Genomic DNA, 70,788 nt, shown 5'->3' on the forward strand with positions numbered 1-70,788 from the left:
CTGGTCTGTTGAGCAGGTGAATGAGACAGCTCATCAGGCTGAAACCATAAGATATAAACTAAAAAGATAAGATCCAGATGCAGGTGTGGTTTTAAAACCTACAGCGTCCACAGGCCAAACCTGCCAAACTACTGGGAGCTCTCAGAAGGCTGAGGGGTCTCAGGTCACATCTCAAACCCCACCAGCCTGTTCCATGGCACTTATGGGACAGGTCGGGGAAAAGCTGAGCGCCAGAAGCAGCAAGGAGAGCAGTGCCGGGGCGAGGCGGCGACCCACACCCCCGGCGAGCCTTCGGTAACACCCCAGTCCTCAGCCGGCTGCCGCCGCCCTCCCAGGGCTTCCGCGCCCCGCAGCCACCAGCCAGCCCGGGAGGCCCCGGCGGCCGGTAACGCCGCTTCCCCTCAGCGGCGAGAGGGCGGGGCGGGGCGGGGCCGTTGCTCTCAGCACCCGGGACAGCAGCGCGAGCCCCCGGGCCGCCCCGCGCCGCGCGTTGCCATGGCAGCAAGCGGCGGCGGCGCGCCCCGCCCGCCTTCGTTGCTAAGGTGACGGCGACGCCGCGGCCATGTCGGACCTGAGCTCGGAGGAGACCGAGGAGGCCGAGGCCGATTTAGGGGTCCGGCGGGGCGGTCGGGGGTGCCGCTGGCGGCTCGGCAGCACGGGCAGAGGCGGCCCCGCCGCGGCGAGGGGCCCGTCCCCGCGGGGAGCGCCCGCGGCCGAGGGCGCTGTGGAGGAGCGGGGCGGGACGCGGCCCACGGGCGGGGGCTGGGAGAGCGCCAGCGGGGAAGGGAAGAGCGAACGTTACCAGCCCACGGGGTCTGAAACACCCGTGTCGCCGGCCGTGCCTAGCCTGGGGGAGCCCCGTTGCAGTTGGGACCTGCCTAACGTTCCCCACCGGGTGAAAACAAGTCATCCATACTTGCCAGCAGCGTGTCCGGGAGGGAGGAAAGCCCCGGGGTGCCCGGGTCTGATGGAAGTGTCTGCATAAGCAGCGCGTCTGTCCGCCAGGTTCTCCTGCAGCCTCTGATTCAAGCTGAACTGGAGCAGCTTTGAGCAAACACCTGTTTGCCTCTGTCTATTCAGTTAGGTCTACCCTTACTAAACTTTTTTTTTTTTTTTTTTTTTTTTTTTTTCATATTTGATCAGGAGTATGAAGGTGAACGCAATGCAGAAGGCGAGCGACACGGACTTGGAAAAGCACGGCTACCCAATGGTGATACATATGATGGAGAATATGAACGTGGTCTCAGAAGTGGACTGGTAAGACAGTGACAGAAGAAAGTGGTAGTGCTTATGTTTCAGCACTTCTGTTAGTTTTGGCACTATATTGAAACAAGAGTGAAAACTGACAAGTATTTTTTCTATACCAAATATGTTTCAGGGGACCTACAGATTTAAGAATGGTGCTTACTACACTGGACAATATCTGCAAAACAAAAAGCATGGCCAGGGCATTTTTTTTTATCCAGATGGATCAAAATATGAAGGTAAAACAGTCAACACAGTTGCAAGGATTTCTATAACTGAAAGGACACATTCCCTCCTAACATTGCCCCGCCTCCACGACCCCCTGAATGAAAGGAGATAGAGAATTGAGAATGTATTATTTTAAGAAGATAAATTTGCTATGGAATGCTTTCCTTTTATTCCTTTTTTTACTACAAGCTTTGAGAAGTGTGGGGTTTATTTGTGGGGTTTTATGTTGACTACTCCGAGAAGTGTGGTATTTAGTAGCAGTTTATTCTTGTCATGTCCTCCTTTCAAATGGGGTGTTTCGAGTCCTGAGAAATATGAAGTATCTTTTACAAATCAGTGTAATCTTTGTAAAAGAGAGTATAGTTACTGAATGATGATTAGAACCACAGATGTTCTTTAGTATAAAGAACTTTAGGACTTTATTAGACCCATTTTTAAAAAATAGTCTACTGATTAGAGCACTTGCTTACTCGGGGATTGGGATGTCTCTGAAGTTTGAATAAATTGAAACTTACATTGTTTCCCTTCTTCCAGGAGAGTACCCAAAATGCTCTGAATATCAGTTAGGCTTCAAGGGCCAGTATTTCACCCCCTCCTTTCTGAGCTAGGCAAGAAAGAACATTCATATTGTGAGTTCTAGAAGCAGAGAGCAAAAAGAGCGACTCAGTTTTGCCTTATGGGAGCATATGCACCTGTGGTTTGGGGGATTTTTGTGTTTTTTTTTTTGTTTGTTTGTTTGTTGTTTTTTTTTTTTTTTTTTTTTAATATTTCTTTTAAGTTTGAATAGAATAACATCCTTTTGAGTATATATGCCCCATGACTGACAGGACAATTTTAGCAAATGAGTCAAACTTAAGTAATCCCTCTTTTTGTTTGAATGGAAATGTCACATTATCTAATGCAACTGTAATACATTACTAAATTTAAAGGTAGGAGCAGGATGTTACATAGCTTCTTGTGTTCATAATGATAATGGAGAGCGATAATGGAGGCAGACTGTGATGGACAAAATGAAAGGGAGAACAGACAAATGCGTAAATATATGTAGACAGGGACAGGCAGAAGAAAAAAGAGCAAGGGCTTAGAGTGAGGAATGGTGTAAGGAATGACAATGGTGTCATAGCTTTCGTTTCCTTCTCTAATAATCTTTGATAACTTTACAAACTGATCACTATATCACACAATGAAATAAACCATTTCTCACTGTTTTTATGGTATTCTAATTAAAGGAGAGTGGGTGAACGACCAGAGACATGGCTATGGAGAGTATACGTATGCAAATGGAGACACCTATACTGGCGAATGGTTTAACCACAATAGGTTTGTTTCATTTTTTCAGTGTTGTTTCAAATCACCCAATGTCATTAAAATGCAAAAATTATTTTCAAAGAATGGCTGTCTGCAGCAAAGCAAGTACTACTGGATGACCTTGGGAATTTAGTCCAACTTGAGTAATTTTAACTACTTAAATAATACAATTTTAATACCTTAAGTATAACAACATCTTAAATACTTATTCAGTAATATAAAGCAATATTATTATTTTCTCTTTAGGCACGGGCAAGGTACATATGTCTATAAAGACACAGGATCTAAGTATGTTGGTGGTTGGGTAAATGGAAACCAGGAAGGAGAAGCTGAACTTGTCCACCTAAACCATAGATTTAAGGGAAAGTTTTTGAATGGAAATGTAAGTGTGCTGGAAAACTCTCTATTCATCTGAACAGTTAGCATTGGATTGACTTAATATGATCTGTTTCCACTTAAAATAAGAAGCTAGGCTCCTGATCTTTTGTAATATTTCTTGTACCAAAAGTGTATCATATGAAACTGAATTAATCTGTAGGACAGAATGCCAATTTTTTCTGCAACCTTGCTTTCAAACCACGTTGTTATTGACTATTGTACGAATTTTGTAGTAAAGCATATTTTATATTTGTATGCTTAGACTGTACTAGCTTTATAGTTCTGCTGACTTTTTTGTATCTTTGTGCAGCCTGTAGGTCGTGGCAAATATGTCTTTGATAGTGGATGTGAACAGCATGGTGAATACATACAATCAGAGCAGGTAAAAGAAATACTGCAAATTATACTGAATATCAGAGAACTCAGCAAATCAAATCTATTGTTGAGTAATCTAAAAAATGCCTTATAGACACTTATAGACAAAATTTTGCTTTAAAGAAAGCAAGCTGGCAAGCACTGATCGTTAGTCAACCAACTTCATCCAGGTTCATAGTGTAGTTCTCTTCCAAGATTTGTGGATGCTGAAGTTCCTCCATCTGAAAATATAACCAGTCAAAAAAGGGTAGAAACTGATGCATTCTTAACAACTAAATAAGGTTTTATTTTGCTTTTTCTTTAACTTCTCTACCATGTAAGCTTTGACATGTACAAGGTGTGATTTTTTGCACTACTTCCAGACCAGAGTCTTTTCTGCTTAAAGTTTATAAGAATCAGGACCTTCCCAAAACAACTGAAGTTTCAAACCACACAATAATGTAGATGTATTTGTCTGTACATTTAGCCCATATTTCCAATTTGTTCTGAATAACAGAAAACCATGAAAAATATTTCTTCTTCTATTTTTGAATTTCTTGATGCTGTGCATACAAATGGTAATTTCCAGCATATTTCCATTTTGGAAACATGTCACATTGTTGTCCTGGTCCTGTTAGGACCTCACTACCCACAGCTCTTAATAATCTTAGGGAGCAGCTGAGATCAGGGCCTGTTTTTCCTTCTTCTTCACATATGAATGTTTTGAACCATTTCTGATTAATATGGTTCAAAATAGCTATAGAAAGAAGAAGCATATCTTAATATTACTGTTCTAATTTCAAGAAAATATGCCACATTTTAGCTTAGAGTTTGCTGCCTCTGTTGTCTGACACATTAGTTCCCGTTACACACTCTTTGAAAAATCTCCATCGCAGCAATTGTTTCTTAAGACAAGGACAAAATAATAATTATAAAAAATCTTATCATTAGTGATAGAGATTTGTAATACATGGATACTGTTTTCCTTTCCTTAGGAAAGCTAAAAGCAAGAGCTCCTCAAATTAAGTATCAGATTCATATGAGTATCCAAAGTGATGTGTACCTAGTATCCTCAATTCAGTTGGGAATTGTGGGGCATCCTGATTTTGGAATATTAAGCCATTGTTATGGGAGTTGAAACATTAATTTAAGAACCCAAGGTTAAGCACTCAACTTCTGAAAATCTTTACTTTCAGGATCAATAATTCCTTCACATGTGAATTATGTAATGACTGTGTAAAGCAAGGGACAGTGATGTCACTAAAGTAAGATTAAATTTTGCTTCTGCTTTAGTTGAAGTAATTATAGAACATAGCCCATTTAAAAAAAAATAAAATAAATAATCTTGCAACACAAATATTGATTTCATTACTAAGACTCTTTCATATTTGGATAAAATAAATAATGATTTTTGAAATAAAAAAAAAATATCTTCAAATTTCAAAAACATAGGCTTTGTGCAGTACCTTAGTGCTTCCTAGATTCATTCCAGGGTTGCTTCTCTAAGCAAGAATTGAGGCAGAAAGAGCTGTTTTGCCACTCTGTTCCTGTGTGGGATAGACAGTGTCGCATCTACCAGACAGAGCACCAGGTCTTATTTGACACTGCTTTACTATAGACAGGCACAGAAGAGGAGGCATGGTTCATAGGTCCTTTCCAGCCATTCTGTTTAAGGGTGGGACAAAATTCTGCCTTAAAGAAAGCAAGCTGGTAAGCACTGATCATGAGTAATAGTCAACGGACAGCATTCAGGTTCATAGTGTAGTTCCAAGATTTGTGGATGCTGAAGTTCCTCCACCTGTAAATACTTTAAAAGGCCATATTGTTGCCGTTTTGAGACCAGATAAAGAGGTTTTAATATACAAAACCATCATCTTAGTTACTCCCTTCATATATGTAAGACAAGATGTTGAATTTCATGTTGTCTTCTAGGATAAAGGAGAGGAAGAGGAAGAGCCCTCATTACTCATTGTACCAAAATGGAAAGCATCAGAAATTACCAAATTAACACTCTGGACTCCCCATGGGGAAACCCCACCTTCTCCCAGAGAAACCTCCCTAGAGGCAGCAGCAGAAGCAGTGGAAGAAAAAGCAGTAGCAGAAGTAACTGAGGAGAAAACAGTGCCACAAATTGCAGGTTTGTTCTGCTGGACAGCTGGAAACCATGCTCCGACTGTCCCCTGAAACTGTGTTTCTCAGGTTTAACACCAAGTGGTGTGAAAGGTTTTTGTTTTGTTTTGTTTTTTCTTCCTATAATTTATCACATATTGAATGTTAGGAATGTCCAAGTCTGTTCATAAGCTGCACTATATATGTCTGTTTTATCTCACATAGCATGATGAGATGCAACTGTCTTGGGAAGCCTGTGAATCATTTTAGTCTATATCATGGCCTATTATACAAACTTCATTATAAATAATTACAGAAGATTTTGAGGGATTTCTCATGTGAGTAAATACAGCAGACTTCAGTCAGAATTATTAGCTACTGCATGAAAACAATGGCTGAGTGTAAATTTGTAAAAATTCATTTTCTTCGGTATTTCTAATTTCTTATATTCCAGTCACTGATGATGTGTCTGTTGAGGGTGGGGATGATGAGCCATCTCTTCATGAAGTATCCAGTGAAGTTTTTAACCCAGCAAGGGATGGAGGAGGGGAAGATGAGGGAAGAAGAGAGGAAGAAGATGACAAAGATCAAGAGGATCAAGGTGAGGAATAACGCATGCATGCTCATTCTTCAATTAGAATCAGTGTTTGTAATGATATATGTCAGTCAGCTGAAATAATGTTGCTGCTGAGAGGTCTGTTATCAAGTTGAAGAGGCCATGGGAATCTCTACCTTTCAGGAGGGTGGCAGTCCTCTATAGATGTAGCAAAACTGGTTTTGTGTAGTCAATATCATATACTGTAACAGTACAAATTAGAAGTGACACTTCTGTGCAGCATTATCTGTGCACGTACAGTTGACAGCACTAGCAGAGCTGAGTTTGTAAGTGATTGCATTTACAAACTTGTTTTTGTGCAAAGATGAGAGAGAAGGTTTCAGACCCTGGGAAATTCAGCGGGTTTTGAGCATTCAACTTTTCCCTTATGAATGGAACTGTGTATTCTTATTCTCTCAACTGAAGTTAAAAAGCAGGCAAAACAAATCTGAAGAAACTAATTTTAGGTATTGTTATGCATTATGGTTTGAACAGTCTGTGGTTGATTTGTTTCTCCTACAAACCAAAGAGATTTGGAATTCAGATGCTCAGGTTTTCTTGCAGGCAGTTCAGTAGCTTGTTTTAAATACAAAATTATGAAGAAGCAACCAAAAAATGTATCTATGTTTACTCATATTTAGCCTATAGGCCTCCACCCAATTGTGCTGTTGGTATTTATTGTGTTAACATTTACAAGCTTACATACCTGATGTATGAAAACATAAGATAAAATTATCCATTTGTAAACAGTCCATTTTACAATAAATCAAATCAAAGCACTATCCATGAGGATCAGAAAGACTATTAAACCATGTGAAAATGCCTGGAAGTATACACTAAACATTTAGGTCAGCTCTCGGAATTCTGGTAGTTTATTTGCTCTCATTTTTCACCCATAACCTCTGAAGGTGCTCTCCTGCTTCAGGGCAGACTTGCCAGCTAGCTGATCTGGTGTGTAGGACTGACATCTTACAGATGCAGATTTTCTGCATAGCTCTGCTTTGGATTTGGCAAGAGTTCATTGAACCTGGTTTGTCTCAAAGTCTTTTGGACTCAAATAACCTTTTTTACCGAACTTGTAATTTTCTGATCTTCCACAATGAAGTCAATGACGTAGTTCTGGTACCCCCATTGTTTTTTTTGTGATTTTTTTGTTGTTGTTTGTTTGTGTTTTTTTTTTCTTTGTGTTTTTTTTTTTTTTTTTTCCCTTAAAGGACAAATGGATCCATGTATCTGTCAGAGACAGCATAGATGCCAGATACCAATGCATGAAAGCATAGGAAAGTGATAGATGTTCTCAAAGTTCCTTTCAGGTCTTTACTTCTAGAATCAGAGTTGGATGATTTTATACATTTTTCAGCATAGGTCTACATCCATAATTGATTAGGCAACATATTGTTCCCCTTGTCTTTATGTTTAGCAAGATTAAGTTATAGGAAGAGAAAATGATTTGAAAAAAATATGCATACTGTGAAGAGCGGATGTAACAAAATCTGTTTTCTTGCAGCCTTGTATTCTCTGTCCCATTACTGTCATTTTTTTCCACATGGGAATTTCATCCTTCATGCTCCGTGTTTCTTATCATATTGTCTAAATAGGAGAGAATTTTTGGCTATTCCAGAGTTACATATGGTCTGGTTGGCAGTCAATATGTGTGTACCAAGTTTGTCTGGCAGCTGACAAACAATGTATAACAGTTAAATTCAAGTACTGGCAGTGAAAGGCAGTGAGGAAGGAGGACTGAGGTAGACAGCATATCCTAGAATTATGTTTTGGGTTACTAGGATTACTTTCCAATATTTTATATGATGATGCATTTCTATGTCCTATCTTTCCTTCATCTCCACAGAAACTGCTAGTTTAGAGGATAAGGAGGATGAATCAAAGGAAGCAGAGTGATTGAATACAACTAAAGACAAAGAGCCAAAAAAAGGAAATTTCAGAACAAATCATTTATTATGGTAAACCTGCAATATTTTAATTCATAAAAGGCTGAATTGAGATACTTTGAATAAACATTTATGTCCTGTCAGGAATATATATCTCTGAAACTTTTACAACCCCAGAGTGTGCAGTCTCACAACATCTTTATTCCATGCAGCAGGTGGTCTGTTGTTGAATTCAGTACAGGATTATTCTGGATTCATGAAGCTGTGTCCTCACAAATTTGCAGAAGCAAACTCAATCTTTTCCCACTACTGGTAGTTCTCTTCCTTGAATCCTGCCTCCAGTCACAGAGGCTTGGGGGTCTTGCTTATGAAGACAAAGACAAAGGCAGCACTGGCCTTCCCAGCACCATCTGTATCCCCTGTCACTAGACCACCAATTACAGGTCTAGATTTTCCTTGTTGTTGTTTTTGTCATTTTTTTTTTCTTTTCTTGCTTATGTAGCTGTAAAAGCTCTTCCTGTTGCCCTAAACTTGCCAGTTTGAACTCAAACTGAATTTTGCTTTCCTAACACCAGTGCACTGGTTTTAATTTCTTCCCTTGTAGTCTGTTTTTGCTCCCACTTCCTGTATACTACTATTCTGTGTGTGTGTGTGTGTGTTGCAGCTCAGTCCCAAGTTTCTTGTTTACCTTGTGGACTTCCTCATGGTGTTTAAAGGAGACTGTCAAATGATCAGGGTGAGGAAGTGGATCTGTAACAAATTCCCGACACTATCCCACACTTAATACCTTCGCTGATCCAGAAGTTCTCAACCAGCGTGTTGTCTGTAGCGTAGAAGAGCTCCATGCATTCAAGCTGGTTCTTCACATAGAGGAAAACTCTCCTCCTCATTTTCCCTTTACGTCTTTACTAATGAGCCCCTCATTCATTGGAGAGCTCCAGTTGTGTGAGCTCTCCCACCATGTTTCAGTTTTTCCAAGGATGTCACAGTTCTGCATGTATACACAGGGCAGTTCCTAGTTGCCCCTTTTTGTGTCTCTGGTTGGATCTATTTGTATACATATACTTAAGGTATATGTCCTTGAACACACAGCACCTGAACCACTACACACCTCCCACAGGAAGGAACCCATCACCCACAGCCCCATGAGAGACCCAGACACAACATCCCGCTGCCCAAGCCCTGTCTGGGATGTCACCACTGACATGCCAAGGGTACTTTCTTCACTGGTGCTGGAGGTCAGGCCCAGTAGCTCATCAACACTGGTGTTGCACAGTACCAATCTCACACCATTTGGAGAGTTTTTGCCTTTCCTCATCACTGACACAAATTACCAAAATTTCTGCTTGCTGCATTCCCTTCTCCCATCTGAATAGGCATCCCTATGCAGCAGTCAAAAAACGGTCCAACAGCCCCTAATCAGCAGATAGTTATCTACTGAACATGCAGCTCTTTTTAAATCAAGAACCTGTCAATCAGGAAACAGCCAGCAGGAGACAGCAGAAGGCCTCTAGAAGCTACCAGAATCAAATGGCATTATATAAATATTAAGTTAAAAGTACAGAGCAATGCAGAGCTGCACAAAGTATTGTACAAACACTAAATGCCAAAGACATGTTTTTTCCTCTTCTGCAGGTGAATAAAGCTGTTTTGAAATAATTTTTCCCGATAATATGTAAGCAATATTGGTGAGAATGTTGATGGGCCTGGATCCTGAGGTAGAGAGTTGCCAGCCAGTAGCAGTTTGTTTTTGAAGTAAAATAGCTGGTTTTGGTCCAGTTGGGATCAGTGTTGTTGTACTTATATTGCTGAAACAGGACCTATATTTTCTTATTATTCACCTCAGAGCAGGAACTCTATACTAAAATTTTGGTTTAGGAGAAAGAGGGAAAACATTTTAACAAGTTCATTTTCTCTACAATTCACGGTTTCAGCAAAGATATGTCAGAAGTTTGAAAGTTAGTGATAAAAATGGATTAAGAGAAAGTGGTGATAAGGAAACAAGTAATGTGAAATAAATAGTTTTATTACTTCTTCTTTGCAATTTTTCTTCTATTAGAAATCTCATAGTGAGAAAATTCCCATGCAATCTTTCCCCTCCTATCTTACATGTTATTCTGTTTGGAATTTCTTGTCACACTGGTGCGACTTAAACGAACATTTTGAGAGGTGGTTATCTTTTCCTCTTTTTGCTTTTTTTTGGCAAAGAGAAGTGCTGCATTTCCATTATCACTGTAGCTAGATCAAAGCAAACATGGCTTGTTAATGTTGTTTTATATATATATATATAAAAGTAAAAATCATTAGTTTACTTGCTAGTTTTGATATATTCTACTCTAAATTTGAGAAATAGCTGCACAACATACTTCCCAACTCACTTCTATTTGAAGGTAATTTTCAGGTCAAGTTGAGTTAATTTTTGGATAATTTATATTACGTTTTCCACCCCTGCACCCCCCCCCCCCCCCCCCCCAGCATTTTACTGTTTATTAGTACATGAGTGACCTCCAGTGGTAGGTACACCTGCAAAAAGAATTCATCCTGTCTGGAATACAAGGAAAACTAAGAACACCTGGAAGTCTCTAAAGTGTTACAAAAGTGCTCCTGGGAAGATGGCTTGCTCCCGTTGGAGACCACTAGTCCTTTTGTTGGAGGAGACATGACATTTCACTGTATTTTCCAGAAATACCTTAAGGATAATTTGAAAACCAGTTAATTGTAGTTCATTCCTATATTGGAGAGGGAGGAACCGCTGCCAAAACTTGTTGCACAAAGGTATGCTATGCCTCTCTCATCCTTCTGCCTCCCAACTTTTCAGTAGTGAAGAAAGACCATTTTAGCTAGTACTAGGGCGGCCATTTTTCAGAGCCCCTTCCTAAATAGATAAAAAAAAAAAAAAAAAAAAAATGCGCTGAATGCAAGGATATGATGTTGAATTTAAGGCTTTGAAGATTTTCCTCCAGCTTTTCATCCTTAGATTACCACTTTGGTGTCCAAATTACTTACTCCAAAAATGGTAAAGTGTTCTTTAAAAATATTAGACCACTTTAACCTGTGCATCTAATGATCTAATGATAAGAGAACAGAGACCTGTTTGAGCTGCTGCATAAAGCAGGTTTTCTCCTCTTTTGTCCACTTCATGCTAAGAAAATTTAAGCCATTTTCCAGAGTACTATGACCTATGTGTGCAAGATGTAGGAAACATCCATTCTGTCAAATTTTATGAGTCCTGTCTTCCTGCAAATTTGAGGTGCTGCAGGACAGAAATCTTGAAGTATTGGGGCCCTTTCTCTCCTAAACAGACTTTACATGCAGTGGAACATGAGTGAATTTCATTCTTCTTTCCTAGGAGGATTGTTCTGGAAGAGTGCAGGCTGTCTCTTTTTTCCCTCCCTTTCAAAGGCCAATACATTTGTTATATAATGTAAGATAGGTTTTTTAAACTGCCTATGTACTTTTCAAACATGGGGACTTTTACCAAATTAGAAATAATGTCAGAAATCAAATTTTAGGGGAAGAAAATAGGTTAAGGAGACATGAAATTTCTTTTATAATTGATTCAACAACTTGCCCACATATGTACCTGTCATGGTTTAACTCCAGTGGGTTGCTAAGCCTTCCACAATGGGATGGGGGAGAGAATTGGAGAGATCCTCCTTCCTTCAGCATTTATTACTCAACACTACATCATATGGTCTGGGATATCTCTTTGGTCAGTTGGGGTCAGCTGTCCCACCTGTGTCCTCTCCCAACTTCTCACACACCCCCAGACTACCTGCTATCAGGGCAGTGTGAGAAGCAGAATGCTGTATATTGCTGTATAATTGCTGTTCAGCAATAGCTAAAACATCCCTGTGTTATCAGCATGGGTTTGGTCACAAATCCAAAACATAATAGCCTGCAAGATGCTAGGAAGAAAATTAACTCCATTCCAGCCAAAGCCAGTACAGTATCTGAAGAGGTGACATCCCTTGAAAAGGTCTTTGGTAACCTGCCTTGTTTGGCCTGTAGGCCCAGCAAATAAATTACATGTAATCTGCTTCACTAAGAGACATAAGAAGATGTTGGCTAGACTCTGTAAAGGTGTGCAGCGCTCACATCCCTGTGCTAACTCTTACATTTACCAACCGCAGCACAGCGCTTCACAGGCTCAGGGTGCCAAAGTTGTAGCCACATTGGCACAATGCTGTGCCTGAGCTAACAGACACCATGGGTAATTAAGGTAACGACCATCAGTGCTGCTCTGTGCCGAGAGCATCTCTCCAGGTGTCGCACAGGCACAACACTCTCTGCACGAAGCGCTGCTGGGCGGTGCGGGCAAGGGAAACAACAGCACAGGGGCAGGTGTCTGTGCATTTCAGCCCTGCAGAAAAGCACAGAGGACCACAGAGTCTGAAATGTTGTTGTGTACCTAAAGTGGGAAACAAACCTGTAAAAGAGATTTACATGTACATTCCTTATTATTCTGCCTGGAGCAGCTTGGCTCCATTCCTGCGATTGTTCACCATTCATTTGCCAACCCACACAATCAAAGAGGTTTTCACTGGCAGAGGTGTCTCCACAAACAACTCTTCAGAGTTTTTTTTAAATAGCACAGTTCCTGCCATGTGCTGGAGCAGTTTCTGAACCACCCTCAAGCACAGTGATGTACCAAATAATTTTAAACTGAACACCACAGCGTGTAGTAAATTAACAATTTCCTAACACAAGTTCTGTGTTTCCACAAACCCCCATTTCTTAAATACATCTAGCTTACGATTTTTTGTTAAGGCTGCTGCTTGGGCAAGATTCTTTCTAATCAGTTGGCACTAGTGAAAAGGTTACATTGTACATATGTTTTTTCCTTCTGTATATTATTTATTCAGCTTTCTAGCTCCCAGGTGTCAAGAGAAACCTGGCAGATCACCTGGGAAATGATATCTTAGTATCAGACAAATTTAGGGACAACTGAACTTTAAAAGACAGAAATAAATACAGTTATTGTACTTTAAATGCTTTCTGTCAAAATTTAATTAATGAATTTTCATGAACAGATTTGCAACAGAAAATTCTGCTGTGGGTTAGAAAGCACACATGTATTGGTAGCATCTCTCTCTATTTGCTCTCCACCCCACCATCCCCAACAGTATCTTGACACCAAATGCTACAGATTTAGGCCCAGGTTTTCAAAACAGTTAATTATACAAATAGTTCCATAACAGAGGCACTTGCAGGTGGATCAGGTTAAATGCTTTAACGATATGGTTTTGTTTTTTTCTTTGCATTTGTAGAGGTAGGCGATGCTGCCTCCTGGGTATCCTCATCAAGAACCCAGGAAGCTCAGGGAGATCCCATTTGGAGGTTTTGCACAGTTTTTCTCCAAGTTTTTCCTTTATCTAGGTGTTAGAATCAAGATCCCCAAAGTGCTTTCCAGACCTTTTGTGATCTCCACAAAAAAATGGACTGTAAAATTCAATGATTCACGAACCACTTCCTTTTCCCCCATAGTACAGTCTTTCATTTGTTCAAAGCTTTCATGCTGTTCTCAAGTTCAAAGAGTCATGAACATTTTAATTTTTAATCACCCGTTAAAGAAAGCACTAAAAGATCAAGGCCAGAACCACACATTCTTCTGAACTCACAATGAACAGCTGCACACCATCTTTTTAAAATTTTTCTTTTATTTCTGAACATTTCAATAACAAAGCTCTTAGGAGACAGTCAAAATCTACTCAACTGCTTTACTCCCCACCTGCTGATTTTAAATTATTCAAAGTAAATAGAAATAACTAAGATTCTGAGTCAGCAGAATTGCACAGTCACCTTGTGCCAATATCAATCGATGGCATAAGGAAAAAGCCTTGGAAAAAACAGGAACAAAACATTTGTCGCATTTTTTCATCTAGCTTTTCAGAAGAACTGGACTCAAGTGTCTCTCCAAGCAGTCTTGCCTAAAAGTAGTCACAAACATTATTATGAATTTCTATGTTACTATCCTTTCAAAGTGTATGGAAGGAACATTCTGTTCGAAAAAGTGCTGCTCCTCCTCCCCATCCCTCAATCACACCAGATCTTATTTAGTCATGTAAATCTGAGGTTGTGTCTTCCCACAAGGTGTCACCATAGATTAACTTCACTGTAGGTCTTTATCGAAAGAATTTATATTTTCAGTTTTTAAGATATAAATAAAACATTAAGATTCTCTAAGTAGTACTAAAAGCATCTATTAAAGTACATAACTTTGTAATGAAATAGATGCAATTAAATAAAATTACAACGGAGTAAAGTGACATCTATTTTTTGAAGTTGCATAAAAAATCAAGAAACTGGAAAAGACTTTCCCATTTATTTTGCCTACTACAAAAACAACTTCAAAGCTTCCAAGGACATTTTCATTTCACCAGTGTTCAGTGATTAGTTTCATATTATGATCACATCACATTAGGAATCCTCTCTCTCCTAAGCACTGGATTTGTCCACTAAGAATCCTTGTATGTTACAGATAAAATTTCATCTCTGCTCTTAACTGTGTTCTTTAAAGGTGAACCTCTGCTCACATGGGGTCCTAGAAAAGCCAGAAGTGAGGTCCTTGTGAGTAGAAGAGCTTGTCCTTGCCCTTTTGTTATCGAGACTGAGATACAGTTTCAATGGCTTGCTATTTCTTCTGCGTATGTTTTCTGTTCATTTGATTTGGATGGTAGAAATAGAGAAGCTTTTGTAAGTTAAAGGCAGTATTTTGCAACTAAGCATTTGTCCTCACCTGCTTAGCACTGTGGTGTCTGGGTTAGAAACCACCACAAGAGAAATGTTTAAGTCCCCAAACCCTCTCTCCAACATGCTCTAAAGTTTAATTCATTGCATTCACTGAAGTAAAATTAATTGGAATGCATCTGTACGGCGGGAGGAGGGAGAAAAAGTATAGTGGGATTTTGGTTCAAGTGTCTTAGCAATCTGTCTGTTAAATATATTTAGTTTGCAAATAGTGTTGTTCATGCTCCGTGGGCATTTGATTAGATGCCAAGATTGGGTGAGCTGGTTGAATCCTTCCCCCATGCCCCCACCTTTAAGAAAGTTCCTACCAGAGAGAGGCACTTCCCCAGCCGTGTGCTTCTCGCATCTCGACACCTGCCTCTAGGGCAGCCTGCGTGCACTCATTTTGGATGGGAACTTGATGGACAATAACAGGATTAGAATGCATAAACTGACTTCTAGTAACATTATTTCTGCAGACCAAAAGGAGTAAAAAGCAAAGAGAATTATTTCATTGCTATGTTGTACACAGTGGAAGTGGCATAGGAAAGGAGATGATGCTGTTCTTACATGTTACTTTTCACAACAAACCCACCCTGACGATATTTCTGATGCCATTGTGTGAAAAGAGAGATGTCATTTAGTATTTTATTTTGGTGTTTTAAAAGAAGACCCATATTCTTAACCCAAACTGGTATTTGCAGCACAATCTAGGATTAATATATAAGAGCATTATGGGAAAAAAACCCCCCATGTTATTTCTAAAAAGCTAGAGCAAAGTTTCTCATGAAAGCACTTGAAACTTTATGACACTAATTCTTTAAAAATGACCACTGCTTTAAGTGGCTTTAAAGACTCCTGTTCCTGAAGGAAGTTTCCTTTTCTTCTTCCTTGCCAGTTAGTGCCAACTCCATACACCACAGGCGGGTGCATCATGTAACGAGAAGAGCACAGGTCTCACCTACCTCTCCTTACCTGACTCTGGCTCCAGCCCCAGGCAGGCACTGTGCCATCATGCCACGCTCTCATGGAGCAGCAGACATTTTCCTTTCCTGTGTGAACTGGAGCACCACTGTCGCTCCCACCCATCCTTATCTTCACCTCGGCTTTTGTTTCGTTCTGGCCAGCCTCCATGCCTGGGCCACCATGATCAGGACGTCCCCTTATGCAATATGGTTGCATGGACATGGGCCCCACTGGAGGAGAAAGGCTCTCCCGGTGACTTGCCTGCATTTCTTCTCACGTAGAGAGGAGGGATCAGTCCCAAGGCTGGAACAACTCAAAAGCCTGAAAGTGAATAGGCTGAAACCTGGGACACAGCCTGCAAAAACTGTCTCAAAAGGCAACTTTTCAGAGGTGAGGGACAATGGTAGCATGGACTATAACAAGTACAGTTGCTACCACATGTTAAAGCAGAGCCAGGTCCCTATCCAGAGGCTGTATCCCTAGGGGGAGGTTGACCCAGAAACACACACCAATGCCTGCACAACCCTGATACCAGACACAACCAAACCCTGGTCAGAGATGGGACCGTCTCTCACATGGGGGTTTCAGTCTGGTGTGACAGCTTCTCAGATGACACCTGTCCTATGGCTTGTAATTGTTTGATGAAATCAGAGCAAATCACACCAAAAGCAACAGCTTTAACAGAGCGGAAAGCCCCACGGGAGCACTGTGAGGTGGGAGCTGACTCCTCTGTGGGCATTGAGCTTGAGCCTCCCAGGGGCAACCAGGGATGTGCCATTCCCAGGGCCAGATCCTTGACCTGTGCCACCCTCATTGCCTCGCTGTCCCTATTTTCCCCTCCCTTCCCATTTGGATAGGTTCTTTGGTGAGGAAACAGGGTGCCCAAAGGGGCTGCTTTCCACCAACAGAGAGTCAGGCTTGACCCTGCGGCTGGGGCTAAGCCCGGCCTAAGGGAGCAGGCGGTGTGGTGGGGGAGCCTTGCTGGTTTCTGTTAGCGTGAATGAGTGCAGAGATGTTTCTCCCTCCCTCATCACCTTGCTCTTTCCCTGTGTGCTGATTTTCTTGTATTGTATGGCCCTTTCTCAGATAAACCTCTGACTCACAGCCCTCCCTGAAGACCACAGAGAAGCCTTGCCACTGCCTTCAAGGTTCAGTGCAAAATCATCCCTCGCCACACCTGGCCCTCTCAGCTGACATCAAGTGCATGACAGGGCAAGATGCAGTGGAGTAACCAAGCCATGATCTTCTCAGCACTGCAGTGGCATCCTGCTCCCCTGGAGCAAGAAGAGGCAGTGATGGCACTTTGAGTTTTTACCTTTTTGCGGTGCTGCATCAATAGCCACCCATCTCCCTTCCTTGCATCCCCTGATATCTAAAGAGCTCCTGACTTCACCCTAGGGCATTTGATTTTCACTTTAATAATACAACGTTGTCAGAGAAACAAGAGCTCAAGCAACTTCACCAGAGCTGGAAAGTCAAAATGATTCATTTCAGGTGCAAGACCAAGCTACCAAATCTCCACACCCACAGATAAGGGTGGTTGCCAAACACCTCTCAGACCCAAAGCCTGAATGTTGGATGGGGTCTACCCCATGCCCTGATGGCTAATGGCACATATGTGGGGATATGTCAAGAAGGATTAGGGAGATGAAGAGTGAAAATGAAAATGTTTTCAGTCATGCTAAGAGTGAAAAAGAAACTTCATTTTTTTTCCATTCATTGAAAGAAACACTTGTGCTTTTTCAGAGTTAGTTATCTGAGACGATAACTAGAAAGGAAAATTATAAAGAAATACAGACTGTGGAAAGGCATATTCCTGTTTGTACATAAAATTTTAGGTCTATGTTCCCTTAATTAAACAAATCACCAAGAGAAGAACTGGAGACCTTTCAGGTGACCTCTCCGGTTGGTGTGTCACCATTTATACAATTTGGCATAGAACAGCACAAAGCAAAGCTGTTTTCCTGTGAGTTCCATCTTAAGAAGTGTTCAGCAGTTAGAGTTGCTCACATCCCAGTTTTGTCACCAGTACAGTTACACAAGGCGTCTTTCTTTGTCCCAGCAACAGTAAAGCAATCACTTCAGTTTTCTTCAAAAAGGAAACATTTAGTCCATTTGCTATATGGATCACTCAGGAATTGCTGAATGGGGAGCTGTTGTGATAGAAAATGGATCCCCCTTTGTAGAAGAAGTAAATAAATAGTCAGTGTGGTATTCATGCTCGTGAAACTGACAGTGAACAGGAAACCCAGTGGCTTTAGGTAGATCTGGTCTCCTCTTTGGGTAGGAGATGGCTTTTTTCAGTCCCAGTTTCTCTGCTTGTCTGAAAATATCCAAGTGCATGAAAAAAAGCAATTCTTACTGGATGTATTTTGGTCTTGGAAAATGCAACATTGTCTACTTTAGTGCCTTTAGCAGTGGAATTTATAATAAGGTAGTTCTGTACTTAATAAATGTACTCTCAGAAAAGATTAAAGGATGCTTTTTTCACTACCAGAAGACAGAACAGTTATTTCTCACTTGCAGGCCAGTTCTTAGGTTCCTTCTTCTCAGCCACTGAAATAAAAACAAAATTCAGATACCAAACTCAGAAGTGTTTTTCCATGCTTTGACAACTCAAGGGAGGGTATTTCCCACCCTCTGTAAGTCTTCTGGATGAATCACTGGACTGTGATGATCTGTAACCTGTCTTTGGCTCATTTTTGACAACTGCAAAGGCAGCCTTCTAATCTTCCATGATACCATTCCTCCAATTAAACGCTGCATTTGCTCCATGAGTTAACGTCTTCACTGGTGGGTTGACCATCTGCCATTTATTCTCCTCTTTTAGCTCTTCGCAGAAACACATGCCCAGAGAAGGGATCTGGGAAAGAAGTTACCAGCAGAGTTACTAGCAGGGTCATTGGTTTGACATGAGAGGGGTTTGCTACAGAAGAGAGCAGACCCTGACACTGTTCTGGGAGCAGACACCAGGACATTTTGCCACTTCTGAAATGAACTAAAAACAGACTGGAGGCCTGTGGGGTAAAAGCTGAACTTGTGTCATCACCCCACATTCATACTTAGATTTGATGATCAAAATATATTCAGTCCTTCTTATGCATTGACAGTGGTTGTAAAAATATATCTAAAGATTGAATTCTCTGTTTGATCATACCAAGACAGATGGTAAGGAAAACTGAGGTGAAGAATTCTGCCACTGGTGATAATACACAAATAAACAAAAAACCTTGGTGACCAAGTCTCAAGCGCAGGCCTCACTTGTGAAGAGGGGAAGAAAACCCTTCTCCACGTCATTCTGTAACTGAGTACCAAAGGTGTGAACTTATAGTGACCCAAAAAACACAGCTTCTTAAAGAGTGACTCATTGAATGTAGCTGCAGGTTACACTCACAACATCATGGGGAGGAGAGGGAAAATTCTCAGCCTTGTTTCTAAAGGAAAGAGGCTACCTCCAGATGGAGAGGTTTCCAAATGTGCCTCTTGTCTGTAGGTGTTACCTGGCATTGACTTTCCAGGAAAGTTGGATGAAAATCTTCTCCAAAGACTTAGCTGCTAGACACACACTGTTCACCAGGAGAAAATCTTTCTCTTGACCTCCAGTGCTTTGCTAAAACTACATGAGATTCCTTCATAATGAGAAAGGTAATGTTATTGGTACTGGCATGCAGTTACGTGCATGTTTCACTGTGTATGCAGGCTTCTTATTAAAAGTATAATAAAACAACAAGAAAGCTTGCTGCTGAGATAAAATCTTCTTACCTTTCGTACCACCTGGGTAAAGTCGTTGCTGTCTCTGGCAGGGAGCCCTATCAGAGGTCGGGTGAAAGATGTCAAGGAAGAGCCATGGCCCACAATGAGGATGATACCTGATACACCAGAAAAAGCAAAGAAAAGTAAGGGTGCTTCAGCACTGTTATGTTGATAATGTGGAAGGGTGTACTGTGGTGGTCAGAAAAAGGCTGGTGTGTTGTAGGCAGGCCAGCTAGTGAGAAAGAATTTGCTAGGAAAAGAGAGAGAAAAAAAAAAGCTTTCCAGAAAAGTATATTATCTTATGCTGAGCTACATCCCCATGTAGAAATACCGATCAAAGAGTATACACTTGCAATTTAGTACTCTACTGTCTTCTGTTTAATTATGCTTTTTCATTTCTATCCCATAAATTACATGTATTTTAATTTAGTGTACCCCAGGACAAGGACTAAGAGCCTACTTTAAGCTCTGTGCAATACTAACAACTTAAATAAGTTTCTATTGGCAAATCTCTGCCAGTTCCTGTTACTGAAAGTGTCTGATAGAATATAAAAAGATCTGAAACCTTTACCTTTGCTGGGACAGGCAGTGATGATCTGTTTTATAACCGCAGAGCTTCTGCTTACATATTCTTCATAACTTTCTGATGGCACCAGAGAAGAGAGTGGGAAGTTACCCCTGACAATAAAATCACAAATATGTGTTAATCTAGATGAGTACTCAGACACTGCTAGCACTGCTGAATGACTACACCAGAGAAAAAGCACTTGGTTAAAAGGATATAGATTTATCTACTGACTTGGCTGACATACTGCTACCTCAGCTTGCATGGAGCATTAGCTTCTCCCACAGTAATTTCCATTAAATCTTATGGCTAAATCTCATAGCTCATAAAGCACCCAATGCAGGGAAAACCATGCTTTAATAAAACTTGTAGTTTACAGTGGAGATTGTTTAAAGGTCTCATGCCTAAGAAAAGCTTAAGCTTTGAGCAGTTCTGCCGACAAGGACCATTGCCCATCTATGGACTGCAGACTTGCAGAGCCACCCAGCTCTAGCAACTCTGACCAGGTTCAAATCAAGGCAAGGCAGTGATGATGTGAATGCTTCCAAGGTCTGGTGCCTCAGTCTTCTTAATAAACAAAGCAAATCAAATCAACAACAAACAAGGCATATCTACATTAGCTGGACAAATGGATAGTAAAGACATTCACTCCTAGAGTTAAAAAAATAAGTGTTACCGGAGACATGAATCACAATGCACTACTTCTAAGTATCTGGACACTTCTACTGAGACCAGGCATTCTTATTTCTTTTATATACTGGGGTTCTTTATGCACTGAATAAATATTTTCCCCAAAAAGTAAGAGCCAGACCTTCAGACTGCTGTGAATAAGGGCATCCCCACAGGACTGGTAGGGCTTGGGTTGATTGGTGCCGTGCACCCTGCACAGGCCCATCCCAAGGCTCCCCAGCAGCTCCCAGGACACCAGCTCTGTCCAGCCCTGGGAGGAGGGCTGGGGACTGCCCCAGCCCAGAGGCAGTGGGTAAAAGCATCCAGTTCCCTGACGTGTGCTGGCTGGCTGTGCCAAGGGCAGGCAGCTGGGAGCACCAAATTCCCAATGATGAGAGGCCCTGACAGCCTTCCCAGAGCTGCGGGACAGGCAAAATAGGCAACCGGATCACAGCCATTTGCTGCCTCTTGACAGGCTCCAATATCTACTCATTTAGCTGACGCCTGAATTAGGGCTACTTGGCAACAGAATAAAACCTCCCCAGACTCACTATTTTTCATGTCATCCTCTTAATCTGACTTCTCCAGGAATGGGAAGAGTTCACTGCTGCAGCTGGCAAATGGTTAGCCATGTGTTGTGATAAATACAGGGTGTTAATTTATTTTCTACTAACAACTGCCCCACTCATACCAATTTAATTGTCTCCTTATTCAGTGAATAAGAAAGAGTGAAATTAGATTAATATATTGTAGCAAGGTATATGGTATCACAATGTACTTTCACAGGTGAGTCCTCAGTACAGTATATCAGCACGAATGGCAAAAGTAGAAAATAGGTGGTAAAACCATGTGAAAGGCTCATGTTGTACTGTTAATCATAGCTAATATTAATCCTGGCTAAATTGAACAAGTCTAGAGTGGGGAACTCAAAACTAGTCTGCCTTTTGGCAGAACTGCAATTTTTTTAAAATGTGCTGTCCTTTTGGCACCTCAGCACCTTCAATATTAACCCTGTTATTAACCAGATATCCTGCAACAGAACTGAGCATCCCAAGCACTGGCCCGGGTGGTTTCCAGGCTAAATAGCAGCAGGGGTCCTCAGTCCAGGCTGAGGTCTTGGTGGGAGTGCTGTGTCCAGCTGTGAGTGCTACAGGGCAATTGAGATGAGGACCAACAAGTGAAAATCCAGAGAGGAGCAGTGAACAGGGGTTCAGAAAGAACACTCTATGAGAGACGATAGGAAGAGTTCAGCCCAGAGGAAAGGCTGAAGGAGGATGTGATAACGGTCTGCAAAAGGCTGTTGTGAAGAGGAAAGTAAGGGTTCTTCCTCCATGCAAAGGATGAAGAGGAAAGAAATAGGTGGATTACTTCGTGACTAGCAGTCTCTAACAGGAGGAATAGCAAAGGTGGGGTTTAGTCTGCTTTGGGACAGGGAACACCTGTCAACCCTCTGCTTCTGTGAGAGTGTGAGGGGAGAGAGAGGCAGAGTTAATCTCACCCAGCCTTAGCTGCCTACAACTCAAGTGTCTGGCTAGGTCAATGGAGACAAGTAAGCCCCTTCAGAGGGAAATTCATGTTATTTTGTGTCTGACATAGGCTATCTAAGATGGAAAATCACTATATTGGGAGTCCTCTTCTTTCCACCAACAAGAAGACTGCTAGCTAACCATCGCTGCCCAGGCACCCAGCTATTAGATGTCTGTGACTGGGTGCAGTGAACTTCAAGGTGATTTAATCTCAGCACACAAGGCATGGGCAGCAAATGTTTCAGCACGACTCATGTTGTTTCTTAGCGACACTGGAAACAGGAGAATTTGGGTCAGGTCCACTGCTTGCAAGGAACAGTAAGGGACTTAACCTAGTTGAAGGTTGTCATTTGCAGTGGGTGAATACAGTAAAACTATCCCCTGAGACCTGAGGATTTTGAATCCTGCATGTGACAGGAAGAAAGCAGCATCATATGTGCACACTTACAGCTCATCTGCCCTATTTTTGCATGGAGCTAAGTAAGTTGTGAGGGATCTGACCCCTGTATTAGCATTGCTTAAGAGATTCCCCTCTGAACTTCTCACTGCTCTGCATTTGCACACTTTCCTTTGAGGCAAGTGATTTTGTACTGAAAAAGCTAGGGAAAACAATCCATTGGTGGTAAAACATACCAGGAAGCACTATGATCCAAAGAAATGAAGGATTTTATTCCTTCATGCAATTTCAAATGAAGACACTTGCTTGGCTGTAACACATAAGAAGTTTCCTTTCCCCCTTTCTTGTATCTGTGGAAAACCCCAGAGACACTTTTATTAGCTGAGTAATTTCCTGGATCTGTCTGTGCACTGCGAACACAGAGCAGCCTGGTTTGTGAGCAAGATGGGGAGCTAGATTGAATTGGAGGTTTATCATTTCCTGCCCTGCTGTGGTTTGCAAGTGCTCAGAAAAGGCATCACCCCACCCCAAGCTCTGAGGGCCCCAAAAAGTCCTTGCTGAGCACAGTATTAATCTTTGAGCAACTCAAAACCAAACAACCCCCCTCCCCAACTGAATTTGGCACAAACATCAATTAGCGAAATGCTGTTATCCTGCCTACCCCCAAAAGCAGGACAGCTGGCTCACGTCAGGCTCACCCCTCTCTCCTCAGACCCTGTGTGGCTCTGCCCGGGGGTGCACAGGGGTGACCCCTCGCTTTCCCTTCCTCTCGTGGCTGCTGCTTCAGTGACACAAACCAATTATGTTTCAGGTGGGGAGCTGTGCTCCCCGCCTCCTCCCAGCCTGTGCTCGCCCTCTGACACGGGGCAGACCCTCAACAGAGGGCTTACTAGCTTTTTAGAAGGTCACATTTCTTCATTGCTGAAAACCAGCGTGTTATTTACCCAACAGGTTATTCTTCACAACTCTAAAGTGTGCTTCACATGAGCCAAAGATAAAACCCCAAACTCCTGGTGCCTGATGCTAATGCCTGTAACGCAGCTATGCTTGTCCATGGCAAACCATGGGCCTGAGACAGCAGATCTGGAGGTGACACCAAAGCAGGGCTGGTCCCATACCCAAGTGTCAGGTGTTTGTGCGTGTGCTGGTACACCCACGTGCTCCATACGCGCACGTGGCCAAGGCTGAGTGTGTGCCTCTGTCTCAGAGCAGCAAACACAGTTGACCGTTGTCACAAGACAGCAGACAGTGTATCTTGTTTCAGGAACAGATCATGAAGGCTTGAATTTGATCAGAATCACCCAGTTTTTACAATGTTTGTAATGGTTTATGACACATAAAAAGATGAGGAGATACCTCAGGGGGAAAAAAAAAAAAAAAAAAAAAAAGACTTTAACAGCTAGATAGAGAGCAATTACCTGTAACTTGTATCTATTTTGTAAGATGCCTCTGACAGTTCCATCACAGTCATGAAGGTAGGAATTACTCTGCTTGCTTCCCACTTGGTCCATTCAAACAGCCCTGGTTCCACCCTGATTTTGACTTTTTGATCTAATTTAAGCCCTACAAGAAGAAGAAATATTTCTTAAGGAGAGAAAGGTACACTCAAAATGTTACATTCAGGCTATACATTCAGCCTTCTTTGCTGTAATACTTTCATTAATGAAAATAAATGACTTATTGACAAACAAAAGAGGACTGTGTTGATTAAATGAAGACACCATTATATTCTTGTCTGACTATTGTTAAGGCACTATAAATTATTAAATTATTATTTTTATTATTATCATCACAATTATCATTATTGTTTCTGGAGCTCTCTTGATCTGCAAGGTACAGAAGAGAATAGAAGAAAAGGCCTCAGTAACGTTGCAATCTGAATAAACTCTAGACAGGAACTGTTTTATCATTTTTATAGAGCATTTTGCTCTGTGGTTCTTGGTAGGGTAGTAAATTGTCCTACAGTGTTAGAAATAGAATTACCTTGTCAAAAGACACATTATTTTGTTGTTTATTCTCAAGAGAGGCTACTGAGTGGCACTAGTTCCCAGAATAAATGCACTCCCGTCATAATTCAGATGTAAACATGGTTATGAACTGTGAACCTCTGACAGACCTGTCAGAGGGAATGGGAGAGGAAAAAAAGAAGAGAGGGTGAGGGCGAAATAGAAGGAAAGAGGTTCTGCAATATGAAGGAATTAAAATAGTTTGGCTTGCAAAGGCAAATACTTTCAGGAGCAAGATGTCTTCCCTGATTCACATATATATCCTCCAGAGCATTGGAAACATTTGCTTTTTAGCTCAGAATATTTTCTGGAAGAGGTGGCAGTAGTGATTTGATGAGCAGCTACTAATGTTGAATTCAACCTGATGTGAAACACCTCTGTTTCATATAATATTGGATTCCATTTTAACTAGTGAGGACTAGAGTTGATGGGATCATACTATGCAGACTGTATGCATGACAGCAGTTTTCATTACTGCCTGTATTACCAGCTAGGCAAAACCAGCTTGTCTTCCCTGCTTAAATCTAGCAAGAAATAACCACGGAGTCATACATCTTCTTAACTGCTCATCTCATAGAATTCACAGAGGTTTGCCAAAAACATTTTCACTGTGGCAAAAGCACCTGGCTGGTTTTGCTGCCTTACCCTGCAGTAGGTGCTGAGCTGTCTGTATGCAGCGCAGTGCGGGCGATGAGTACACGTAGCTGACCGTCACCTCCTGGTCCAACAGAGCTTCCCCTGGACAGGAACAGCAAAGTGAGTTGGTCTTACACGAATTGCAGTAGATGAGAAATTACTTCCAGAAGACAGCTTGGAGCTTTTCAGTTTCATTGATGAGCAGCAGATAAATTGACAGCCTGTTTCTATCCATTTCTTTTCATACTGTCAGCTGACTGAGCTCACTAGAAAGCTCATTCCAGTGGCAACAGCAAGTTTAAAGTGAGTGTTGGAAAGATAATTACAGAAGATTCACTCCAAATCTCCAAAGAGCAATTATTTGGCTTTCTTCATATATCTGAATCACCAGAGGCATTTGCACCAGACTTGCCTTGTCACAGTCAGGCGCGCTTGCTCAGGGAGCAGAAACAACTTCATCTGGTGAGTGAATTGGGTTGGACTAACCGATACCACTCAGCCGCCAGGTACCTGTGATGAGGTGACCAAGCTCTGCTGACCATGAAGCTGCTTCCTCCGGCCATTCAGTCCCTTCACTCCTCACTGCTCATTCAGTGACAACTGTGTATGACATTAGTCCCTTGCAGACAAGCAGCGGGACACAAATAGTGTTGTAGCTTCTTTCTTTTAACTTTCTTTGCCAGGAACTGGCTGAATGGGTCTCAAAGATGAGCAACCAGCTCTGGTCTCTGTTTTTCTAATGAACAAGATCTTGCAGTGGTTGCCCATAGAGAAGCGGTACCACAGTGAGGGATGCTAGGAAGTCTTTCTGCTTCAAAGCCAGTATGAGTTTTTGCAGATGGTGAAAGCCTGCTTCCCAAACTTTTATATTTGCAGTAGGATATTATCCAGCTTACCTATAAGCCTTGACTGGAAAATACCACAGCAAGATAAAGGAGGATCATATTCAAAATGCTTCATGCTGTCTTTCCGCTTCGGCAGGGTGGAAGGGAAGTTCAGATCTGCTCTGTAGTATTTTCCTAAAATGAGGTGGGACATTTTGCTGCAGCACAAGGGAGGTAGCAGCTGAATGCACAGGTGACTTTTCGTTATAATGACTTTGTTTCTTCTGAATGGTTTGATGGCTGGTTCTGAAAACTCAGCCGAGACTGTTATCTCAACTGGCAAATGAAACAGGTTGAGGCCTGTTCTCTGGCCATGAGGTCAAGTGATGAAGCAAGACATCTGCCCAAGGATCTAGTGTCTCTTCCCTCCACCTCAAACACCCACGCTGTCTGTCCACTGGGGACCAGCTATGGTCTGTGGTCTCCCCAAACCTCACCTGGAAATCATGTGGACGATGGGGAGCTGCCATCAGCTGAGACCGTGCCAAGGAGACATCTAATAACTAAGCAGCTTGGGGGTTCATGGGGAAGTGCCTGAACTTGTATGCCTGCAGGATTTTATTTTAGTACTACAGGCATATTCAGTGTCCCACTGATGAAAAAAACCTGGTGACTGCTATTACCTTAAAGCGATCACATTTTAAAGTCACAACACTGGCTTGGGAAATCACCTGTCCTAAGAAAATAGCACCTCTTCTGCGAGCTCTGAAGGAGCGCATTTTGGGGCAGGGGGGTGGGGTGGGGGGGAAGTGAGGGAGGAGGAAAAGGAGAGAGAGGGCAGGAAATTGTGAGAATTTGTCTTTGTGAGGTTCAAATGAAACAAAAATCCACTCCATATAGATATTCTTTTGCCATTGCCAAAATGACAAAAACCAACATTTCCACTGAAGAAGAATGAAACCAATGAATTGATTATACAGCTAGAAGGTACCATCCTCATTATCTAGTGTGAAATTTGCACACTTAATATAAGAGATCTCCAGCATAACAAAGAAGACTTTCAGCATAAAGCTCTCCCTTCTGAACTCCTACCTTCTTGTTCCCCACTTTCCTCCTGACACATATCTCCCTGTTCTGGGTCAGTTTTCTTCACCTCAAAACATACTTTTTTTTTGAGAGAGGTGGCCAAGAAATTCAGCTTTTCATTTAGATCAGTGCTGACATCTCACTTCCACCATGGTTTGCTCTCGCCCTTCTTCCCCAGGTTTGACTAGTGACGTAGTGTGACTCTGATCAGCAGACCACAATTCTGAGTGTAGCACAGAAAGGTGGAGGGGTCTGACAGCCACCGCATTGTGTAACGAGTGGTAGAGATTTTGTGTTTTATGCATCCATCAGTGAGATACAGATCCATCAGTATAACAAGAGCTTTTCTTGTTCTCAGAGTTTATTCCACACAACATGATAGATCTTAGGACATTACAGACTCATTACATGCAGACCAAAGCAATGCTGGTCTGACTTGCCAATGTTACTCACTCTTTTGTGTCAGTGTTTACATTTACAAGTAGGAGACTGATTCTCTTGCACACATTACTGGAGTTAATTTGCTTTGATTCTGATTTGCTCAGGCCCTCCCATTATCTTACTCACCATCTGCAGTCAAGCACTGTTGAAGCCAAGATTTGCCAAAGACCTGATCAACTCTTTCCCCGTGGCGCATCACCAGCACACCTCTTCGCAGGGTGGCATTCTGAGGCAGCTGTGTAAAAAGGGTTTTTCATTATGATAATATATATAACCTGCATGAACACTCTGGATTCCACTGCCTGATGGAGGAAGGAGCAACAGACCTGTCCTGGCAGGTTGGATAACGGGCTCAGAGGAGGAGAGAAAGGAGCTGCTATTATAGATGTGTATGTTTAGGACAGCAATAAGCCTGACTGGCTCTCCACTGAAGGAAAATGGAGGACATCCCTGATCTTCATGTGCTATGAATTAGGTTTTAACTCTGTGTTTACACTAGTGAAAAGTAGTGCTAATAACAGATCTTTCAATTCCCTCGTAGGAGGGAATTATAATTTTAATATATATCATATGCCTGATATAAACAAAAGTGGGAAACTAGCCAAGATTTAAGTGATAATACTCTTTTCTACACCAGGAGTAACACCAAGCTTATCCTTCTTTTCCTAATGAAAACACTACTTTCACATTTTCATAAGTGTGTGGCCAAGTTAAGAATGAACCCAGATCTCCTCTGAGGCCACTTTTTTACTCAGACTGCAAGGAATAACAAATAAGTTCTAAGTAGTTTGGGGTTAGTATACAATGCACGTTAAATGCAGATGAGAAGATAACGAGGAACAGATCAAAGGTTTTAAAACTTTTTCAACAGTAACCCATCACAGCATTACTGCTGCAGCACTGAGGTTAGCGATGTGTATCTTCAGCAGTAGAGAAGGGAATTCTTAAGAAGTGATATGCGATTTATATTCATGTATTCTGCTAAACGTTATTGCATTTCTTCCATGAAACATGAATCAATCACCACAAGATCAGAATTTAAAACTAAGGTTTTATGGTCTTGCTCTTCTGCTTGGGAGGAACACAGAAGCCGGGGAAACTCTAGACTGGGGACGTGCACATCTGAAAAAGATGTTCCTCAGATCAAGAGGTGGCTCTGCCACAGATCTGAGCTGGATAAGAGAGGCCAAGAGCAATCAAGAGCCAGTGGAAGGACATGTGACTTGTGCAGAATTTTCTGTCTTACAGTCATGCACACGGTGTCCTGGGAGGCTGCAGGATGGAAGTTCCCTCAAGGTGCCCTCAGGCTTCTCTCATGTTAACACAAATGAATCCGGGTTTATTGCCCAGCACAGAGGGAAGAGAGGGGCCAGCAAGCCCAAAGGGGTTTCTGCAGAATGTCAGTGTGCCAGAAAGTACTGTCTTGGCATCCCTGACAGTCAGAGCCAATAAGGCAGTGTGCATGCAAATGTGCTGTAGGTAAAAAGACGGAGTCCTTATTTGTTTTGTTCTTCCTACCAGAAGACCAGTGCAAAACCTGGGAAAAAATTGATAGATGTTGATTTTGAAACCGGGGCAATAATGTAATCTCATCAGTGCTGCTAACCTTTCCAGCTAACTGTTCTCTTGCTGCAGATATGTACAGTTACTTGTGTTAGCTATATGCCTAAAAACACAAAAGATGATGAAACATATAAGTGTGCTAAGATCTGGGACGTAAACCACCAAGGTGACATTCATAGAATCTGAACATAAAAGTAACAGTGAGCCTCAGTCTGTTCTAATTACTCTGCTATGAACCGATATGAAAGTCAGTGGAATTTGTGCCTGTATCTCGCTTGTCAGACTTGTCACCATACCTCTGCACACCTTGCCCAGCAAGGCCATGCACAGAGAAACCTGAGCAGAGAACTCATATGTTGTGCTATTATGAAAGGAGCAAAAAGAGTTTTATGAAAGCAGTCAAGAGTAATATACATCATAGATGTTACAAAGTATTTATGTTATATTACACCATGCAGTATGAGTGTGTGGGTACATGTAGATATATCTATATGTGCATTACAGCATAACATGAAAACATGAGAGAGAAGAAGCAAAATACTATTAAATTTACTAAATGTTTTTAATTAATAGTATACCTGCACAAGAACATGGCATAGATAAGAAATGTAAAAAGCCAGTTACCTGAAGAGAAAGTACATTGGTTACACTCCTTGACATACTTGGATTATGGAATTCTCCATTCAGCTTTACGTTAGTTTCATTTTCAGTTTGGGTGAAGAATCTCGAAGACGTTACAAAAACATATTCCCTGTAGAAAAAACAGAAGCAACACACACACACACAAACTTATGGGCAGACACACAAATAGAAGGGATTTTTAAGTCATGATTTCGCCTACAGGCACGTGAAAGTCAGGAGTCATGTTCCAGTCAATATTTTTTGCACACCTGCAATCTTCTTCATCACTTTTCTCTTGATTTAGAATATGCCCAGTAAAAATTAGGTTAAAATATTATGAACTGATGGCATATATTGGGTGTAACACTGCTAAAATGTGACCTTCAAGCAGGAAATACTACCTGGTTGCCTCCTTTCTGTCTCTGAGGACTCAGCAAGAAGTGCACCTACACCTCCTTGCTCAGAAAAATCAGCTCTAATCTAGAAGTAGCATCAACCACTCTGTCAGCTGCAGAGCAAAATGCAAGGAAGCCAGGCAGGTGCCTGCTGATACAGGGTAAATCAACAAGATGAGGGTGGGCTCAAGGTGGTGGAGTAAGATTTGTGTGGTTTCATTTCAAGTTAACTTTGCAAGTTCTTGAAATGAGAAAAAAGATAAAGCACTGAGCCAGCTGAAGGCTCAGCCTGCCCAGCAGAACGTGGCCTTTTAAAATTCATTGAGGTTGCTCAAGAGCAAACAGGGGTCATCCCTTGAGCAGCTGAACTAATGAACTCTGGGTGTCTGTGGGTGTGTGTCCTATCTCTTTTCTTTCAGAAGTCTCAGCATCCCACCTGGACCCCCAGGACTGCCGTTCTCCTCTGCCCACGTCGTCTGGCAGCCCACAGCTCACGGCGAGTAGGAACGCTGCCACGGTTCCCCGGGAGGAAAATCAGCTGACATAAAGCAACACCCCTGAAACCCCAGTTTACCTGTGCTTAACCCACATGTCTGACTCGTTGGCCCTCTCAGTGTAGTTTTCGGGAATGAAACCCCTGCAGCCAGTCCGATGGGAGGTCCCGATCACCCAGCCTTCGCTCACGTCAGATTGCTGTGTCGGGTCAACGTAGATGAAGTCCCCAGCATTGATCAGGAGTTCATCGATGTTCTGGGGCTTGTACTGGAAGAGGGCCCTCAGCGCCTGGGGGGAGCACGCAGCAGGGTCAGGCTGCTGCCCGGAGCCCGCTGCTGCACATCCCGCAGAGGTTCAGGGGATGCTTGTTCGACTTGCTACTGGACACAGCAACCTGTACTATTTTCCACTCTGCAGCGTGTTCTTTAATGGCATTTTGGCAGAGAAAAAGGAAGACACTACCACATTTGCAGTATGTATAAAAATAGGCACCCAGTTTTCATAAAAATACTCTTTTCCTCTAACTAGTACAGACTTACTTGAAAGCAAATATATCAAAAGCATTACCAGCTATTTTTGTGATTATTTGCAGCATTCCTGAGTGTGACCAAAATGTAGTACAAGACTTGTGACAAAGCAACATACTAAGCTGACCAAAAAATGCTGATCATTCCATAATTTAAATCTGGAAATGAGAACTGGAAAAATGTTAACTGGATTTAACTAAGAATCTGTTAAGCAGAAAATCGACAACAAGGTCTGTGCTGTGGCTTCAACAATCAAGAAAACTAATTTTGCTGAATGGAATTTTACTGCAAAACTGTGATCTGACAAATCCTAGAGAATATTCAAGATTCATAATTCTCTGCCTCTTTTATTTTCTCACATCATGGTAAGATTATTTTTTTCTGCTGGAGTTTAGTCTTAGACCTTGTTGACATCCAGATCAAGCAGTCTATCATAAAATATCTTCTACTGATTCATGAGCACAATTTTTCAACCCAAAGAGATATTTGAAACAACCATGCTTTTTGAAACACTCTACTGTGCATGCACTGATTTTCTTAATGATGGAAAAGGCAAGATGACTGTAGCGAAGCATCTGACTGTGAGTTCAGGAAATTAAACAAATCTGAGGACAGTACCTGGTAATGCACAAAACGCATGTCCCGTGAGTAAAGAGCAGCTACCCACTGGCAGGTCTCCCATGGGTTAATGCATTTGGCCAATTGTTCCAAAGTCTTCTGATGGTGAGGATAAAACTTGTGAGCCAAGGTAAGGTGGAGTTGCTTTAGGCAGGGCTTCACATGGCAATCTAGAAATGAAAGAATCATGCCACAACATAGAAGAGAAGGTCATTTAAAGCTGCTCTTCTTGTTTTATCCTAGATGCTTTGCATGATGCAGCAAATATCACAGTAATTTGTAGCAGAGTAGATCACTGTTTGGTTGAATAACAGTTTTGCAGAACTATTTTTTAACCATGCCAAAATAATTCACAAATTGGGATTTGCTCCCTGGCTTCAGCTGGGAGAAAAAAATGAACAAGGCTTGAATTCCTCTCCCAGTCTGAGATCTATTGAATTAATTTCTCCTAGATGAAGCTATGCTGGGTCTGTGTCCCATCAGTCTCCACTGGTTATGCAGTTTCCCTTGGATGTCACTGGAGTGGGGAGAGGGAACTATTTCTCAGAGGCCATAGCACCATGGGGATGGAAGTCTTGGATATCCCAGTCGATGGCCTATCAAGTTACACAGCCAACCATTTCAGCTTCTCAACAAAAGCTCTGTGTCTTCAGAGTCTAATTTTCAAATCTGTAAGAGGAAAGGGTGCTTGCTGGCAGTAAAAGATCAGGTAAGCTCCCCCAGAGACACAGGAGATGTTTTCAGTACCATGCCTAAGCATTTATGTTACAACCCACCCATTTTTCCACTGATGTTTGTCCTACCTGCCAGGGCTGAAGCCTCTGATGAGAATGCCAGAGCAAACTCTTTGAGGAAGTTTGCATGGCTGTCACCAATGAAGAAGCCAAGGTAGCTGGTGGATGTATGTAGTGATAGGGAAATGGATGGTGGAAAGCCCTGGGAAAACCTGTCACCGACTCGTTTCAAGGTGTCATACAATAATTCCACTTTCTGGTCTTCACACTGAAAGAAAACAGAGGAGGAGCAGGCTTTACCCACTGGCTCAATGGCCACTATTGTAGCCTGTGTTATACAGTAGTGCCAGAAAACAGTGTGGGCATTAGACTTCCTGAGAAAGCCAACACACCTACGAACTTGCCTGAAATTCCTGGTATCAAAATCAGTAATATTTGGCAGTTTGATCAGCACAGTATCTTGGTGCTAGAATAGGAGATGGAGCCTTCTATCAGGAGGTGTATCTAGCCTGGGTAGGAAAGAGCCAAGAGATTTTACTGTCTGACAGGTGTGCAGTAACCTGTATGAAACAAGGTAGGCACCATGATTTCCCTCTTTAATTCTAAGTAAGAAGTTGTGTTATTCTTACTCTACAGTCCTTAGCTGAATTTGCTCCTGCTAAAACTTCATCTCAGATGCTGAGCAACATACCTAGCAAAATTAATTTCTGTCATTATGATCCTTAATGCTCTAATCACTGCACATTGAAGGACTGTACAGAGTCATGCTTCCACAAAAAAAGGTGGTAATTAAGCCATGTAAGAAGTGAAGAGACAAAGACGGAATTTGTGCCATCCAGCCAAAGACAGGAACATTAACAGTGTTCCATTTCTGTGCTGCCTTATTCCCCTCCACAGAGTTGTTTGTTCCTTTTAGCTTTTATACTGGGTCAAGATGCTGAAGGGGAAGAGCAGAAGAGAAGAAAGGAGCTGCTCCTGCTCAGACCATCTTTCTCACTCAAGCATTTCTTAGGCCACAGGGCACCAAGGGGGCACTGGGCAGACTGGGCGGTGTGGGGACAGGGGTGGGTGGGATCATGCACCAGGGCAAGTGCCATGCAGCGGGCTGCTCTGGGGCCAGCAAGTCTGGGAAAGACTGACAAAGATGTGGGGAACCAGGAAACAGGAGAGGGCTGGGTCAGGAGAAGGAGGTGGAAGCCAGGTCAGTGAGTCTCACTTTCTACCTGTGAAGTGCCCAGGTCAGCTCTTGCTGGCAGCTGAGGAGCAGCAGCACCAGAGGGTACATTTATCCCTAGAAATATGCTACCTGAAACGGGCCTGAGATGTGCGAGGTGAGGGTTGCAATTCAGTTGTCTCTTCCAGGGGCAGGCCTTTAAACTTGACACCTTTCAGGAGCATGGCATTCATTACTAATTAATGATTTTTGTTCTGCATAATTGTGATTAATGGTCAGAGGATACCATTCAATATTTTGCAACAAAATACTCTCACTTTCACAGTCTATACTTATTGGCATGGTTTAGCATAAAAGTATGATCAACAGCATAATTTTTGTCCATCTGCTCCAGCTCATGTCTGTTTCAGCACAGCAGCTGCAGCGGGTGTTTGTGTGCTGCACCGTCAACATGCAAAAACTAGATTCCAGGTGGCTCCAGAGTTTTTCCAGACCAGTGACTTTGTTGGCCTTTGATGATATTGACAAATTCACCTATGCAGGAGAAGCAGCTCTGATGGAAAGTTCTCTAGAGAGTTACCTAGCATTCAGAAGGCCACCTAGAAGGACACTAGCATCTCTAGAACCAGAAAACAGCCCACCAGGAGTCCAGCTCAGGAACCTAACTTCCATGCTAATTTACTGACAAAGTGACTCAACTGCACTTCTGGGCTCCAGTCTGCCCACCCCCCCACCCCACCCCCCCCTTTCTCCTTCCATCCCTGTGTGTTCTGCTGCTCTCTTTTTCACAACATCCAAACTTCAGTAGAAAGGGTAAAGATGGGGACATGCCACCATAGCAATGACCTCCTGACTGGGGCTCTCTGGGGAGGGCAGGGGTTTCCCTGAGGTTCCCATAAGCATAATACCAAAGTTATCTACATCCTGTGATAACGCTGTGGCCGCTGCACAGCCAGCTGAAGGCAGCCACTGCTGCCCTGGCCAGGAAGGATTAACATCCTAGATCGATGCAGCAATGGGCACGGTCTCTGAAGCCTGCTGAAGCTATCTGTGGCGAGAAGTGCTTCCTGATGGCAAGTCCATGTGCAGCCTGATCTGCACAGGGTTGCTCTAGATGGATGCTAGACACACATCACTCAGCTACCTCGAAGCATCCCACTGGGTCCAGCATTCACTTTTTAGGTATGCTGAGGTCTAAGGTGGGTAGCTAAAGTGGGGGGTGGCAAGAAAGTTCCCAGTGCCAATGCAGGGGCTGAACACTCAAATATGAAGCAAGCACACCTGGACCTGAGTTATGTCAGTTTGTTCACCAAGAAGTACTGGTGTAAGACAATGGCAGGTGGCCCAGTTTCACCAGTAGTTCAAGTCTGACCCTTGCACATCTTTTGTGCCTTACCGTGAAGAAATCGCAGAGTGTGATGTGTGGAAAAATCTCGTGGGCTCTGTTTTTCCCGCACTGGCGCTTGCTCTCTTTCCAGAACTCTTGCAGATGGTTATGCAAATTGCCGGTGGGACACAAGTAAAGAGCATACTCCTGAGGGATTGGGTCATCCAAAGAGGGGTCATTGCAGTGAGAGTGCAACCTGAAATCAAGAGCGCATCACAGAGAGTAGGTGTGTGCACCGCTTACTCTTGTTTCCTGTGGTTGAAGGCATTCATAGTAGACACCAGAAAAGGAAGTACATTTTCTTACAAATGAAAAGCTAAAGTAAAAACTCCTTACAAATTTTCTCTTTAAAGTACTAACTAATGGAGAAGCGTTTTTTTTCTGCTTATTTTTCATGTACTTTACATTTTATTATGTGCCTCCACTTCTTTTAATGTCTGAAAATGAAAGACAACAAAAAAGAATTTTTTGTTAGGGTTTTGGGGGTTATTTTTCCCTCTTTTTCATTACTTGAAACAGAAGACTGGCAGAGGAAAAATAGGCAATGGGCAGAAAATGTTGAAGAATGACAAAATGAAAACTAGCTGAAGATTAAAAAAAAATACTCAGAAAGAGCTAGACAAACAAGACAAATCAGAAAACGCTCAAGCAAAGATCAAAAACTCATAACCCATGTGACGATATCCTTCACCTTGTTTTTCACATGCTGTATGTTTGACTTCACAGCTGTTGGATTGGGAGTGTTTGTTGTAAAGCATGGTAGCATCCCTGAAAAAAAAATTATTTGGGAAGAACATGCCATTCTCAAATGTCTCCTCTGGCTTTTCACAAGACACCAAACCAAACCAAACTGACAGTCAAACCAAGAAAAAAAAAAAAAAAAAAGAAAAAAAAGACACAATAAAACCCAGAAGAAAGTTCAAGGAAAGACTGGATTTAATTTGAAGGTGGATTAAAGCAAAAAAATCAATTATCAACATATGAATAACATATGAATGTGAGACTCTTTGTACAGAGGAAAAATCTTGTAGGGATCATGACTAACAAGTGATTTTTGACTCTAGTGATACCTCCCTCTGACCATCAGCCTTTCAACTTATGTTATAAAGAGCCTTTCTCAAAGGAATAAAACAGGCTGTTTTCCTTCAGCCGTTGCCATTTAACCCCATGTTGTTACTGCACATACTTGTAACTGCAACCATGCATTTACAGATACCTTCCCTCTTTCCTTCCTCCTGTCCTTTGGACGGGGAGTCTGGGTCCCCCCTGGGGCCCCGTACCCACTGCCCATGGGTGCACACCACGGGGTGTGGGCGCTGTGCTGAGCGGGGAGGACATCCACCCTGTGGGTTCCCCACAGTGCCTACCTGGACGTGCCCCCGTGCATGCCCGCAATCCTGGCTCGGAGCCCGGGAACCCCTTGCAGAGGCAGCGAGCAGACCTCAGTGGCCATGGCTGTAAGTAAGCAGGAGGCTTAAAACTGAGAAGTGTCTGCCCAGAGCAGCTGGTCCCATGAATTCACTGATATCACTGTGGTAAAAGTAACTGCTCCTGCCCAAGCCTGCCTTTTCCTCCCCGGCTTTTTTTGATTTACCCTGGACCTTCTGCAAATAGCCTCGCTTCCTAGAATAAGTGGAAATACAATTATTTCTTTCTCTGCATGAACTAAAATGAACAAAATATAAAAATATGTCAGATACGGGGCTTTTTATGGCAGCTAACTTCAACTTCAGTAACAGAATCAGCACATGAACAAGGATTTTTAGCCAGGTTTAATGCAAAAGCACTCTTTAGAAATGACAGGTACTTACCATTTTGTGGCATCTTCTATTGTCTTTTGTCCAGTAGCAGCCAAGGCTTTTTGCCTAGAAAAAGCCAGAATGGATTCATCAGAATAACAGAAAGAAAACTCCTAAAAAGTAATGAATGGACATGCTGTGGACATCAAGTCTATTTTCCAGCACAGACAGGACCTTTAAGAACTAGGTTATTCCTGGCAAATATTAACATTCTTGAGGATCTCCAGATAGTCTTTTCCATTGCAAGTCTTTAATTCTTTGAAGATTGGTAACCAGTCCTCCCCACAGAATGTCCTCCTTTGTGTTCTGGAGGTGGTTCCTTAGCAGCCCTACTGACTATATAGATTTCCTTAGGGTTGGATAAACCATCCATCCATGGGCTGTAATAGAAGGGTTTGCTTGGTTCATAGAATAATGTTCTGGTTCAAGATGCCCAAGACTGTGCATAGAAACAAAACAAAGCACACTTATATTGGGGTTTGAAAGTGTGGATTGAGGATGTCCCATAGGCCAGCAGAAAGCCAGATCTATGCCACCAGTTCAGTCCAAGATGAGCGACAATATCTCACATTTCTCTCTGTTAATGCAACTGTCATTCTATGGGATCGGATTTGATTCACATTTCCTTTTCTCACTAGAGCTTTCAAAATTCCAACTATGTGCTTCATATGAACAAGTCTTTGTGACTAAATTCTAGGTGGATGGTGAAGGATTCCAGTGTTTAAGTAGCACCTGCACCCATGAACCCCGTTTCCAGCCCTGTAATCCATTACAGACTTCTCAGAGGAGGCATGAAGGGGAAGTAGAGACAGTGGACATGCAGGAAAACCTGCTAAACTGCTTGGTACCTTCTCATCTATTTCATTCTCTCTTGAGGCCATTCTTTCTGGTCACTGGGTCCTGAGGTCTTTGATTCATTTAGTTTCCTCTCATTTTTATCCTCCACCCGTCCCTGTGACACTTGAGCATGCACCAGCAGTGCAATGAGTGCATTAAGCAGCAGGACTCAGGTTCATCATTGCTGCTTCCTCCTAGCCTTCTGTCTTCCCTCTAGTGCAAAAACTACACATGGGCTTGTTAAAAATATTTAAATGTACCTATGTGTATGTCCAATAATGTCTGACTTTTTAGTGGAGACTCAACATGGATGGGAGCTAATGTGAGTCTTTCCACTCAAGCCTTACCTTCTATCTTTCTTCTTTGTAAAGTAAATCAACTATAATGGCCAAATCAATGCCCAACCATGAGCCAGCTGGTCTAAACAAGCCTGTGCCCTCTGTGACTGAATACCGCCCATTTTCTTTCCATGCCTCTTCTGGCTTCCCCTTCTCCATCACATCAAACACGATAAACCTGTGTTTTTGTCATTCTCCCCATGCAGCCCTTCCTGCCATATCCTCTTGAAATGTCAGTGCCTGCAGCTGCTTGGCCAATGATGCCAGACTTTGTCAACCACTTGTTACACCTCAAAGTGAGTGTTTTACTGCTTTGTGACATGCTGCTCCTCCCACTCGGAGAGAAGCTTTGTGCAGACAGCCCTGAAGCCAAATGGAACTTGGCTTTACCATAGGGCCTGCAAAATTGTAAATGTAATAAGGCAAGTGAGACCTGAGACCATGGACCTTCATGCTGCTCAGTACTATCTCCTTTCTCCCTTATGATCCTCTCTGTGTCTGTTCCCACCTTTTGTCTCATCATACACGTTGGCTGTAGGATGCTTTCCAACAGGGTTTGTAAAGCCCTTAACATCAGGAGATCATTAGGCTGTGTCTAGATGTCCTATGCATCCAAGATGAGCAGTGAAGATTGAAAGATAATGCGTAGAATAAATTCTGTATACACCAATTTCTCTCAGATAGACAGTAGGACTAAATCACTGAAAATCTGTATTAAAAATAGTGTTTTTACAGTGAGACTAAACTGGCTCTTCCCTAAAACAAAAACTGCTGACACTGTCTAGTTCTGTGTAAGCACCAGGGGAGGCCCATTTTCTTGATCTGATTCTAGGCTTGATCCTCACACATTTGGGTTTTGCTGGGAAAATCTTGCTTTGGCATGCTGGTTCTGCATTATGAAAGATTTTGTAGCATTTCCACCCAGCCTCATTTTTCTCAGGCCAGAACATCTCAAAGGAACAACTTTTCTGTACTTTCATTTGCAATTCAATCCAGGAACTACAGAGACAGCTAAAAGGTTTTATAAAAACCCAATCAAAAATTTGAAGGTCTTAATGACAAAAAAACCCAAATAAATTAAATAAATTGCTTTTGGACATTTTGTCATTTTATGTCAATTTGCATAATACTTCTGCCGTTGCTTCTTTTTGACCTGGGAAGCACAAAGCCGTCTCAGTAACAGCAGAAAGTGTTTCAAAAGGGATTGAAGAATATCACATACAGGACAAAAATTTTAAAAATTAGCCATTACTTTGGGGTGATCAAACTTAGAGTATTACTGGGGAAATGATGAGCCAGGTTGTCAGCTGCACAGCTAAAATTCTGCTTTGCATAACTGGGAACAAGGAACCCATAGTTTCCTTGTACGCTCTGCCCATCATGTCTAAAGTTGGTTCGCTAAACACAGCTGTTCCCAAAAAAGCAATACAGTGTTTAAAAATGGAGCCTTTTCAACTTGCTTAATTTTCAGTCAAAAGGGAAAGATATTGCTTTTCTTTCTAAAATAGGTTTATGAGGAGTTCTTTGAGATTTAAATAAAAAGATTTATTTTTTGAACGGTTTGAACCAATGTCCATACTTGCCCTTCAGAAGTTGGAAAATCCTCCCCAAAACTTCCCTGTCCGACCAGAGCGATGTTTGGGGAAGGAGTGATGACCACATTAATTTTTTATTAACTTGGTTAGATGCCACCAGTTAATCTCTCATCTATTGGGGTTGCCAAGAATAGTGCCTCATTCTTTACTATTACATTTTCCAGGTAGGACATGCTTTTGGAACAAGATCCTGATTCAAGACAGAAAAAAAAATTACAGATTTCTGTGGGATCTTGTTCAGGAAAGCTTACTCTTTCAAAATAGTTTCCAGTGACAAAATCCAGCATGAGATCTTTGCCAGGCCTGAAAAAAACTTTAGGTAGAAGTTACATCCACATTTAACTCCCTTGTAATAACAGTAAAAAGCAGAAAAATTGGAAGAGGATATCTCCCAAGAGCGAACTATGGACATCAACATAACTCATCGTGAAGCCTCTCAACCTGAAGATGTGGAAGGGCATGTGTCTTCAGATATACACACTATTTATAAAAATGGATATAGAGCAGGTTGTGTTTGCAATATGAGCAATACACTACAAGAAATTCAAAGCAAGGTCTGATCCCTGTATAGGCCCATGACCCCCAGGAAACAGTACGTTCTCTTGATGAAAAAAGCAAGCTGCCTGCTGTCAGGATCTTAGGAGAAATACCTCTTATACCTTAAATATGTCTCACTGTGCAAAGACAGCCGAACACATTACTCACGCAATATGAGCTGGGAATCCTTTGGCGAGGAGAGACTCGAGGAGTACAGAGCTGCTTTTGCTCCTGTGCTTGTTGGACACCTTTGCATACAGCTGTGTCTCAGCTACCGCCATCTCCTCCGGTCTTCCCCTGACCGTGTGCTGAGTGCTGACAGAAACTGGGAGGGGGGAGGAGGGTGCAAGGGAAGGAGGGAGTAAGAAAATGAGAGAGAGAAAGAGGTAGCTAAAATAAAAAAACCCTCAAACCTCTTGTGATCTTTTCTGACAAAGGCTGACATCCTGTTTTCATAGCATCTGCATCTCTGAATTTTTGGTTTAGGGTGCCTGAAAAATCAAAAGCTCTCTGAAGGTTTTTCCCATTCGCCCCAGCAGAACAAGACTAGTAGTCTGAAGGTAAACAACACAGTCAGGGTGGTCTTGCTGAAGGGTCTGAGATGGGATATTTTATCCTTTCATTTTAAATTGTCTTCTGCAAGCTGAGAAATCCACCTGAGCGTGGGGAAGGTGAGCGGGGATGTCCTGCAGTATGTAAGAAGTTAGTCTGTAGGTGAAATTCTTTCCTTTGGGTCTTGATTTTCATGTCTTCCCATGCCTATAGCACCTGGTTCCTTCTTTGGTCTTCTCAGCCAAAGGCAATGAGCTGGCCAGCTGTGCAAGGGCACACCCAATATCTCATGTAGACATCATGCCCTGAGGCTGGGCTTGGAGCAGCTCAGGATGGCAGCAGGGAGAAGCCTGTGCTTCCCTGTGGTGCCACCAGAGCCTCTGCAGATCTGTGCTGGCTGGTCCCCAGGACTCTCAGCATGGCCAGAGCAGGTGAAATAGTTGGAGACAATTTTCTCTGTCCTGGGCTGTCCTCACTGAAGGTACCACCGATCCCTGTGAAGGAAAAGACATATCACCCCGTGGACTGAAAGGATCACCTGAGCTGCTTGGTCTCCTGAAATGAATCCTTACATTCTTCCACTTGTCTGAAGTTCCCCTTGGGGCACCTGGTCAGTTTGGGCTGCTTCTCCAACTATTTGTTTCTGAATCCCAGTGGGGAGAACATCAGAGCAAGCAACTCAAGAAGTACAATATGCTTTATACATCCTTGTCTGCTTTCCCCCCCCCCCCCCCCCCCCCTTTGTTATGTCCCCTGTGTTTCTCTTTTCCAGGGAAGGCTGCTGAAAGAGTGGCATAAGAGATGATGAAGAACTCCTGATGTTATGGCCTAGATGTGAACAGTTAACAGGATTGTGATGTGGCATCCTTTCCTTTGGAAGTGCCAGTTTCCATTGTGCACATCAAAATGATGAACAGCTCCCTTCATTGCAGCCATGGCCTTGTTTCACTTACACTGCCATGGCTTTTTGCTTCACCTCCTTCTTCTCTCCACCGTCCCCTATGTCATCAATCTCTTTTCTTAGTAAAAAAACCCCAAGCCAAATTATTACTACTCTTCAGCATTTTATGAAGCTGAGAGTACATTTTCATGTTCTAAATCCCAGAGTACAAATGAGTTGATGCTTCAAAAACATGAGATACTGCTTGCCAAGTACTTTCAAAATACTGTGCAATATTTTATTATAAAAGTGACCCATAACTAAGGCATGGGTCGTGTTCAAACACACTCTTTAAGTGTGGTCTTTGCTGCAAGCACACAGCAAAGGCTGAACAAAGCGAAGGAAGAGCCAGGTGAGCCTATGGGCCTTGTGTGTTGAAGAGATGAAGCACCTGGGGCTTCTGCCTGTCTGACATCCACAGCCCTGGGCACCCTCCTCTTCTCAGCTGCACAAGTTCTGATAAAAGATGAGCAAAAGCGAGCCTGAGCAGTTTGTGGTGCTCCTTTGCTGAGGGGTTACAGTAAGGTTTTCAAATACTACAATATTACCTGATGCTCTTAGGCTAATTAAAAAGCATGATGAATTTTTATCTTCCCCTTTCCGTAGCCATGCCATCCAGGGCTACCCGATACCTATCACCAGGTTGAATTACACAGGCTGCTGCCATAATGCCGTACGTGAGAGATGACTGAACAGGCAGCCGTGGGCGGCTCAGTGAAAACCTTTCCAGAGCAGACTGGCTTATCAACCTCAGAATTTCCTTTTGGTTTCTTTTGATAATGAAGAAAGAAAACAGTTTTGCATTTAACTATGACTTCTCAGGAAGAGGTGAGTGAAGCTTTGGGAGCATGTGATATCCTCTAAATAAACGACACATCAGTGTTTATCTTTCGTGTAGTATACTTCACGATGCTGTTTTGTTTCCTGATGGACAACTTACGCACAAGTTAGAAGGGTTTTTTTAATGTTCGAAAATCATGCACAGCAAGCTGTCCTTTTCTGTGCATTAAAGCTAGCAGGTTCTATATAAAATTTAATTTATGTTCATTGAAATGTACAAGAAATGTTATCAAATGAAAGAGTAAGAAACCTTATTGCAGTTGTTTGCTGAAAGGCGAAAAGATATTCCAGGTGACTTAAAGATACAGTGTCACAGACAAAACACATATTCTTTGTCTAAAATGTGTCATTGTAAGCACATTCTGGGACTGACTCTGCAAACACGCTGCTTTTACAGCTTACCAGCAACACTGTCTTTAACAAACCTGGACCTATTTCACACCACTGTGAGTTTAAAAATCTGATTCCTTTTGGCAGTGACAGTGTGCAGAACCAGAGTCAGAAATTAGCTTTTCAAATCTATTTACCCTGAACTCTAGTGTAGCCCATTTTAATAATTTTTCACTGTGTAGAAAGTGATCAAAGGTTTTCTTGAGTGCAATTCAGTTGCCCCCTGAACGAGGATCCTGTCAGTTGCTGTGCAGGTGTCATATGCTTTTTAGTCTTTCTCTTCTTTCCTATTGCAATTAAAGAGCAGGTGATGAATTCACACTCCCAGTGTGAGTTATTAAAAGTAACTATGGTTTTTAGGCAAATTTGAACAAAAATTGACTTCAGTAGTTTGCTGGTAATTTAATTATAAGAGTTCCTCTCATGAACATTAAGTGCAGAACAATGTACTGCATTCAGATCTGGAGTCCTCAACACAGGAGAGACAGGGACCTGCTCAGGTGGACCCAGAGGAGGCCACAAAGATGATCGGGGGGCTGAAGCACCTCCTCTGTGAGGACAGGCTGAGAGAGTTGGGGATGTTCAGCCTGGAGAAGTGAAGGCTCCGGGGAGACCTTATAGCAGCATTTTATTAAGTAAAGGGTGTCTATAAGAAAGATGGGAACAAATTTTTTAGCAAGGCCTGTTGCAATAGGACAACAGGTAACGGTTTTAAACTAAAAAAGGGTGAATTAAACTAGATATATGGAAGAAATTTTTTACGAGGATGGTGAAGCACTGGAGCAGGTTGCCCAGAGAGGTGGGAGATGCCCCATCCCTGGAAACATTCAAGGCCAGGTTGGATGGGGCTCGGAGCAACCTGATCTAGTTGAAGATGTCCCTGCTCGCTGCAGGGGGTGGTTAGACTAGATGACCTTTAAAGGTCCCTTCCAAACCAAACTAAACTATGATTTTATGATCAAGTTTTACAAGGTGATTATCTTCTTTTTTGTTTGTTTGTTTGTTTTTGTGGGTTTTGTTTGTTTGTTTGTTTGTTTTTGTTTTTTCTTTTTCTCCTGTTGAGTCAGGTACAAGAGACAAATCCCACTACTGGAAGTCTTGAAATCATCTCTATTACAGAAGATGAACCACCAGTACCAGAAGTTCAGTTTTCCTTCAAAAGATTTTTCTTCATACCACAAGTAAAAGTGGACCCCAGTGCAGATGGATCTGGTAGGGATACTGCACAGCTTTTTGACCTCTGTAATCTAGATGGTTAATATGGTCTTTAACCTTGCAAAACTATGCTTGCCCACTCAGTCAGAGAAAGCAATTACTTAGAGGAAGAAGAAACACAACCTCACTCCCCCAGCTGTGAGGTTTACCAGCATATTAGCAGGTGATGACATCCTGTGTCGGCTTGCATACACAAGCATTTTTCACAGCCAGATTATTCACAACCTTCAGCCACATAGCAGATATTTGCCCACTCTTTTCAGACACATTTTCGAAAGGCTTATTTGAAATTTTACCAACCTGTAAATTGGTCCGTTCAAATATTGAATATATAATACAGCAGCCATGGAGGAATAGCATGTGTGTTTGCTACTTCCCATAGGTTTCATGGCAAAAATAATCGTTAACTTCAACAGAGGCAGGCTGAGCATCAAGGATGAAGATTGAGAAAATTAAATTTCTACTCCATTAGCTGCTACAGCTGTCTAAGATTTTTGGCATACCAACTCCATTTCCAAAACCAGTTACTCAGATGCTGCTGAGATAATCTGTGTAGGCTGGGATTTACTTGTGAGTCTATAAGTACTTGGAGACACTCCTCATCCTTGGCTGATTGTGAGTGTCTGCCATTCTCAAATTCAAAGCTTGAAAAATGAGGGGGCGAAGAGCTGCTTGAATTAAAATTGAAGACAAGGTTCTGCCAGTCTCTATGTGTACCCATGACTGAGCTGTGTATGTGATTTTCCCATAGTTTGCCCTTTGTATATCAGAATACATTTGAAACAAGTGAACTGTTCATTATTTTTTGTGGAATCTGTTGTCTTTCAGATTGACAGTATCACTAAGTTGAGGTCAGCTATGATGGTGGTTATTGAGCAGGACTGGTCCAGCTCATGAAATGTATTCAGAATTTACTACTGATATATATTTTAACTTCAGATGCATCTTTTTTCCTTGAAAATTCAAACCTCAGCCTTGAGCCATTGCTCAGTTCTCTCTTTGTCTTTATAGAAAAACTTTGAAGAGATAACCTTTCCCCACATTTTTCAAGACTAGTTTGGGGGTCCTGATTTTTGCAAATTTAGCTTTCTATAATTTTCAGTTATCTTTGCTTACAAGTCCAAAAGGACCAGTGTCTTTCCCCCTCCTTGTCTTGAACACTTATTTACTAGCTAGTCCCATCTTTTTCCAATATCCCTGCTCCTGTTTGAATCTTTAGGCTCCTCTTCCTTGTTTCCATGTCTCTGTTACTCCAGCTCTGGAAGAATGCATTGCTCATGGGACTTAGCTCCCCCGTGCATGAGGCGGAGCTGTGTGGCCTCCAGCCTCATCCCAGGATTTCCATTGTCCCAGACATGATGTTCAGAGTAGCGTCCAGCTGGGGCTACAGCTGGAGGGAGCACTGGGACCACAGGCTTGGTACCAGCAAGGGTCGGGAAGCATCACAGACAAGAACAGTTGTAAGGAGGACGTTCAAACTAGTTCAGTCTTTCCTACTTCCACTGGAAGAATTTACTAGTCTTGAGCTTTCTGAAGTCTTCAGAGAATATACCTGTACACTGCACAAAGTTTTGATTACACAAACAAAATGGATCTGAATTTAATTTTTATTCCAGGACTCACATTTTCAGGAGAGGTGGTCATATACTTCTAAAGCTTGCAGTGTGATGTAGCCCACAAAAACAAAAATTTAGAGCTCATATTCTCAATTGCATTGAGGACAGGACAGGTGCACTGTAAGGGTACAATTCAGACGCCTTGTGAGGTAAATGCTGAAGGCGTGTCTGAGAACATCAGCCAGCCCCAAAGCACTTGGAGCTTCTCAGACCCTGAGCCAGAGCTTCTGAACCCCTCTGGGTCAGCTCAGCTCCCAAAGTGTATGCAGGGGTTACTACTGCCATCTAGTTTAATGTTTGATAAATCTTTCTCATTGCAAACTCAAGCTGGTTTAACTTCACAGAAGCTGTTCTCTCTGTTTGGCTTCTAGGAGATATCGAACCACCTTCGATGTGCCATGTTCTTCTCTCCCTAAAATACTTTCCATATATTTGTGGTTTCTTCCTTGCAGTAATCCTAGCAGTTGCCATTGGCCTGGGTGGTGAGTACAATTAGTTATTCATTAAGTTCTCGCTTAACCATTCAAATGCTTAATTTTTCATGAGTCCTTTACTTAGAATGGAATTAAACTGCTACTGCAGCTTGTTTGCTAAAGTAAAAAATATTGTTGATGTGATGGCTTTAAATTTTATTTACATGTAGGGATAAAATAGATCTAGCACTCATGAGAGAGTTGGTGTAATATTTACAACACTGGGGAACCTGCAGCTCCAGGAAACCTTCCTCTAGAAAAACTGCACCAATTCCTCTTGGGTGGTGAGCTAAGAGTTCAGAAACTGGGGGAGGCTTCAGGTAGCATGCACCATAATTTTGTCCTGTAATTCACTTCTCTAAGTAAGTTCATTTTCAAAGAATTAAAGAACTTTCCCCTATTGCAAATGACTTCTACAGAGGAAAAGAAAATGCAGAATGGGTTTAGTTGTGACTGTGAAGTGTGACCTGCCCAGGTCCAGGTGCCAAATATGTTGATGTTAGAACAGTGCCTTCACACCTGCAACAGGGATAAGCTTGCAGGAGGTTGAGGCACCCGCTTGGGAAGAGTGCACTGGTTGTATTTTGCAAGGGTCTACTTGCTTTGCTGCTGAGGCGCTGGGGCACCCAGCAGAAACTTGCCCTGGATTGAAACATAAACTGGGTAGAGGGAGCTGGGAAAGAATCAGCACAGGCAGCAAGGCTGACTCATCCTACAAATCATTACTAATGGATGAGTTTAGCAGCACCATGTAGCAACCTCCAGGCTGTATTTCAAAAGTTCCTAGAGTACGGGAGTTGTCTTTTCCTTAGCAAAACAGAAATCTGGACAGACAATGGAAGTCAGAAGAGTTAAATTAATATCCAAGTGTGTTTCTATCACTCTGTTTTCTTTCATTCCTGTTAGTCCAATACAACTGCATTGGGAAGTTTCGCTGCCGATCATCCTTTAAGTGTATCCAGAAAACAGCCAGGTGCAATGGTGTCTTCAACTGTAAAGAAGGGGAGGATGAGTACGGATGTGGTAATTGAAATTTGATTATAAATCCCTCCTACCTCCTCCTGTAGCATCTGGCACATTATCAAGAAATGCATGTTGTAAAGAGTTTGAGTGAGACAAGAAAGATAGAGACTGATGGATTATCTAAATCACCACTTCAGAAGAACAATCTCGGAGGTATTGATTTACAGTTTATGAGAAACCAAACTGTTCTTAAGATAAATGCAAATGATTTCTGAATATTGCTACTGCCACATTGGGCATGTTTCTCCATTAGAAGTCTAGCTGCTTTTTGACTGCTAGCATTTCTTCTGCCTGCAAGGTATATCACAACTGCCTTATGGTGTGTATATACTGAATTCTTTATTCACTGGCACACAGTAGCACTGTGCTGGTTTTGAAGACTGCAGAAGCCCTTTATTATCTTAAGGGACATGAGAACAGGAGAGATCCAAGCATCAGAGGGCCATTTTAAATGGTCCCTCCATGTCCTGTGCTATGGAAGATGACTCTGGTGTTTACAGACACTGTAGGGAAAGGACTTTAATATTAGTAAACAGAATAACTGATTTTTAGATCAGTGCACTTGTAATTCTGGCTCTTGTATCTGTGTGTAAGGAGGCAGCACAGATTTCTGTCTGTGCAATATGAGGAATGACAAGAACCATGAGCTTCTGGCCCCAGCTAACCCCACACAATGCTTTCAGACTTTAGCATGTTTTCCCCAGGGAGGCTTCAGGCCTCTGTGGAGCCTGTGGGTAATACGTCTGCATTTCTTGTCTGCTTTTGCAATGCCGTAACGCTGGCTCATGGGCACCCGTGGGAGACCCCTGTCCAGCAGTGACCATGTGCATGGCCTCCCTTCTCCCTGGGAAGACCACGCAGACGTGCCCTTTCCCGGGTCCAGGTGCCTCCTGCTCATCAGGGGCCCCGGCAGTGGCTTGATGCGGGGTGCAGGGGTACGGAGGAATTGGAGACATGCAGGATGAAGGCACTGTGGGTGATGGCTCCGCACCTGGGCCTCCTGCAGTATTGCCCTGTCGGTCTCTTGGCCGGAGGCAGCACAGCTTGCAGCGGTCCCAGCTCCATGGGGTGGGTCAGCCCTGCGGCTGGGTGGTGCTGAGCAGAGCCAGGCTGGCGTGAGGAGGGAGTCCTTGCGAGCCAGGCTCCCAGCCTGCACATCTCTCCTCTCCCCAGCCTTTACATGCTCATCAGCCCAGACATGCCAGCCCCATTTCAGCAGAGGGAAACAGGTAAGAAATTCCACATCCAGGTGCAAGTGCATCCACCTCTCCGTGTTGTGCAGTGCAGGAGGTGACAACCACCTCTCGCCACTTCCACTTATCTTGATCGTAGATTTCCTTGGTGCCAAACATCTGCAGCTCCAGCTCCCTGTAGTCAGCAAGGCTTGCTTAGGCTGGCTGGAGGGCAAGGCAGCCTTCTCCATCTGCATTAGAGCTAGCATCCCCTACCCATTCCCATAAGCATTGACTTTTTTCTCCTGACTGTTCTAGCTCAGTGTAACTTGGCTCCCTTCCTCAAGGGGGGGGTGGGGTGGGGTGGGGTGGGGCAGAGACAAACAGAAAAGTTCTGTCAGAGGATCCAAGTGATAAAAAAGACAAGTAATTTAAACTCAGTGAGCCAAGAAATATGGATGCCACAGTGGTGCACTGACACTGCTGTGTACTTTTTATGTATCCAGTGGTTCTTCTTCACAACTCATTCGGGCTTTTCTTCTGAATCTCAAAGTCAGGTTGAGTGGCAAGAAAGCAGTGCTGCAAGTGTTCACTTCTGGATCCTGGAGGACGGTCTGCTCTGATGACTGGAAAGCAGAGTATGGAAATACTACCTGCAAACACCTGGGTTTCTCAAGGTATGAACACAAAATGGAAGAAACTTTATTTGTCATTTTGAACAATCTCTGAGGCTTTCAATATTTCTAATGAAATCTTGTATTGTTCTGTGCTTTAAAAGAGAAAAGGACTTAACTATCCACCTGTGTGAATGATATGGTTGAGGAAATTTGGGATGATGTGGGAAATAGTTCTGAATACTCGTGCACTGCAAATGCCATTTATTACTGCTATAAATCCTGGATGATGGCAAAATACAATGGTTTGGTTAAATCTTCCCTATGGGGTGCAGGTGTTTGAATCCTACTTGTCTCTCTAGTAGTTTATGGCCTGTCAGAGAGGCACTAAGAAATATAGGAGCTTTTTCCATTTCTTTCACTTCTTCTCTAGGAAAACTGTATATGCAATTTATATCATGACATCTGTTAGGAATTAAGGTCCACCTCACAATCAGATTAGAACCTGGCAAGGCGGTTCTTACTGGATTGATCTGATTCCTGAAAAACACGGTTTCTTTCACAAACACAATTGAGAAAGAGTTTGAAGTTGTGACTTGCAATGATGCTCTGTTATTTCTTACAGTGGTGTCATTCTGATTTCTGCACATTATCATTAGCAGTATAAAGCTTCTTTGAAGAAATTCTTGTTGCCTTTATGATAAAATATATTTCAATTGTTCAACAAAAAAAGACAAAAAAAAATACAAAGTTTTCATCCTCCCTGCTGCAAAACATAACTAGAAAAAGGAGACAATGAACTTATTAGTGTTTCAGGAAATGTGCCAACCAGTTACAATAAAAACTTTACTGCAGTATTAGAATTAAAATTTATTTTCTCTGCTACTTAAATGCCTCTCAGCATATGTGACTTCCACACATGATTATGGCAAAAATATGTTCACATTATAAGAAGTGTTTCTTGGGGAGGGTAGGATTACTTTATCAAGTGTCAGAATCTGATTATTGTGGTTTCTACACTGGGTTTTCATTAGCAGAACCACTGAATTATTTAAACAGATTACTGAAATGCTGTCTGAGGAAGCTGTGTTTATGGTTTATTTGCAGTTATGTGAGTTCAGGTTATCTGCCTGTGGCTGCAGTTGAAAAACAGTTCCAAAGACATTTCGTATCCCTCAGTCACTGGTTATCATCTGATCAAGTGACATCCCTGCACAATGCAACAAACCTCAGGTATGCCTCAGCTTGTTCATCCTGACAGAAAGACAGCAATCAATAGAAGGAGAATTGCTAATAGTTTGAGGTTGTTGCCTGTTTTTTCAGCCATGTAGTAATTCATAAGTGGTTGGTGTTATGCATCAGAGACCAAGGTTCAGTATCAGTCTTGCTGGAATACAAATTAAGGCCCTGATCCAAGGCCCATTAAAATCAACAAAGGTTTGAAAATGAGCTATTTGAAAAGCCTATCTGTCCCATGATCCTTTTTTTTTTTTTTTTTTTGCAAATGGATAGACACCAGGCACTTATCTTTTTCAATTGTGAAGCAGTTTGTTTCAGTTTACAGATCCCTAGATATTTCCCAGTGGGCTTATGAACCCTTTACGGTCCATTTCTTCCTCCTGACAATTGCTTGTTTTTCTTAGTTACCTTTCACTGAGATGAAAGCTATGGATCCAAGGAGACTACAGACCACATGCTGAAAATTGCTGAGGAGCCTCCCCTTGTGGAAGAGTGAACCACTCTTCAGCAGGGCAGCATATGGTCTGTAGGCTCCAGATGGTGTCTAAACTCTTAAGTATTTCAGCTAACTGCCCTAAGTAGACTGGATGAGTACATGACTTTGTACCTCTTTCAATATATGAGTTACTTATATTTATGTGCACATAGCTGTACAGGAATATGACACAATATTGAAAAAAAAACCCAGTATTTTTGAATTGGAACTAATAGTGCACTGTCTTTTCATCTTAGAGAGGAATGCACTTCTGGCAATGTGATCATCTTAAAATGTTTGGGTAAGAATAAGAAAAAGTTAAAATAAAATCAGAAACTGTCCTTCTTCATTCACTGCATGGCAAGACTTGGGAGGCATTGTGCACTCAGGGCATACTATACCATCAGTTTATCACATCAAAGAAAAAATATATTTCTCATATAAAAATTAAAAGAATTTCAGAAAGGGTGAATAGGCCGGAAGGGCAGATTGGGAGCATCAGGTAGCAGGAGCATTTTGGTGAGAACCACAGTAGGAAGCAGACATTTAAGGATTGTGAGCTGAGTCCATGGACTGATACTGTAATTCCAACTCTTTGCCACCTCGGTGGGGAAAGAGAAATTCTGTCTTAACATTTGAACTTTCATCCCACACCTTACCTTGTCAGCTAGTTTTCAGATGAAAAGTCAAAAAACAACAACAAAATAATCACCGGGGGAGAAGAGATGCTTCAACCCACCTGTGTGTGTCCCTGGGACCCTGTGCATTTAAGAAGGGCAGAAAAGTGGGTTTTACAGCCCAGCTGAGCACTATGTCTGCAGGGGAGAAGATGCGAGCCTCACAGCCCCCATGCCGGCTGCCAGGCACGATGCTGCAGGGGTGGGAGGGAGGAGGAGAAACCTCTGGGGGCAGCCACAGCCTGAGGTGTGGGCCATGGGGATGGCGATAGTCCTGCTGTAGAGACCTCCCAGCCTCATCAAGGCTGGAAGCAGAGGGACTGAAGGTGACCAAAAACATGCCCGCTCTTCGTTTGCTTTCTGGCAGCGTGCGGGACGCGGGCCAGCTATGGGCCACGGATCGTGGGGGGCAACGCGGCCTCTCCCCGGCAGTGGCCCTGGCAGGTCAGCCTGCAGTTCCACGGGCACCACCTCTGCGGAGGGTCTGTCATCACCCCGCGCTGGATCATCACGGCCGCCCACTGCGTCTACGAGTAAGTCCCTCAATCGTCTTGCTCGGGGCGTCCCTCTGATCCCACTTGCAGCGGGTCTGTGTGTGGGGCCACTGCAGAGGAGGGCTAATGCACCGTGCTTTCTCTTAAAAACAAACTGCAGGAGAGATTGGGTTATCCTTTATTTCGCTGGCTTGCTCCATAACATTTAAACCATCTCTCTCTCTTCTTGCATGAGTGCAAGTCTTTACTGAAAACAAGTCTCTCCAAGAGGTGGTCCAAATCAGGGCCCCCAGTTTTCAGATATTCTGGGCACTCCCAGCTTCCTGGGAAATGGGTTTAAAACAACATTTAAGTGCTAGATTTTAGTCATCCCTATCTGCATGTGAGTTAACAGCTCAGGAGGAGTTTGTACTTGGTTGCTCTGATACTCTGGAGCTCCAAAATAAATTACACAATCCTTTTCAAGTTGACAGGATCAATCAGTGGTAGCTAATGAGTTGTACTGTTCTTAGTGCCCTTTACCACATACTAGCTGCTCCTTTTTATGCTATTGAAGTAGTCTTTGAGTTGTAAATCGATGCTAAACGTTTATTTAAACTCCTCTTCTCTGTGTAAATATAACCCTCTCTCTCTTATTTATAATGAATTGTCTGGTCTTGCAGCCTTGTTTGCTGCTAATAGTGCAGGACAACTCTTACAAACTCCAGGCCACTTTCACCAAAGATGTTTACACAGCTAAAATGGGATTTGTCTGACCACTTTCAGGCACCCACAACAGGAATGCCTGCTTCTGAACAAGTCCTGTAGGATGCTTTTATACCCAGTAGAGACAAGAGATGGGACAGACAAATCCCACTCCTATATTCTATTTAGAGCCCTGCATTTCCATAAAAATAGTTACTTAGGAATTAAGCATTTTAGGGTTTTTGTCCTTAGCTCTGTCCCCCCACAACCCAGTTGGTTGTGGTGTGTTCCAGTTATCTGTGGTGTGTTCAAAGGCTGCCGGGATGGGAGTTGGCATCACAACCCACATTCTTGGAGCCTTTCCCCAGCACTGCTGCTAACCCACTGCTAGCCTGGTAGGGAGAAGACAAGAGAAGAGGAGTAGCTCATGTGCTGGAGTCTGAAAGATGTGGCTGCTCATGAACTGGGGGCAGAAGCACCTTCCAGAGGGAAAGCCTCTCCCTTGAAAATGCCTTGCCACAAGTGCTGCTGAGCTAGCCAGGTGGCTGAGCACATGTGTGCCAGGCAGCAGCATCGACTGCTCTGGAGTCACATAGGAGGACAGACAGGTAGGCCAGTGCAAAAGCCATATATTTGTAGGAAGCTGCACAGATCATGTACCAGTGACCCACTATGTTACCAATATTAGTCACCCTTTCTATATTTTTTGAAATTAGATGCAAAACATAGCTGATATTAATAAATATCTAAGCAAGAACAGCAGACTCTTGCTATTTGCCTGTGGAGTTTTATGTGGTTCATAAGCTTGGGAGACAATTAGAAAACCTGAGTTTTCTTGAAGGTTTTTCACTCTCTCCTATCTCTGTTTCAGCCTGTACTTGCCAAGCTCATGGAGTGTGCAGGTTGGTTTTGTGACTCAGCAAGACACCCAGGTTCACCCATATTCAGTGGAAAAAATTATATATCATCGAAATTATAAACCCAAGACAATGGGAAATGATATAGCACTGATGAAACTGGCAGCACCGCTCGCTCTCAATGGTAACTCTTTCTGTTAGCTTTCGCTTGACTTTCTCGCCTTTCTAGCTAAAAGCCAGAAGGGTCTTTCCTAGTACAGACAGGGAAATTTCTGTAGGCACCCTATGCCTGACACAGGACAATTGAGTGGATCCTCACTGCCTCTAAATGCAATGAGAGACATGCAGCTTAGATGTAGCCAGCTTGCTGCTGTGATGGCAAGGAGGCGATCCCTGTTCAGACTGCACCGACAGAAACCCCCTGGCCTTGGCATCAGGAACTCCTCTGTACTCTGCATCCAGGAACAGAGAGCAACAACGTGGTCACAGGCCTCTGCATTTTGTTCCCAGTCCATTCTGGTATTGGCTTATTGAAGGCATTTAATAATAGGCAAACATTAACTTTATTAGTTCTAAATATTTTTCCTATCTAAAATAAATGCCCCACCTCGTTTTACTTGGAGATCACAGAGATTTTTATCATGTCTTTTCTGTGAGTACAGGGAGATCCAGCAGAGTCCAAAGCTCAAAATCAAGCTTAAATTTCAAAGAGAAGAAAAGGCAATTCAAATATAACGATGCTTTTAAATTAAAATTACTTCTATTTTCTCAGCAGGATGCTACCTACAACTGATACAGTTAGTGAATTGAAATAATATATAATGGTATTGTATGAATTTAAATGATCACCTGCCAGTACCTCCTAATCACCATGAGCTCTCTGCAAAGGGGAGCTGGCTCTCTCTGACACATCTAGATTGTCAGTTCCTAAATCAGTTCTCTTGAAATACTTTAAACTTCCACTCTGAATGAAAATTAAGCTTGATTTTGTTCTATTTTATATCTGTTAGTGCTGTTTTCTTTTCCTTGAGATTAAGTTTGGGAGGCTGTCAAGAACAGTAATGGCTCTGCGCCTGCGCGAGGTACGTGCTATGCCCTGGGGGGCTGGGGGCAGTTCGGGGGGTCTTGGAGGCTCCGCACTGGGGGCTTGATGGTTTGAGCTGCGATCATTGCACTGTGGAGAACTGAACCACTAAGGAATTGCCCAGTAATACCTTATATCTTCACTCCCTCTGCTCAGTGCCAGCTCATCTTGACACGTCTCAGTTTGTCCCCTCAAGCGTCACACGCTGATCATCTCGCGCGGCATTCTGTGCCCCAGAGCGCAGAGGCACTGAAACGCTGCGAGCTGATGGGTGGGAAGAAAAGAGCACCTCAGACGTTTTGTTGCCCTTACGGAAGAGTGCAGAGATGTGCATGCACGGCTCTTTGTACGTGCCTCGGCCCGAAGCCTCTTAGGAGGTGCCGTGCCGTCGTGCCGTGGCCAGCCAAGGCCACTTCTCTGCCCAAGCAGCATGCTGTGGGCTCTCTGATCTGCCCATCACCTGCGTTACGTAGTGCATTTCTTGTTTGCTCATTCTTCAGTTTATTGACATGCCACCACGTCCTTATGTTGCTTCATACTTGAAATTAATTAGGCCTGGTGTAGGTATTGTTTCAAACCTATGATATTTGCCATAAGACAAAAGACCTGCAGAGCTGCCGGTCTATTTATGTGGGGAGTGGGTGGTGTTCATAACAAGTTCACTGAAAGCCATATCCTCAAGTTTTACTGAGGCATGCAATTTTTTGCTGAATCTTAAAAGCAATTCTCTCTTCTCTCTTTTTTTTCTTGTTTTTTGTTTTTTTTTTTTTTTTTTTGTTTTGTTTTGTTTTTTTTTTTTTTTTTAATAGGTCACATAGAGCCGATTTGTCTGCCTAATTTTGGTGAACAGTTCCCAGAAGGGAAAATGTGTTGGGTATCAGGATGGGGAGCAACTGTGGAAGGAGGTATTTTAAATGGGCTGCTATGGATTACACTACATGAAATCATCTCACATACAGTAAATACGGGATTTGGTTGACACATTGTTCAACATTAAATTTTCTGTAATATCTGGGGGAAGGGGGGGCAGAAGATGTATTTCTAAATTTTATGCTCACCCTGAAACGCAGAAGTTCGGTACAAACATTTATGACCAGGAATGGATGGGTACATGCTGTGAAAAGGTTGAAAATGACTTGTAGACAGTTACACTGTCCACAGTGTTGTACTCTGCCTCAGTCAAACAGACTGTGTCCTTTAAAACTTCAAGCACAAAAAGCACAGCATGAATGGAAGAATTGACCATCCATTTTTTCAGAGAAAGAATGTCTGCATTTTCAGGCAAGTGGGTTGATGTAGAAATTGGATCTGTGAATAATGTCACAAAGAAAAGGGATTTTTTTTTTTTTTGCCATGACTCACAGGTCATGTTAATAAATAATATATACTGAATCACTTCCATGTGAAAATACTTGAATTGTCAGGTCATTGTTTTTTATCTTTCTTAATGTGTCTCATTTAACATGTTCCCATTGTTCAGAGAACAAGAACAGTATGTTACCTGACCTACAGATAATAGTGAAAGGTAGGAAAGAAATTAAAGCAATGTTTACCACATAAAAATCATCTATAAATTGACAATAGACAGTGTGCAAATACTCCCATTTGTAGAGGTGATCCATTCAGACTTTGAATAAACAAAATAAATATTTATAAAATAAATCGAATGTTTGCAGGTGATTTGTTGACTAACAGAACAGGTGATAAATTAAAAATAAATTTTGACATTAGTATTGAAAAGTGTCCACCTAGTTTTTAAGTTCATTACTGTCAATAATTGTCTAGCTTGAAGTAGAAATATATAAAGTATGGCTTTCTATTATATACTGTGATAATCCACAGCTCTATAGAATCGCTAGTTTCTGGATTCTATAAGTGGTGAGACACTTAGTTGCCTTACTTGTATGTTGTCATTTTAAGCGTATTTCTTGCATCCTTGCTTGCCAATTTTTCATGTACTGAAATGTTTTCTGTTAATAATTAGAGATTAGTTTCAAGGATAGAGAGTTTTTTCTTTTGTTTTTCTTTTTTTTTTTTTTTTTTTTTTTAACAGGTGATACATCTGACACCATGAATTATGCAGGTGTTCCTCTGATTTCTAATGCAATTTGCAATCACAGGGATGTCTACGGTGGGATCATAACTTCTTCAATGCTTTGTGCCGGTTTCCTAAAGGGAGGGGTAGACACCTGCCAGGTATGGAAGTTTCCAAACTGCAACTGTGCTCATTAACAGCAGCAATGGAAAAACATGAGTGATAAGTTATCAGAAGGCACTCCCAGGCTTTTCTTGGGCAAACATTTGGTTTTGTGCCATTTACTCTGTTTACCACGAATATCAATCCCTGATTACGCATGCATTCATAAGCTACAATTCCCTTCTTACATTTCTTCTATGGACTATATCTGATACTTCTGAAGCCAAATTTACTTAAGACATTTTTAAATTTCTTGCATGTGGTACAGCATGGTGCCATCCTCTCTCTGCTTTGGCAGTGGCCTCTGCACTGCACTGTGAGCAGCTTTGGAGACCAGTAAGGTGTACAAACCCTGTGGTGAAAAGCAGCCAAAGGGTATATCTGTAGAGAAGCAGAGATGTGATTTTGGAAAGAGTAGAAAGAGGCAGGGGAAGGAAGAAAGGGAGAGGTGTTTGAGTAACTCGGACGAGTGGTAATGACTCTGGGGGAGAAGGGTTCATAGCAGCAGTGGATCAGAGGATCCTTTACAACACAGAGTGGTGATGATTCATAATCACTGTCAGATTCATGACGGTGCCCACCTTGTGCCAGGTCTCATCCCCATACACACTAACATGGACTCACCTAGATAGTCATGGGTGAAGGGCAAGGGCTGGGGAGGAACTTCATGTTTCCAGATTTGATCGGTCCTGGTTACGCATGGGACAAGACAAAGCAAAGTCATTAGGTGCATATATCTCCATTTAAGTGGTTGTTTGCACACCCCTGCAGCAAGGTACCTGTCACCAGCACAACACCGTGCTTGGGAGAGCTGTTCAAAGGCAGCACACTCAGCGCATGGCTTCAAGCAACAAAATGAACCCTATGTGCCAAAGGGAGAGGCTTGTTGCAAATTCCCTTTTTGTCTGTTGTGCTGGCTCTGATGCTCATAAGGCAGGAAAATGTCCCATAAAAATAAATTGAGAGTTTTCATTGCTTAGTTGTGAGTCCATTGAGTTGAATCTGCCTAGAAAAATGTCTGGGTAGTACCAGAAAATCAGTGTGTGAAACTGCATGCAGGAGCAGGCTGGGAAGGAAGTAGGGTACAGGCTTATTGCAACTCTGGGCTCAGGTCAGCTCAATGGTTATGAGCGTTTTGAGAGAAGCAGCTGCGAGACACTAAGACCATGGCATGGAGACTGCAGATGAGTGGTGCACTGCCTGCAGGACAGGCATGCTCCCCAGCACCTAGATGTTGTTTAACAGCAGGCTTCAATGTTCCTTTTGTTGTAGTGTACTGCTAACTGAGAAAAGAAAAATATGATCTAATACCCATCTCTAAGAAATCTCTAAATTCTGCTGTAACATATGCTTTTCCCAGGACCCAGAACAGAGCAGAAACAGGAGACTTTGAATTACTGCACTATGTCTCTCCCACTACCCCCCCAAATAGACGTTCCCCTCCTTTTCTGGAGCACTGACATTTGTTTTAATTCTTTGTCCTCCAGGGAGATAGTGGGGGCCCTTTAGCATGCGAAGATATGAGTATCTGGAAGTTGGTGGGGACCACCAGCTTTGGAGTGGGCTGTGCAGAAAAGAACAAGCCGGGCGTCTACAGCAGAACGACCTCCTTCCTGGGCTGGATACATGAACAGATGGAGGTCTGGTTTTGCCTTGTCTCTCCATCTCCGGTTGTTGCTTTGTTCTGCCTGTGCCACACAGGGTTTGGCTCATATTTGTCACATCTGAGTTGTGTCATACAGAAACGTGTGATCTGAGGACACATTTGGGGATTGGGGCAGGTCCTTGGGCAGAGCAGGGTAAGAGGGTCTTAGTGAGATGTGGGAAGCACCAGAGCAGGGGTAGAGAAGGGAGATGAACATGAGAGTTACTGGGGAGGGGACCTGAAGGTGCAGGGTAGGGAGCAGGGAGGTGTGAAAGGGATGAGTAAGGAGATGGGGGGAAAGGGAAGAGATGATAGGGGACTCTACCTGAAGCTGTGAGGCTGCTAGAAAAAAGTGTGAGGACTGGAAGCTGAATGGGCCAAAGAAATTGGGGAGGGAGGGAGACGGTGTTGGCTGAAAGGAGAGGAGACCAGAGACAAAGAAGTGGGCGGATGCTGTAGCCACCTTCACCTGACCTGAGGGTGACACTCTGCTGTCAGCACCCCTCTGGTGCTGCCAGAGTGGTGCTGCGTTCAGCCAGCTGAGCAGAGAGAGTCATCATGCTCCAGAAGGACTCCCAGACAGGGATCTGTTGCCTAAGCAGAGGTGTGTAGGGCCATTATAGAGACCCCCAGGCTATCCTCCTTGGCTCACAGGTATCCCTGCAGAAGGGCAAGGATCTGCAGCTAGCCCTGGGTTGTATCCACTGTCCCCATGGGGATGTCTCAGACACCCTGCGAAGGCTCAGGTAGATATGACAGAGGATCTGTGGGAGATCCCAGGCCCTTCCAGACCAACTGCTGGAGGTCAGGCAAAGTGCACTAAGACACCTCAGGTGGCACTAGGTAGTGCATGTGCCAAGCAAGTGAACCGTCCCCCATGCCCTGGTAGGAGCCTAGACACATAGCTCACAGGTAGACACCTACACACAGGCTCTTATTTGTCATTTTCTTCGCTTCTTGGCAAAGCCACCCTAAGCACCAAAGTGTACATCCCATCCTGCTCTAGCCTGGTCCTCACAGACAGAGGTGCCACTGCTGCTATTCCAGTACCCAGTTTTCTGGAATGAACGAATGAATGAATAAATAGCAGTGATGCTATGCCAGCACCAGCAATGCAGCCCCCAGCCCCAACAGCTGCCTGTGCCACCATGACAGCACATGGTGAAACCACTCCTGCCCCCAACTCATTTGTGAAATATAGGAGACTGACTCCTCAAACTGAAGTGTCAATATCAAGGATTCGTAGGCAAGGAAATGCCTAAAATAAGGTTATTTGTGTAATTTCAGTTCAGCCATCCCATCTGTATACTGTATGCCACATACTGTTTTCACAACCTATATTACACATGAAGATTTACGTTACCACATGCCTATCTGCTACTCAACAAAGCTAAAGAAGGCAAGGTAACGTTTCTAAATCTTTAAGACCTCTAATATTACTTTTTTTTTTTTTCCTTCCCCCCAGATATATACATCGTTATATTTCATTTGCAGATACAGAAGCCCAGGTGTTTCAGATAAAGAGTTCATAGCCAATGAAAGCACAGATCTCCATTATAAAGAAGTGATCAAGGAGAAAAAAATATAGCTAAATCTTTGTTTAGCTAAATGTGAACATGTGAAATTTTTTCACAGGGATATCCTTCAGATGTAAACATTAATTCATCAATTTATCCTCTTAGGATTTTCAACTGCAGAATAGAAACATGGACACTTTTTAATGGATTCTGAAACAAACTGGAAGAAAGTAGAACTAGTGTGCCTTTGAAAATGGGACCAAGTGAATGGCTTGCACCTGGCAGATCTGTACTGTGGCATAACTGTCCTGATCTGCTCTTACCTGCTATCGCTCATTGTGGACTGGGCTTCATTTGGTCTCTCTAGAAGTTTGTATGCTTTCTTCAAACTAAATTAACTCTCATAGCTAAAGCTTAGCAGAGGAATTAGGAAAGAGATCCATTTTGATCTAAGAGATGCAAAATTGCAAGATAAGGAATTTGTCTGTCAACATGCCCTTAAAAGCTTTCTTTCTGGAAATTAGATTTATAACAGCTCACCAGTCAGGGACAATCATCTAATGCAAGGCATGATCAAAGAGGAGGCATTTGTGTTTCTGATCTTCCATTTCCAGTTTTGAAACCTGAATAAAACATTTCTGTCTCTCAGATTTTCAGGAGGATACAAACATTTTGCTAAAGGCTCTCTCCGTTACTGAAAAAAAAAGATTTTTACTGCTTTTCACTAAGTGGTGAAAATTAGTTGATGTCATTTAGCAAGATGTTTCTCCAACATTGTGAACAGAATTTCTGATGCCTCCATTTTGAACAGCTGTCCCACTAGGGAGGAAACAAAAAGTTTATAGCACTCAGGGGAATAACAGTGACCTACATACATTACTGTCTGAGAAATATTATGCTTCAACTATTAAATCTGAATAGACATGAAAGATTCCCACCCCAGCAAAAAAAGAAAAAAAAAAAAAAAAGAAATCAGTAATGGAACAACTAAGAGGAAACAAAACAAACCCCTTCAAAGCCTACTTTGATCCCTGTATGCATGTGTCCCATGCATACAGTATCTACCACTATTACTAATATATTCCTCCATCCCCCATAACCATGTTTCTTTATGAGCTTTATGGTCCTGTCTCAGCTCATGCAAGTCTGAGAACCAGTGAACTAAGGTGGTGAGAGAGGCTGATGGCATTTGCTGAGGTTCACAGTGCACGCAATGGGAGTTGAACCACAGCTCTTTTGTTGAGGTGGTGTCTTTTTCAGAAGAACTTCAGCTGGCAGGACTGGCTCCAGCAGCCCTGCAGTTCCTTTGGTGACCCTAGTACAGTGGGGAAAAAAAAAGTAGTTCCTTTTCAGAGTTCAGTAGGCAACAACATGATCATTTGAATAGATGCATAACCGGTTTTGCTTCCCAGAGAGAAGAACTGCAGAGCTGAGAAGAGTGGTGGTGCACTGGGCTTCTGAAAACCCACATCACACTCCAACCCTACAGAAGGACCCACCACATTCTTCTGGACACCTGCTCTGAGCTTTGTACCTTCACAGACTACTTTTTACCATTTCTTTTGGGTACTGGTAACTGTACTTAATGAAAACTGTTGTACATTCAGCCTCTTTTGGATGGAAGAGGCAGTTGGATGTGGGATGATGGGCATGTGTATTTACTGTCAGCTACAAATTTCACATGTAGAAAAAGTGCAAAGACTGATAACTCAGTATGCTATCAATCACAAAATTTTGCAGGCACCATGAATAAAAGACTAGATAAGCTTCAGATCAGGTAGCTAGCTATTATTTTAGTACTTACCCTCCAAGAATCAGAATGCAAAAAGACTTTTTTTCCTTAAAGTATTCATATATAAGGTCCATGCTCTGTTGCCCAGGTGGCAGCAGCTTTCTTTGAAGCCATAAAGCAAGCAGGAAGTTGGCTATTTTTGGTAAGCATTTGGAGAGTATGTTCAACTCCTGTTAGAAAAAAATCTCTGGATTCAAATCTTTTATCATATGGCTGTGAACAAAGTCCTTGAAAATTGAATTTCTACGTGTTTTCTTGTGGTAAATAGCTCTGAAATGAGCAATACATGGGCTGTAACTTTACTGAAAAATTCTGAGATACTGAACAGCCTTAAGGGGAAGAGGTGCTTCTTTCCTGCCTTTCGATAGGCTAGAGAGCCAAAGTCGTCGATCTAGCTATGATGCACCATGCAGTGCAGTAGCCACTGAATACTCCCAAGCTCACATCATGTAGTACAGTTCACCAACGTGCTCACGCTCAGTCACCTTCCCTGTTTTCCCTCCCTTCCTCTGCAGACAGGACAATATAGGTCCCACACTCTTTTTGTCGATTAATGACATCAGTGGTGTAGATGAACTGATGCCAGCCAGGCAAGGGACAAGATATCTGAAGTGCTGCTATGGCTCCCTCTTTTACAAGCCCTTTTAATATAACAGCCTTGTGTTGTTAGGTTGGAAAACGCCTGATTGTTTTGTACTTGCCCTTTGTGAAAGTCCTGGGATGACAGCTGTCAATTTTAGAATTGATTGTCAGGGACAAGGTAGGCTGAGTAATGGATAATATTCTCAGAGCATTTCAATATCTGTCAAAATTGATCTTATCATCTGATCAAGTGCTGCTGATCTGCTTGAAAAGTGGTTTTTGATGTAGCCCGTATGCTTCTGATCAGTATCTGCATCACCACTGTTATCCACTACTGCTGCGAGAAAGCATCAGCAGAACTGGAACTGCATTCTCACTGCAACACATCGAGTCAAAATTGAGCGAGAACAGCAAACCCTCATGAACTGTCAACCGTCATATTTTTCTGTGGATACAGACTTTGAACTCAGAGGACACCGCATCAATACCTTTCACCCTGGCTAAAGAAACTGCAGTGCAATGGAAACAGCAGTTCCAAAACCAGCATGTTGTTAAAAAGAAGAGGGAAACATTATTGCAGAGCTGACACAAAAACTGGAATGAAATGGGAAATTTCAACTTGACAGAACCATGACAGAATTAAAACAAAGTATACTGAACCCTTGTGCAACTAGGACATTTTCAGAAGAGTTTTAATGTTCACTGTTTGTTGTCATTACATTTTCACAGTTCCAACATGCCTCATGTTTTAGTATTATCAGCAGTCTGGAGATGGGGGCACTGCTCCCTGAGCTCACAGAGTTGTTATTTCATATTTCTGAAAGGAGCCCTGAAAATTCCATTTGAACTCCTTCTATTTCTATAAAAAGACTGTACAATAAGTATCCATCATGGTCTGCCTTTATATTAAAGAGAAAACCAATGTAAAATGTAGAAAGCTATTGAGCTCTTCCCAACAAGAAGCCACAATGACCTATAGATCATTGACAGTCACTTATGGGTAGACCTAGCCCACCGATCCTCAAATCATTCTAATTTCTGTTATGCCCCTTGCTGTGGTGTCTTAGGTGTAAGCAGAATACAAAAGTGTCGCTCTGTAAAGGTGGATTTTCCTCCTCCAACTTATGCCATTAACATGCATGCCAGAGGTTTTAAAATAAATATAATCACAATATTAGCATATTTCTTTGTGTTAACCTAGGTTAAGATACATGGGGTTTTAAGACACTTGCTGTGAGTAAGGTTTTGTACAGAGGTGGGCATTGTGTTTTATTCAAAGGAAGTTGGGATTGATGAGCTGGTCTCTACTGGTAGTCAGTATTACAGCAGGAATGAACTTGTAGACAGTAAAGTAACTTTTCATAGAGTTTATATGACAGGTTATCAAGCCTTTCCTTTTCCTTGGATTTTCTTCTCTCTATTCAGGTATAATAATCGTCTACACCACATGTGCATGTACAGAGGCCTGCCAATCCAGATGGGGCTGAAGGCACCTCTCGATAACTATTCCTGATTAGGAGTTTTGTGGTAAACACCTTGAAAGTATTTAAGATCTTTATGTCAGAGGAATGTATATCTGCTACATTATTAAAGAGGCTGATGTAAAAGTTTCTAGCTTGTGAACCCAGCTCACTGGTTAAAATGGTTGCTTTAACATAGGATTATGTTACAGCCATATTATCCCTTAGAAATACAACCTGCTTGTATGCACAGCCTGTGGAGAAAACTTGCATCAACATGTAACAGACTCTCAGAAAATTAATCCAATGTATAACTTTGCAAGAAATGGCCATCATGTGAAGAAAAATTCCTTTGTCATTCATCAACTGTTACTGTCATCATGATAGTTAAGTCTGGAAACTGATACAAAGCTGGTAAGTTTGGATGAACCAGACATGACTTTTATTCAATCTGCAGTTTTCCCAGACACTCTGAAAAAGATCACATGGATAAACTCTCCTTTGGTCAATCTGAAATTAATTCTTTGTGCATTTTAGCTGTACAAATAAAAAGGCAATTACTGTAAAGATACAGAGATAAGCATAAAAACAAATGCCTAAGATTGGTGTCTGAGAAGGCCAAAGTGTTTTCTGAGAGATTAAATTCTTTCAATATGCTAAGACATCCTGCACCAAGAAGCAATCACTGCTCAGAGGTGAGGATGCCATACAGCTCTGCTCTTAGGGGCTGTCTCACTGGCAAGATTCATAAAAGTCTGTAAATGAAAATACAAGAACTGAACATTAAACTTAAAAAAAATAGTTCTGGCTCATCCAATTTTTTGAATCTTCAACATCCATACAAAGAAGGTTGAAGTCTTATATTCTAAGTGCTGAACTGTAAATCTTGATGTTGTGGTGACAAACTAAGTTTGATCCCTGAAAGGCACACATTCTCCTGTATCTCTGCGAATTCAGTAGCATTTTAAGATGTGCAGATCAAATTTCTTCTCCTCAACAAATAGCCATGTGAGAAGTAGTATCACACCCACGGGCAGCAGGAGCCTGAGATCACATAAAGCATTATAAGAAGTGAGTTTACTTCAGCTGTTTAACTTTAGGGAAGGTACAAGGGAGTGTTTCTTATCTGAACTGAAAAAGTGTACACTTGATTTTTGCCTTTAATCTCTGGTTTTATGTAGTTTACACAAGCAGAGGGTTCTGAGTTTATTTTGTTGCTTTTGCGACATTTTTTTTTTGCTGGTGGAGCTCTTGGCTCATTGGAAGACAGAAGGTTGTGTCCCCAGTATTGACGTCAGTTAGACAGCTAGGATTTTGAACCATTTGCTTCAAAAGTAGGCAGGAGAGAGGTGAAAATGCAGCCTTCTGGACAGTACAAAATGGTCAGACCATTTTTTCCTGATGAAAATAAAATTAACTCCATAACTGATTTGTTTTCCTGAAGAGCATCTTGGTAGCTGCCAGTCTGAGCGGTACAAATGTGCAAAGTGCAATGGGCAAGAGGTAAAAAACTAATGATCCCCCATGTCCTAATGCTGGAGAGTTTATGCAAGGAAAATGCAGGCACACAAATGGCAGCTGAGCGAGGAGCCCGGCCTCGCCTCGGGCACCCACGTTAGGTCTCTGCTTTGAGGCGGCCACCACATATCGATGTGTCCCCACAGCCGGGGCTGGGTACGGCTGCACGGTGAAAACAAGCTTGGCAAAAATGCAGCCTTAGCAGATGAGGCCAAAGCAACTGCTTTAATCCTTTAGCAGAGGACTGAATAAGTGGAAATTAGCTGCAGCAAGCAGGATGCTGCCCTGCGCACCCGTCTTTCAAGGATTTTTCCCTGCTGAGCCTGGTGCAGGGCCGGCTGGTGGGGCTCTGGCAGCAGGGTGACTGCCTGTGGCTCTCTGGAGAAACGATTTGCTCAATTCTTACTGAATTAAATTAAAGTCGCTCCCAAGGGCAGTAGTGGGAATGAAGCCTTCTTCTCTGAGGTGTGATCTTAAAATAAACATGTCTCCCTGAAGATTCCTGCTGAGAGAGGGTGGGCAGTGAGGGAGTGAAAAATGAGAAGGGAAGAGCAAAGAATAAGACAGTCTTGAAGCACCACAGCATAAAGCGCTTGAGGGAGGAATCATTTGCACTTAAAAATAAAATCACTGGTAAATATTAATTCCTTTCTACAGATTTCCCACTCTTTGAAGTGTGTTTTGCACAGAGGGTCAAATGGAAGGAAGTTTTAGATCCTTCTTTTACAACTAGTGTGACTGCCATGTATCATTTACTTGGGTACCCTTACCCTCAGCAGAATTATGTCCATCAGAAATTAATTTGAAACACTTATGATAATATAAAGTCCACAGCAGATGGCAGCATACATCAAAATTTTGCCTACATCCTCCATCGTAGAAAAATAAATAAATAACAAAGTGCCAGAAGCGGGTAATGAGAACACAGCTTTGGTCCCAATTGCACTCTTGGCTATTTGAGGAGAGGTTACGGGGGAGATGTGGCTCCCCCAGCACAGGAGGGGACTCTCAGGCACCCGAGAACATGGTCACAGCATCCACGCGCCCGCCCACATCTCTGGTAGGTGCTGGCCCTGGTTCCCCAAACTGAGTGGCTGTGATGTGTGTTAATGCTGCCGCCTCCTCATGCTGCAAGATGCCCTGGAAATCACAACCTCAGGATTTTTCATGCTTTGATATATGTAAAAGTGAAATATTTTATATATTTAATACATTAAAGAATTACAGTGGAATAGCAGTAAGATGTCACTGAAGAGCTGGTTTTGATGCAGAGAGATCTGTTGAGTGGTATATTATCCACATTTCCAACTACCTAGCTAGACTATTTCCACTTGTGAATGAAGCTACAATGGGACAATAGCAGTGGAAAATAATCTTTTCTCTACAAATTGTTTTGTGTCAGTCACCAACGGCAGAAATAAAATAGCTTATTTAGAGACAGTAATCTTCCGTTTTACTAGCACTTTTACTAGGACTAGGATAGTATCACAACTTACAGACCTTGGGACAAAAATATAACAGTCGTATATGAATATTTCTATTCAGGTATCCAGTGCTAGTCACTTACAGCCATGTGCAGATACCCACTAGATAGCTTAATTTTAAGAAACACTTAAAGCTGGTAGGAAAACTGAAGCTAAGCATCTCTGGAAGCAAGTTGCTTCATTGCACTGTGGCTACAGCAAGAGTGAAGGGAAAGATGGTCACCTATTTAAGGTTTCCTCACCTTCTCCTCCTGCCCCTCCCCATGGCAGGAGTAAGGCACGGCCATGTCAGCAGGAGGCCATGGTCAGGCTCTGCATCCCTGCCTCTCCAGGGGACCATGTCCCCCCATCCACCCACACCACAATAATCCCTGCCTTTTATAGTGCCTTCTTTGTAATACCCCTAGATCCTCTCCACCTCTCAAGACCTCTTTCAAGCCTCTCAAGCCCTTTGCTTTCTCTACCACTCTGTATCCCTAAATACTTGTCTTCCCCTCCCCAGGCTGTCCCTCGCATCCCCTGCCCGTGGCATTTTGGTGGGCAGGAGGCAGGACAAGCACCAGCTGGCTGGTCAGCCCAGAAGCTGCTCCACTGATGTCAAACCAAAGCCTGAAACCTCCCTGCTTTTTCTTCAGTGGAACAGTCACTCAGATCTCGTTCTTCCTCCCAGCTGCAAATTTGCACAAAACTTGTCAGAAGTTGGTATGACTGTTTTAACAATTTCTCCTCCAGTTTCTCTCTCAAAATATTTAAAATATCCAACAGGCTCAGGAGACATTAAGGGACTGGGAAGCCAGGCAGGAGGAGGGAAGATGTTCTCCCTGTTTGCAAAAAAAAAAAACAGACAAAACCCCACAGGTATCCCCGAGGCATGGGATAGCTTCAAACCTTCATTCCCTTCCGAAGGAGGAGGCCTCTCCTCCACCTCAACTCCTCACACCCCTGGGGTGAAACCTCTGGTAGCAGCCCCAGTCAGTCCTCAAGCATCCTCGTGCTGCTCCTGCTGTCCCCACGCAGGCACACAAGGGTGTGTTTGGTGGAGATGGGGCTCCACAGAGAAAACCAAGCCGGGGTCAGTGGCTACAGAGGCAGAGCACATCTCACAGACTCGGGCAGCCGCGAGGACTCCCGTGACAGAGCCCCTGCCTCCGCCAGCAGGACTCAGAACCATTGTCCTCCCTGCCAGCAGCAGGCAGAGCAAACTGGGAGCACCCTAGTTTACGAGTTGTCAAATGCAAGATCTTTATCACTGGCAGCCATGCCTGCTGTGTGATGACGGACACACCGCATGTGTGCTACACTGGGATCAGCATTTCCTGCCTTTCTTAACCTGAGGGCCCCAGAGTCACTTTAAACAAAGCTAGGGCCCACCTTGCACCATGCAGCCCGAAATTATTTTTTTTTATTTACAAGTAGACATGCTTCTTTATTTATGTTAGCTTTCTTCTTCTATTCACCCACCTGTATGCATGGGCATGTGTTCATATTTATAAAGATTTTATTTTTTTCCCTTTTTATTTTTTTGGCAGATGCTGTGCAGATCACACCTCTGGTCACTAACAGACTGGGAGTGGAGATTCAGAAATGCTGATCCAGATGATGAATTAATTCCCCTTCACGTTGCAGTAGGACAGTAATAAATGCTAACCGTTGGCTCCTGCTGGACTTGAAGCTCTTCCTCCGTTCCTGAGACATGGATGAGCTGGAAGGGAGAGCGGACACCGCTGTTCTGGGCAGCCCGCTGAGCGCTGCCATCATCCCTTCATGAGACACCAGGGATTTCATCGTGAGACCCATCCTGACAGAGACCTGAGTGCCATGGGGAGAGGGATTTGTTACTCACCAGCTGCACCAGAGCAGGGACAGACCCAGGGCCATTCCAGGGGAAGGACAGCTCGGGAGAGCCCCCAGCCCGCACCACAGGCTTCCCCACAGGAAGGGCTCCGTCACCCCTGCCTGTACCCAAGGGCTGCCTGTACCCAAGGGCTGCCTGTACCCAAGGACTGCCTGTACCCGAGGGATGCCTGTACCCGAGGGATGCCTGTACCCGAGGGCTGCCTGTACCTGAGGGATGCCTGTACCCGAGGGCTGCCTGTACCCAAGGGCTGCCTGTACCCAAGGGCTGCCTGTACCGGAGGGATGCCTGTACCCGAGGGATGCCTGTACCCGAGGGCTGCCTGTACCTGAGGGATGCCTGTACCCGAGGGCTGCCTGTACCTGAGGGATGCCTGTACCTGAGGGCTGCCTGTACCCAAGGGATGCCTGTACCCAAGGGCTGCCTGTACCCAAGGACTGCCTGTACCCGAGGGATGCCTGTACCCGAGGGATGCCTGTACCCGAGGGATGCCTGTACCCAAGGGCTGCCTGTACCCGAGGGATGCCTGTACCGGAGGGATGCCTGTACCCGAGGGATGCCTGTACCCGAGGGCTGCCTGTACCTGAGGGATGCCTGTACCCGAGGGCTGCCTGTACCTGAGGGATGCCTGTACCTGAGGGCTGCCTGTACCTGAGGGCTGCCTGTACCCAAGAGATGCCTGTACCCGAGGGATGCCTGTACCTGAGGGATGCCTGTACCCGAGGGATGCCTGTACCTGAGGGCTGCCTGTACCCGAGGGATGCCTGTACCCGAGGGCTGCCTGTACCTAAGGGCTGCCTGTACCTGATGGCTGCCTGTACCCGAGGGATGCCTGTACCCGAGGGCTGCCTGTACCCGAGGGATGCCTGTACCCGAGGGATGCCTGTACCCGAGAGCTGCCTGTACCTGAGGGATGCCTGTACCTGAGGGCTGCCTGTACCCGAGGGATGCCTGTACCCGAGGGATGCCTGTACCCGAGGGCTGCCTGTACCTGAGGGCTGCCTGTACCTGAGGGCTGCCTGTACCCGAGGGCTGCCTGTACCTGAGGGCTGCCTGCACTCAGCTCATGCTTGCCTAACACAGCTCCTCCACCTACGCTGCGCAGCAGGCAGTAGGGTCACCACTTTTACCTCACCGACGTCACCATCTCTGCAATGTTGACTGAGCTGTCATCAGTCTTTATGGACAGCATCTGCAACTGCAATTATCATAATATTTTAAAGGCCTTTCTTTAGGCCCTGTTGAAGTTTTTGGGAAGCAATAGAAACCACAGGCATACATGGGAACCTGACTTCCTCCAGACTGTTTTGCTGCTGATGTTTTTGCTGCATGAAGGAAAGAAGTGCAGCTCCACTTGACCCAGTGTCCAAATTTCTCCCAGTGCTACAGGCAACCTATGTGTGCTATCCAGCAAGGCGGTAAGAGCTGGGAGTGGAAAGGGCTGCATGATGACTCCCCCGCCATTTACCTGGGAGTACATATCTACCAGACACTATTAAAGAAAGGAGGGATAATAACAAGCCTCTCTGCAAATCTGTTATCGGTTGGCTCTGTGTTTATGTGCCTTACTTCTTGCTTTTTTTCCCAGCACTTACATCCCCTGTTCATTTTGTCCCCAAACTGAGCATTATTTGAAGGCTGTCCTCTACCTGCATAATTTAAGATGTAAATAAAAAATACTACTGTACACAAGCACAAAAGCACTGGCTTGGTGATTCACCATGTTGAAGATAACTTGTTTAGCAACTGGCAGAGCACGCACAGAGTGATAAATGAGAGCTGGGCTAGCGCTAGTGAGAATGACCGGTTTGATGGTCGAAACGCCCTGACACTGAACGGGTTTTTCTTTGCCAGCCTTTGCCCAGGATCAGCTGCCTGTCTGTTTATGGGACACCAAATGTCTTAACAACATGTTAATCAAGAGTGACTAAAAAAAATACAACAGCCAGAAAGCTTCTCCTCAGGCAAATGTAAATCAGAGTATTTGGATAAGCACAACTGGTACAAAATAAAAGCCTCAGAAGTGACTTTTTTATGTGGATGCACATCCTGCCTAAAGTCTGCAGAGG

At 43.0% G+C, this 70,788-nt stretch overlaps 3 protein-coding genes across 4 annotated transcripts; 2 read left to right on the forward strand and 1 right to left on the reverse strand.

Annotated features, from left to right (window-relative positions):
• Window positions 1–541: 541 nt before the first annotated feature.
• RSPH1 (radial spoke head component 1) lies at window positions 542–18,300 on the forward strand. Of its 2 annotated transcripts, none has more exons than XM_042789031.1 (9): window positions 542–613; window positions 1,144–1,257; window positions 1,379–1,484; window positions 2,703–2,793; window positions 3,028–3,163; window positions 3,470–3,541; window positions 5,446–5,650; window positions 6,077–6,223; window positions 16,888–18,300. In XM_042789031.1, exons 1-9 carry the CDS (start codon window positions 563–565, stop codon window positions 16,914–16,916), a joined length of 951 nt encoding a protein of 316 aa, XP_042644965.1. In that variant the 5' UTR covers window positions 542–562; the 3' UTR covers window positions 16,917–18,300. The 2 variants fall into 2 exon arrangements, with proteins under 2 accessions (XP_042644965.1, XP_042644964.1); XM_042789030.1 differs by lacking the exon at window positions 16,888–18,300 and adding an exon at window positions 8,067–8,775.
• A 100-nt stretch (window positions 18,301–18,400) lies between these two features.
• On the reverse strand, window positions 18,401–40,605 carry UBASH3A (ubiquitin associated and SH3 domain containing A). Its single transcript, XM_032994510.2, has 14 exons — window positions 40,493–40,605; window positions 37,030–37,083; window positions 35,228–35,414; window positions 32,727–32,925; window positions 31,924–32,093; window positions 30,858–31,066; window positions 29,892–30,018; window positions 27,831–27,939; window positions 26,250–26,372; window positions 25,363–25,455; window positions 24,130–24,274; window positions 20,126–20,232; window positions 19,564–19,670; window positions 18,401–18,664 (listed from the first exon to the last, which is right to left on the reverse strand). Exons 1-14 carry the CDS (start codon window positions 40,603–40,605, stop codon window positions 18,527–18,529), a joined length of 1,881 nt encoding a protein of 626 aa, XP_032850401.1. The 3' UTR covers window positions 18,401–18,526.
• Window positions 40,606–42,626: 2,021 nt separating this feature from the next.
• On the forward strand, window positions 42,627–61,461 carry TMPRSS3 (transmembrane serine protease 3). Its single transcript, XM_009968056.3, has 13 exons — window positions 42,627–42,644; window positions 44,114–44,258; window positions 46,249–46,359; window positions 47,257–47,373; window positions 49,099–49,222; window positions 50,267–50,392; window positions 51,131–51,174; window positions 51,918–52,083; window positions 53,600–53,769; window positions 55,479–55,574; window positions 56,723–56,865; window positions 58,354–58,506; window positions 61,441–61,461. Exons 1-13 carry the CDS (start codon window positions 42,627–42,629, stop codon window positions 61,459–61,461), a joined length of 1,434 nt encoding a protein of 477 aa, XP_009966358.1.
• The last annotated feature ends 9,327 nt before the right edge of the window (window positions 61,462–70,788 follow it).

This window comes from Tyto alba, unplaced genomic scaffold (genome assembly GCF_018691265.1).
Source record: "Tyto alba isolate M040663 unplaced genomic scaffold, T.alba_DEE_v4.0 Super-Scaffold_14, whole genome shotgun sequence".
In the NCBI taxonomy this organism is placed as follows: domain Eukaryota; kingdom Metazoa; phylum Chordata; class Aves; order Strigiformes; family Tytonidae; genus Tyto; species Tyto alba.

Excerpts from the sequence above, each read along its gene's own strand:
- RSPH1 (XM_042789030.1), top strand. The coding sequence starts at position 563 with ATGTCGGACCTGAGCTCGGAGGAGACCGAGGAGGCCGAGGCCGATTTA. Across the intron at positions 3,542-5,445 it reads AATACATACAATCAGAGCAG|GATAAAGGAGAGGAAGAGGA; the intron begins GTAAAAGAAATA and ends GTTGTCTTCTAG. Across the intron at positions 5,651-6,076 it reads AACAGTGCCACAAATTGCAG|TCACTGATGATGTGTCTGTT; the intron begins GTTTGTTCTGCT and ends CTTATATTCCAG.
- UBASH3A (XM_032994510.2), bottom strand. The coding sequence starts at position 40,605 with ATGGCGGTAGCTGAGACACAGCTGTATGCAAAGGTGTCCAACAAGCAC. Across the intron at positions 35,415-37,029 it reads ATAGAAGATGCCACAAAATG|GTTGCACTCTCACTGCAATG; the intron begins GTAAGTACCTGT and ends TCTTGATTTCAG. Across the intron at positions 24,275-25,362 it reads AGCTCAGCACCTACTGCAGG|GGCTTAAATTAGATCAAAAA; the intron begins GTAAGGCAGCAA and ends TTCTTCTTGTAG.
- TMPRSS3 (XM_009968056.3), top strand. Across the intron at positions 46,360-47,256 it reads AGTTGCCATTGGCCTGGGTG|TCCAATACAACTGCATTGGG; the intron begins GTGAGTACAATT and ends CATTCCTGTTAG. Across the intron at positions 55,575-56,722 it reads GGGAGCAACTGTGGAAGGAG|GTGATACATCTGACACCATG; the intron begins GTATTTTAAATG and ends TTTTTTTAACAG.